Genomic DNA, 72089 nt, shown 5'->3' with positions numbered 1-72089 from the left:
AAAAATGTCAAAATGCTAAGATATTCAATATTTCAAAAGACTTTCTAAGGTCCTTTTTAAGTTTTATTGGGTAGAATTGATATAATTTTACTACACATATACAATATATTGCCTACATATACATATATATAATATATTGCACATATTTAAAATATGCAATTTGATAAATTTTGGCAATAAAACACTCATGAAACTGTCATCATAATCAAGATAATGAACAAATCCATAAGCTCAAAAGTTTTCACATGCCCTTTATAAGTCACTTCTTCCCTTTGCCCCCCTGTGCCCCCGCCGTCTCGCCCTCCCCATGCTCAGGCAAAGACTGATCTGCTTTCTTTCACTATATATTATTTTTAATATAAACGCATTCATAGAAGAAATAGCCCTTTTTTATTTTTATTTTTTGCTGTAGCTCCTTCCACTTGTTGCAGCTGAGATGCATCTGTGTTGTTACATTTATAAATAATTTATTCCTTTTTATTACTGAGGAGCCTTACGTTATATGGATATTCAACAATTTGTTTATCATTCACTTGTTGGTTTATATGTTTTCCCAAGTGATTGTATCCATTGTTTCATATCTTCCCCATAATTTGGTCAGTCTTCTTAGTATCAGCCATTTTATCAATAGGTAACAGTATCTCACTGTGGTTTTAATTTGGATTTCCCTGACAACTAATGAGGTTGAGTTTTTCCTGTACTTTGCCATCCATATATATTCTCTGGTGAAGTGTCTATTCAAATATTTTTTTTCCTTTTTTATTTGCTTTTTTTGGGTCTTATTATTATTAAGTTGAAAATGCTTCCTATGTATGCCTGATCAAAAGAGCAATATTACAGAAAAAAAAAAAAAAAACTTCCTGGGCTCACAACAATGGGTGCTGCTAGTTCAAGTGACTTGACTATTAGCTTATCTCTTATATTAAATTGCATGGTCCTTGAGTGCAGGAATTGCTTAGTTTGAAAAACTCAAAAAAAGATTAGGACATGGAAACAGCACAATAGACACTTGTTAAATAAAGGAAAAACATTAACAACTAACATTAAGAACAAAATATGCACAAAACATTATGCTGAATATATTATATAAAATAATATAGTTATTTCTCACAACAATCCTGTGAAGTAGCTCTTCTAATTAATTTTGTACCTGTGGAAAGCGAGTCTCAGAGAGAGATAAAAGTAAGTTCCTAAGCTTTTCCTTCTATTAAGACATAAACTTGATCCCAGGGATCTGACTCCAAAACATGGTTATCCACTAGACAAAACTTATTCTGCACCAAGTGACTCACTTTTCTCAGGGATCATGAGCATCTCAGTTGAATGGCCTTCCTTTCTACCATACTGCCCGCTCATCATTTTATTAGTATTTAGTAGCCTCAAAGTAAGTTCTTTGTTTTTTCTGCTTAAAAATGAACCTAGTGAGAAAAACAAGCACTCATGAGACTATCTACCTACCAGCTACTCATACAAGGCTTGACAAAATTGCCTTTCATTGGTGAAGCAGATTTCACAAGGTGGATTGTTATGCCTTTCATCAGTATGAATTAAAACTTTTCTTTAGAAGCTGTTGTCTGTACTTGTTTTTAATTGGACAATTCTTACGGAGACTTAAAAGGCCAAATCCTGTAAACATTTCTGTTCTTAATTCTGTGGAAAGTTGGCTATGTCAACCATCACACTGTCTTGCAATGGATGTGAGCATCACAGCAGGGCGTTACTGAGCCCAGGAGTTGTGACTGGGTGAAAGGCCTGGGTCTGAAGTTATCTCAGCACAAGACTCCATAGAAATGAAAAAGCAATAGGCCTGCTGGGGGAGATGCCTTTGCAGAGTCCGACTGGTAACTGAAGGGAGTGAATGTAAATTGCCAAGTTACCAAAGTCATTGAGATTGCCTGACGGAAAGAGTATTGTACAAGGCAATAGCACTGCTCTGTTCCTTTGGAAGTAACTTTTAAAAAAATGTGCATCTCAAAAGACAAAAAGAAACATGAGAGGGAGAGGTGAAGAATCAGCAGGATTCACAAAAAAATTCAGAGCCAACTGACTTTAAATGTGACAGATGGAATGTGAATTAGATAAATGTCCTATTGTTCGATAGCAAATTCTAATAAAAACCATTATTTACTTTTCATGGTGAATTTTTGAGGCAGTATGCATTCTTATTACCTAGTAAATTGTGTAAAAATAAGACAAATTCAAATTCATGAAAGTAGTCTGTTGGCAATGTTGCTCCATTTCCTCGTTTATTTTACTTGCTCACACATTCCTCTGTGCTGACAATTTTGAAGAATTAAGATATGTATGGTTTCGCTGGTAGACTTATGGAGCTTTTAGTTAAAGCTTGGTTTTAAAGGTCCATCAACTAATGAATGGATAAAGAAGATGTGGTTTATATATACAATGGAATACTACTTGGCAATGAGAAAGAATGAAACCCTGCCATTTGCAGTAATGTGGATGGAACTGGAGGGTATTATGCTAAGTGAAATAAGTCAAACAGAGAAAGACAGATACCATATGTTTTCACTCATATGTGTAACTTGAGAAACTTAACAGAAGACCATGGGGAAAGTGAAGGGGGAAGAAAGTTACAAACAGAGAGGGATGGAGGTGAACCACAAGAGACTCTTAAATACAGAGAACTGAGGGTTGATGGGGGGGAGGGGAAAGTGACAGGGGAGAGGGGAAAATGGGTGATGGGCATTGAGGAGGGCACTTGTTGGGATGAGCACTGGGTGTTGTATGTAAGCGATGAATCACGGAAATCTACCCCCAAAACCAAAAACACACTGTACACACTGTATGTTAGACAACTTGACAATAAATTATATTAAAAATAAATAAATAAATAAAGACTGGAATTTAATAGAAGTCATGAAATGAAATATTGACCTCAGGCAGCTGTAAATAGCTATTTGCCATTGGGGCATAGACTTTTCCTTACAGTCAATTATAATCTTTTACTTGCCATTGAAAGATCTTACACCTGACTGTACCCCTAGAACCTAGTACAATGCCATGCATTAGTGGGTGTTCTGGTCATGTGCATCATTGCTGTGGGGTGATTGTGGGGGTCATCATACACTAATCTACAGTCTTCGTTGACATTTAGGTGCTGATTCTACAAATGATGATTACATGGGGCTAATGAAATTGGCCATAAGACTTGTTATACTTGCTGAAGATGGCAAGGTGGACTTTACTTAAGGTGGGGGAGTATTGCAATAGGTATAGGAACACTGCAATGGGGTCTTGCAGTGGGGGAGAGATGGAGTTCAACTTCCAATATAGCACGGGCAAGTGAGAACTGATAGCCAAGGAGAAGGGTAGAGGGTCGGTGGATGGAAAATTAGTAAGAGGAAACATCAGGGCTAAGGGGAGCTTCTGGCTAAACCCACCTAACAAGATGCTTGCTGAAAGCAGGCCTGGGTGATCAGACACCACCTGGGGAGGATAGGGAAGGATGAGGAATCTATTTGGATATCAAGGGTGATCCAATAGGGAGGATGAGGATTCTTGTTAAACTGACTTAGCAGAACTCTTGCTAAAACTTAATGATGCAGAGATGAACACCAGGGTCCAGAAGTCAAGGTCTGGTTGTAAAATAGCTCAAGGGAGCCTGAGTAGAGTTTGTTCAATAAAAGAATCTTTACATTATTTACTCATTTTACCCATGTTGAAAATTGAAGGGAAAAAATATGGATTTTTAAAAATTGTCAATTAAAAAACTTATATAATAAGACATATATTTCTTCAGTTTGGGGAGTATTCCACATAATGAGACTATGCTATAATATTTAGATTACAGCCACATGATGAATTTTAAACTCCAGAAAATAATAGAAACTACATAGGCATTTCATTCATATGGGCACACAAAGTGTGAAGTAATTAATTAAAAAATTTTTTTGGAAACAGGATGCTTTTCTGGAAGGAGCCAGAAGTTGGTTATAAAAATAAAGAAAATAAAGAGATAACACTCTAAACACAGAGTGAATAAAATTTTTAAATTTTAAGCAGGAAACACTCAGGCCTTATACTGAAAATATTTCTTACCACACAAATTATTTAAAGTTCCCTAGACCTAACAACTTCATCATCTCTTCTTTAATATATTTAATCATGGAGCAGGTATTGACGCTTTCCTCAAAAATACCTCATGTTAGTCATTTCCTCTTCATACTCAGTGCCACTCAAAAGTTTAGGGTTTTGTCACCACAAAAGCCTAATTAATAAAATGTCCTCCAGTGTGGTCTTCCTGCTTCAAAATATCATTTAAAACAAAACAAAAAACAAGAAAAGTTATTTGGAATACTACCATAAGTTTAATTTTTAAAAAAATTACTTATGCATAGAGTTTCTGTCATTAAAAGTAAAAAGTGTATAATGGTTCGTGTTATCTTTCAAGACTGGAAATGAAGATCCATGAGAACTGGAGCTACATAACCTATATATTTTAAAATCCACTTCTCCTCAACAGGAATTTTTAATAAACCACTGGATTATGGTTCATTAAGCTAGAATGATCTTTCTTCCTCTCTTTACAAAACAGATACTATATACATTTAAGGAAAACCTTTTTCATAAAGGCTTCACAGCCCAACTTTCACACAACAATCTTTTTTTTCCAGTTTCCACATTTATATGATCGCATTTAAGGCATCATAATATGATGATAAGCAACTTGCTCATGAAACAGTTCTCAGTGTAAGAAAGAAAGGGACTTCTATACGTGAAAGGCTTCTCAAAATTTATTGTGCCAGGTGGGGTTGGGTTTGAGTAATACCTGTAAACAGACCAACAGAAAGCAGAGGAGGAATTTTTTTTCTGGCTTGTCCTCAATAAAATGTAGATATTTTTCACAACCTTAGTTATAATGATTTATGTATTAGTGACCACAATCAGTAATGCTTGAATGAGACTATTTGAATAAAATGGTCAAATCTAAAAAAAAACAAAAAAAAAAACAAGATAAAATCTTCATCATAAGTTTTGAGATGCAATAAAATGACTTTTTTTCTGTTTTATAAGGAAAGTAAAAAGCAGGATATTTTGGGATGCCTGGTTAGCTCAGTCAGTTAAGCGTCTGACTCTTGGTTTTGGCTCAGGTCATGATCTCGTGGTTTGTCGGTTTGAACCCCATTATCGGGGTTGATAAGAAGGCTTCTGAGAAAGCTGTCTGAGAAGGCTTTCTGAGAGAGGTGAGGGAGCTACAGAAGAAAAGTCTGAACTAGCAGAGGTTGGTTCAAGAGGTTTAAAGAAAGAAGCCATCTTCATACCATAAAAATTCAAGGTAAAGCAGAAAGTACTGATATAGAAGGTGCAGCAAGTTATCCAGAAAACTAGCTAAGATACTTAATGAAGATGTTTACACTAAACAATAGATTTACAATGTAGATGACAGTCTTATATTGGAAGAAGGTGCCTTCTAGGACTTTCATAGTTATGAAGGGACAAGTCAATGCTTGGCTCAAAGCTTCAAAGGACCGGCTGACTCTCTTGTTAGGGGCTAATATAGCTGGTGACTTTAAGTTGAAGCCAATGCTCATTTACCATTCTGAAAATCCTAGGGTCCTTATGAATTATGCTAAACCTATTCTGCTTGTGGTCTCTAAATGGAACAAAACATCTGTTTACAATATGGTTTACTGATATTTTAAGCCCACAGTTGAGATGTCCTGCTCAGAAAAAAAAATTCTTTCAAAATTACTGCTCGCTGATAATGCACCTGGTCACCGAAGCAAGAGCTCTGATGGAGATAGACAACAAGATTAATATTATTTTCATGTCTGCTAATACTACCTCAATATCCATTCTGCAGCCCATGGATCAAGAAGTAATTTCAACTTTTAAGTCTTTTTGTTTAGGAAATACATTTTGTTAGGCTATAGCTGCCCTAGATAGTGGTTCCTCTGATGGATCTGGGAAAAGCAAATTGAAAACCTTCCAGAAAGGATTCACCATTCTAGAGGCAATTAAGAACTTCATGATTCATGGGGAGAGGTCAAAATATCAACATGAACAGAAGTTTGGAAGAAGTTGATTCTAACCCTCATAGATGAGTTGGGGGATTCAAGACTTCAGTGGAGGAAGTAACTGCAGATGTGGTAGAAACAGCAAGAGAAGTAGGATTAGAAGTGGAGCCTGAAGGGGGGACTGGATGGCTGTAATTTCATGATAAAACCTCCATAGATGAAAAATTGCTTCTTATGGATGAGCAAAGTGGTTTCTTGAGATGGGATCTACTCCTGATGAAGATGCTGTGAAGATTGTTGATGTGACAACAGAGGATTTATAATATGACATCAACCTATTTGATAAAGCAGCAGCAGGGTTTGAGAGGATTGACTCCAATTTTGAGAGAAGTTTTACTGTGGGTAAAATGCTATCAAACAGCTTCCCATGCTACGGAGAGATTGTCCATGAAAGGGAGAGTCAATTGATGCAGCAAATTTCACTGTTGTCTTATTTTAAGAAATTGCCACAGCCACCCCGGCCTTCAGCAGCCACCCCCCTGGTCAGTCAGCAGCTGTCAACATCGAGGCAAGATCCTCCACCAGCAAAAAGATTATGACTTGCTGAAAGCTCAGATACTAGTTGACATTTTTTAGCAATAAAGTATTTTTTAATAAAGATACATACATTGTTTTTAAAGAAATGATACTACAGCACACCTAATAGACTACAGTATCATGTAAACATAACTTTTATATGCATTGGAAACCCAAGCATTATTTTGAGTCATTTTATTGCATATTTGCTTTATGGTGGTGATCTGGAACCAAACCGGCAATATCTCCAAGGTGTGCCTGTACTCTGATTAACCTAAGGAGGTTCTGCAATATGGTAATGAAATAAAATAAGAGAGATGTGGCCTTTAGTCTTCATGTGTTGGTTATGAATCCTGTGGGTATTAGTGACAATGGCTTTAGTCCAGCCACAGAACCATTTGCAATCAATTATCCCTAAGTATTATTTCTCCACTTGTTCCCTAACACAAATATCACTAAATCTGACTACCATATGCAAAATTTCCAGACCTTTTTGTGTCTTTTTCTTATATGTGATGGATATCCTGGTATCACCAAGTACTGGGAAAAATGTGAAAGAAAGGGGCCAAAAATCACTCAGAAATAAAAGAAATTAAGAGAAAGCAGAGGCAATGCAGGAAGCAGAAGGAAACTTCAAATAAACCATTCTTTAAAAAGAAAATGTACAGAAAATAGAGACAAAAAGGCATGAATAAGAGAGTTTAGTTTTTAAGAATTAAAAACTTTACAGGTATTTTTTTACAAATTCAATGAGAATGTTGGAAAATAAAATTGAAGAAATGTCCCAGAAAATAAGATAAAAGAGTGAACAAAAGGACAGCATAGAAATTATATAAACATATATATTAATAAATATATTAAATTTAAATTTTATATTATTTAACATAAACATAATTCCTTTTTTATCCTTTTATGTACTTGTCCAAACTATAGAAGTTTAATATCCAAACCACAGGAGGTCCACATAAAGAAAATAGAAAAAATGATGAGAAGGAACACTATAATTTCAAGTAATCAAAAAAAAAAAAAAAAAAAAAAAAAAAAAAAAAGAAAAGTAAATTTAAAAGAAAAAAAAAAAAAAAAAAAAAAAAAAACAGAACTGAAGGATATGTGTCTCTAAAGTGAAGAGACTCTGCCCAAGTGCCTAGAACAGTAAGTAAGATATGTAAAACTAAGACACATGACTGTATGATTTTGTAATACCAGTGCTAATAAGTTCCTTAGGGCTTTTTGAAACTCAGAATCTCATTTGAATTGACGATAAATTTGCAAGCTATAAGAGAATGAAGTAATGTTTTATAAATTATGAATGGAATCATTTGTTTTTCATTGTTTTTGATGTTTATTTATATTTGAGAGAGAGAGAGAATGTGTGAGCAGGGGAGGGGAAGAGGGAGAGGGAGACACAGAATCTGAAGCAGGCTCCAGGCCCTGAGCTGTCAGCACAGAGCCAGACGCAGGGCTCGAACCCACACGCTGTGAGATCTTGACCTCAGCTGAAGATGGATGCTTAACCAACTGAGCCACCAAGGCACCCCTGAAGGGAATAATTTTAAACCTAGAATTCTATATCCAGTGAATTTATTGATCAGATGTACATGCACAGCAAATACTTTAAGATGTGTTTCCCATGTATCTTGAGGTAGTCAGGATAATAAATCCCTTAAAGGTGTACACATCTTGGGGCCCCTGGGTGGCTCAGTCGGTTAAGTGTCCGACTTCAGCTCAGGTCATGATGTCACAGTCTGTGAGTTTGAGCACCCCGTCAGGCTCTGTGCTGACAGCTCAGAGCCTGGAGCCTGTTTTGGATTCTGTGTCTCCCTCTCTCTCTGCCCCTCTCCTGCTCATGCTCAGTCTCTTTCTGTCTCAAAAATAAATAAAAACATTAAAAAGAATTTTTTTTAAAGATGTGCACATCTTAATCCCTGGAACCTGTGAATATGTTACCTTACATGGCAAAAGGAAATTAAGGTTACAGATAAAATATGTTTACTAATAAGCTAATCTTAAAATAGGGAGATTATCAAAATGGATCTAATATAATCACCATCGTCCTTAAAAGCGAAAAGATGGGCAGAAGAGGGGGTTACATCAATGCAGTGTGAGAAGGATTCAACCCACCATTGCTGGCTTTGAAGATGGAGGGGGTCACAAGCCAAGAAACGTAGGCAGCCTATAGAAACTAGAACAAAGGTTCACCCTCAGACCTCTAGGAAAGAATGTAGCCCTCTGCACACCTTGATTTTAGCCCAATGTGATCTGACTCGGTCAGACCTCTAATCGACATAACTTTAAGGTAATATGTAATAAGACACTTTTAACAGGGCTATTATTTTGTGTGCCAAGATTTAAATAAAACTAAGCAAATAAGATAATGAAGCCATTATTAACTTCAAAAAAAAAAAGCAAAAAGTTGTGAAAGAAAAGACATGTACCGTTAGTATATTACTTGAATAGAATCTGCATAGCCATAATAACAATGAAAATGTTGTGAACAGGCTTTTTCTAACAACTATGATACATCTATTGCATGAGAATCAAGGGGAGAAGAAAGAATAAACAATGTAAAAGCTGAAGACTTCAGTCCCTTAAGAGGAAGTCAATTGATGATATCTAAAATTTGTGAATCAAGACAGCAGTATACACGTATTATTTGGAGGAACAGGTAAAAAAGTTACTTCACGGCAGGGGGAAACAATTAGTACACAAGGATTTTTTGTTACAACTTTTTAACACTTTTTGACCTTTTAAACTATGTGCTTCTGTTTATAGATTAAAAAATGAATTAAAAAGAGAAAATTTGGGGTGCCTGGGTGGCTGAGTCAGTTAAGCTTCTGACTTGATTTTGGCTCAGGTCATGATCTCACATTTGGTGGGTTTGGTGCTGACAGCATGGAGACTGCTTGGGATTCTCTCTCTCCTCCCTCTCTCTCTCTCAAAATAAATAATTAAATTAAAAAAAATTTTTAATGTTTATTCACCTTTGAGAGACAAAGAGAGACACAGCATGAGCGGCGAAGGGGTAAAGAGAGGGAGACACAGAATCGGAACCAGGCTCTAGGCTCAGAGCTGTCAGCACAGAGCCCGACATGGGGCTCATACTCTTAAGTGGTGAGATCATAACCTCAGCTGAAGTCGGACACTTAACCAACTTAGTCACCCAGGTGCACCTGTACATTAAATCTTAATTTGCATGTCTTAGTGTTTCCTTGGTATAGATTCAAAACTATTTTTCCAGAAATTGAGCATCCACCAGTGTGTATTGCTTTTTTAAAAATGTTTTTAATGTTTATTTATTTTGAGAAAAAGACACAGATCATAAGTGGGGGATGGACAGAGAGAGGGGGAGACGCAGAATCTGAAGCAGGCTCCAGGCTCTGAGCTGTCAGCACAGAGCCCGACGCGGGGCTCGAACTCACGAACTGTGAGATCATGACCTGAGCCAAAGTCAGATGCTCAACTGACTGAGCCACCCAGGCGCCCCAATAATTAAATTAAAAAAATTTATGGAAAGGAGTATGCTAAAATATTATCTATGAAAGGCAACATTATAAGGAAAATTATGGGCTTGTCTGCTATCAGCCAACCCCATCTTCATTCCCTGCTTTTGTTGTCCCCATAACACTTAGCCACAACTGACACTTAAAATATTCTGCTCACCTATGTGTTAGTTGTCTTCTCAGATTATTAGAATGTAACACCCATGGGGTCTGTGGGCGGCTCAGTTGGTTAAGTGTCCAACTTCGGCTCCGGTCATGATCTCACAGTTCGTGGGTTCAAGCCCCACATCAGGCTCTGTGCTGACAGCTCAGAGCCTGGAGCCTGCTTCAGATTCTGTGTCTCCCTCTCTCTCTCCTCCTCCTCCCCTGCTTGTACTCTGTTTCTCTCTTTCTCTCTCTCTCTCTCTCAAAAATAAATAAACATTTAAAAAAAAAAAAGAATGTAACAGCAATGAGGAAGGAGATAGTATCTATTTTCATCACCTCTGTGTCTCTAGAACCTAAAACAATGCTTGCTAAAAGAAATTCAGTACACAGAAATGAAGAAATGAGATTTTTAGAACTCTGCAAAAATAAATGAACATTACTTTAAATTGGGAAAAAAGAAGAAAGTCATTTCCATTTTAAAGAGAAACAAGTGCCGTGTAGGAAAAAAAATAGGCAAGTGAAGCGGCTCAGCAAGCAAGGAGAGGTGGTTTTGTCTTGCTGCTCTGAGAGATCAAAGCAGGTGAAGCTAAGTACAGGGAGCATGAAAACTACATTCAAGCCTGTGAAAGCACAAGAGTTGAGCTATCAGAGGGTCAAGGAACCGAGATCAGAGTCTCGTTTTCAATTCTGACCTATCTCATTCAGTATAGGGTGAATGGAGCTGGTGAAATGGTGGAGGCACATGACTGGCTTTTTTCCCTTCAGTTATGCAAAAAAAAAAGTAGATTAGTGGATGCTACGCAAAATTTTTTTTCTGGTCTCTAGTTTACTGACACACAAGTTAATTGATTGACTAACAATCTCTGTTCATAGCCTAACATCAGTTAAAATACTATTTACAGTTAACTTAAACCATCTAGTCACCTGTCGTTCATACCTTCCCTCCTTCAGCCTCAACTGTGTGCTATCTCTGTTTGACTGTCTGTTTTCCCGGATTTACTCCATAGATTTATACACAGCAAGTGTTCCGGCTCACCTTAAAGCATTTTTTTTTTTTTGCTTGTTAGAATCCTTGTAAAGAACATCCATTGCTCCCCAAACACCAGAATTGTTTCAGTTTAAAGAACAACGTGATTCAGCTTCAGAGGCTGTCATTTATCCTGCTGTGCTCCAGTTCTCTCACGCTATGTAATTTCAAGAACTTTCGTGAAAAACTCAATCTGTGCCTCCCATCACCAGCCTTATTTAGCTGCCTTGGTTGGAACTTCTACTTGTTTTTATGTGTAGTCTGACTGAGTTTTCAAATTCATCCTACTGCCATCCATGATATTTCTTTTCCCCACCATAAAAGAAAAATTGGTAGAAATAAGCATGTTGTATTTCTCTCACCCGACTAGAAAGGAAGCATTGTCTCTAGTTCATCATTCCACAGCTTATTTATCTTTATGTAAATACTGTTCATGCTTAGGCTAAAGTTCTTTGCCATGATTACTAAACATAGTTCATTTTAGCTTACTTTTGTATTTTTACTGGATTTTTTTCAAAACCGAGTTTCTTTAATGAGCTTAGCATCTTATAGTTCTAAAGCTTTAATGCATATTTTTAAATACTTGAAACATTTGAAAGTTGATAACCCATTTGCTGGGTTATTTCATCATCCTCCCTCGCATAATATCCTGATAACCTTGCCTCTCATTACATGTGGTTGCACTGAGTCCTTTATAGAAGAATATTAGAAAACTTCACTGCAGTCATAGAAAAGGAGACTGACTCCAAGAAAACAATTGCAATGTCTAAGCACTGAGCCATAATCTTGTTAAAGCCATCATTGAAGGAAGCTATTACCAAACTAGTATTTCTGGCTTAATTAAAATATTAATTTTACTCATTATATCATGGAAATTATGTACATAATAAAGATGAGGTCACTGTGAAATATGTTTGTGATATTTCTTAACAGACTTTATTTTTTTAAGTTTATTTATTTATTTTGAGAGAGAGGGAGAGAGAGGGAGAGGGAGAGGGAGAGGGAGAGAGAGAGAGAGAGAGAGAGAGAGAGAGAGCGCACACATGCACACACACACACAAGTGGGGGAGGGGCAGAGAGAATCCCAAGCAGGCCCCACGTTGTCAGTGCAGAGCCCAACACAAAGGTTCCAGCTCATGAATCATGAGATCATGACCTGAGCCAAAATTGAGTTGGATGCTTAACCCACTGAGCCATCCAGGCACCCCTGTGATACTTCTAATAGTTTATATACACTTAATAAAAAAATAAATAGCAGTTTGAGATGGCCAAACAGGTTCCTACTGGGAGTTCCTTTGTTGATGCACAATGGCTATGTTGTTTATGTATATACAATTCAGAATGACCAATATGAGTAATGGTTTATCCAGATGCCATTAAATCTCTTTCATGGGAGCACATGATTATCTTGTGTGACATGAAAATCTCAGCAATGTACTCTAACTTCTCATCATCTCAACTTCCTTATAATCCTTGACAGACTTAATGAGTCTGAAAGAAGAGCTCAGAGAACTTGTCAAGGTAGATGGGGGAAAAAGGTGAGAAAAGAAGGTGAGGGAACAAAAATAGGTGATCAGTGTTGGTCCCTGGAGAGAGACAAAAGATCCTGAAATTCTTGACATTAACCTTAGGGCTTGCTGGCTAACTTAAGGGCAGATGAAAGCTATATTAGCCAATCAAGTAAAGTCAACACTGTATAGTTCCAGAACAAGGCTGAAAGATCTTGGGATAAGAAAAGCTTGTGAGGAGTAGGGTGGATATTAGAAAATAGGGTCAGAGAGAAGAAGATACATCAGTGAGGTAATGAAACTATAACTCTGGATCTAGGTAGGTGTTTGTGCATGACACAACTATGGAACCCGTGTTTGTAATCTACATAACCATGAAACATTTCAGATGAAAAGAAGCCCATAGCTTTACAGATTTCTACAATTAGTTTCAACGTGTACAGAGGAGGATACATGGAGTTATTTTTGAAGGGATAGCATATTTTTTTAAATAATATATATTTTAAAGGTGGATTTCCAGAATGTTCTTACCTCTACGAAGATGAAGCAGGGGAAAATTGTGTAGCTCCTAAACTCTTGACTTTGATGATTCGGAAACATGTTTTCCTGTTGGGACATGAGGAAAGAATACAGTAATTTAGAAATGGTATATCACATGGTGTGCCTGTGGAAACTCTGTAAATTCTCATTATAGAACTTCGTTTTTACTGGGAATTGACATTTTGCATCCTGAGTTATTTCTTTAAAATGTTAGAAACATTAATATCTTTTACTTGTATTGCACCTGGCATCCACAAGCATCTTTCTTTTTGAAATGTTACTGCTGGCTTGAGAGATCATCAAACACTTTCACCTCCACTCTGGTGCAGGCACAATCCAATATCCAACATCTGACCCTATCTGTCACAGAGATAGACACTATGGCCATGGAAATAGTGCCTTGAAGTTCACAAAGTACCATAGCCACACCTTTCCTGCAACTCTGTGCATGCTCCTCCCCAATTCCATCACAATATTAAACATTTCTTTAGATGATCTTTGTCAATAATCTGACAAGATACTCTAACCCCAGGAATATGGTGAAGGAGGAAGAGGTCCTGAACTCTGGTTTGCAGCTGGAGCTCAAATTCCAAGAACATTCCACATTATCCCCACCACTTAGTTTGGAAAATTTACAAAATAAAATGTTTGTAATATGAAAACTACCTTACTAGATGTACATCAATCTAAACAGTGGAAATGTTCATGAAGAATTATTATACATTTTGATTGTGATCCTTATTAAAAAATAATAGATAGCTGAACCTCTTTCAGATAGTTAAGAAGGCAAAAACTTACGGAGTCAAGACCTTATGGAATCAAAATTAAATGTGTATTTGGAATTACTGGCAGAGAATGATATGCAAAAATAAATGTGCATACAGCAAAGGAAACAATCAACAAAACTAAAAGGCAACCTATGGAATTGGAGAAGATATCTGCAAGTGACATATCAGATAAACTGCTAGTATCCAAAATCTATAAAGAACTTATCAAACACAACACACAAAAAATAATCAAGTTAAATGGGAGAGGACATTAATAGACATTTTTCCAAACAAGACATCCAGATGGCTAATAGACACGTGAAAGGTGCTCAACATCACTCATCATCAGGGAAATTCAAAATAAAACCACAGTGAGATACCACCTCACATCTGTCAAAAGGGCTAAAATTAACAAATCATGAAACAGCAAATGTTGCAAGGATGTGGAGTAAGGGGAATCCTCTTACACTTCTGGTGGGAATGTGAACTGGTACAGCTACTTTGGAAAACAGTATGGAGGTTCCTCAAAAAGGTAAAAAACAGAACTACCATCTAACCCAGCAATTGCACTACTAGGTATTTATCCAAAGGATACCAAAATGCTGATTCAAAGGGGCACATGCACCCCAATGTTTATAGCAGTACTATCCACAATAGTCAAATTATGGAAAGAGCCCAAATCCCTATCAACTGATGAATGGATAAAGGAGTATATATACACATAATATATGTATATATATATTACATACATACAATGGAATATTACTCAGCCATCAAAAAAGAATGAAAGCTTGCCATTTGCAAGGATGTGGATGGAGCTAGAATGCATTATGCTAAGCAAAATAAATCAGTCTGAGAAGGACAAATATCATATGATTTCATGCATATGTGGAATTTAAGAAACAAAACAGATGAACATGGGGGAAGGGAAAGAAAAAGAAAATAAGGTAAAAACAGAGAGAGAGGCAAACGAGAAGAGACTCTTAACTATACAGAACAAACTGAAGGTTACTGGAAGGGAGGTGGGAGAGGGATAAATTGGGTGATGGGCCTTAAGGAAGGCACTTGTTGGGATGAGCACTGAGTGTTGTATGTAAGTGATGAACCACTACATTCTACTCCTGAAACCAGTGCTACAATATATGTTAACTAACTTGACTTTAAAAACTTGGAAGAAAAAAATGTGCATAAACAACTCATCGAAGGTAGAAGAAATATCTAAATTACTACATTCCTCCATGGATAAAGCTGAAGTGGTGGTCAAGTGCAATTTTTTCTGAAGTGTGATTTTTTCCTGGGTTGCAGTATCATGAGGAAGCCCCAAAGTTGATATGTCCCATATTCTAAGTTGAATTGTTATAAGAGGTTGAGGTCTGCTTCCCTGCTGAGGGGAGCCAAACCAACTCATTACTTCCACTCGCTCTGCACAGTTCTGTAGTTTTCAGTAGAATGCCTCATTTCAAGAGGTATTTGGAAAAAGTATATGGGAATTGAGTTGTCATAATGGGTTGGACCCTTTCTTGACCTTCAGGGACAAGGACCAGGGATGCTACAGCATGTGTGGCAGTGCATAAGATGGCTCTACACCTAACAAAGAATCATTCCTGCACCCAGCCCCACTTTCTAATGTTCCACTTTAAACATGTCCATTGTAGTTTAGTTGAAATGATAAAAAAAAAAAAATACAAGTTACGTGAAAATTCCCTAACTTCAGACAAGGGTATTATAGATAGGGAAACTTCAATGGAATAAAGACATTGTTTCCCAATTATAAAAATTTTACTTATGTAGAGATTTCTGTTCACTCAAGATCATTTCTGACTACATTCAATTTATTTACTTATTTTTTAAAAAAAATTTCATGTTTGTTTTAGAGAGAAAGAGAGAATGAGAGACAGAGTGCGAGCAGGGGCGGGGCAGAGAGAGAGGGAGACACAGAATCTAAAGCTGGCTCTGTGTCAGCACAGAGCCTGTCGTGGGGCTTGAAACCACACAATGAGATCATGACCCGAGCCAAAATTGGACGCTCAGCCGATTGAGCCACCCAGGCACCTCCTGACTACACTCAATTTAAAAGGTTTTCATTGTATGGATTAAATTGGTGGAGATTCATGACATGCAGTGATCTCATTAATCTTATCTTAGCATAATGATAAAAAAAAAACTGTGTGATGAAAAATATACATATTCAAATTATTTATTTATTTTGGGGGTCCTCATGCTTTTCAATTCTGCTCTGAAATGTTCAGTCTCACAAAGAAACAGTAAGGCTGAGGATAAGGGGTAGCAGGAAAGTAGCCTGCCCTCCCACTATTTGACAAGGAAGGGATGACTTACGAGTCAAGGAGACAAGGTTGCATGGCTTATGGCTTTCTTGCCAGCACCACACTCGAGAAAGCCACCTTGTCAGGCTAGGAAATCCAAGCAGCAAGACAGAACAGGGAGGACTCACTTTGGTGGGGGCTGAAGGCATCTGGGGGGGGGGGGGGAGGTTCTGAGCTGTCTGCAAAGAACCTTCACAGGAACCCTGGGAGAAAATCGAAGCTGATGGTGAATTAGTTCTACCACGAAAGATCAATCCTAATTGACAATGACAAAAAAACGAATTAAATGGCATCCACCAAACTTAAGAGGAGAATGAAAGAAAGAGAGAGAGAAGCTGATGGCTGATGGTTGGGACTATTGCTTCCATCACAGGTCTTATAGCCCTTACTCGCCAGCACACTACAAGCACAACCAGCCAGGAGGATTACCCAGGGCAGCCATTTCCATGTGAATCTCCCTCTCCTCTCCAAAATATAACATAATGTAACCCTTTATGAAATTTAGACTGTAAAGTGAAGGAGTGATGTAAAAGAAAACGTGATCTTTACTAAACTAGAAGGAAAACAATCATTAGCATCACAGTGGCATATTACAAGCATCATTTAAACCATTTTTCAGTCTTGGTATAAGTTACCAGAGCCTTCCATTCAAAATGAAGACATTATTCCTTCAGCTCTTGGTGCTCTCCCTTGGAGACCAGAAGAGAAGGTAAAGAGGAGCGGTTGACAACTTTTACATCACACACTGACAGTCATCATAAAACTAATAAATTTATGCTAATTTTATTTGAATTTTGTTGAAGTCATCAATTATTTTAGATTTAAATAAAATCAGAAGCTGAGTAGAACTACCATATGGCAGTTATAGGTGAGCTAACCACAAAGCACTGGCCTATGTTATATCACGTATACTAGGCTTTAGAATCAAAGTATCTTGATCTTTTTAAAAATTTTTTATTTATTTTTTAAAAATTTTTAACATTTATTCATTTTTGAAAGACAGAGAGAGAGCGCAAATGGGGGAGGGCTAGAGAGAGAGGGAGACACAGAATCTGAAGCAGGCTCCAGGCCCAAGCTGTCAGCACAGAGCCTGACGTGGAGCTTGAACTCACGGGCTGCAAGATCATGACCTCAGCTAAAGTCGGCCGCTTAACCAACTGAGCCACCCAGGCACCCCAAAGTATCTTGATCTTTTAAATAAACTAAGGCAAATTTCTGCTGGGATGTTCAGTTTTGTAAATTATTTTGCAGAAGTATTTAATGCTTATTTAACCTATTTAATGGATTCCATCATATACCTACAAGGCTAAAGCCTAAAAATTCCTGTGCTGAACTTCAATTACTATTTGAGAGCCATAGACTCGTCATTTGAGTGCTTCTTGGCACTGTATAAACATAGTGTGGTAGTTTTAAAACATGCCCACAAATTCTTTGATGCTCCTCTTTTTAAGAGGTTGAGACTAATTTCCCTCCCTGACTTCTCATTTCTAGTGAGTGGAATATAGTAGAAGGGATGGTTTGTGACCTCTGAGAGTAGATCATAAAAAGCACTATGACCTCGTGTTACTCTTAGATGCTGGGTCTGGACCAAGTTGGTTACCATGCTATGAGGAAAGGCCCATGTGGCAAGGAATTTGGCCTCCTGCCGCAAGCCAATTAGGAACTGAGGCCTTCTGCAATAACGAAGTAAGTGAAGCATTTGGAAATGGATCTTCCTTCTACAACCAACCTTCATATAAGCTCCCACTTATATGTGGCTCCCACTAAGTCTGACAGCAACAAAATGAGACATTCTAAGCCAGAACTACCCAGTTAAACCACTCCCAGATTTCTGGACTCCCAATCTGTGAGATAATAATTGTGTATTATCTTAAGCCACTAAATTTTGGATTAATTTTTTACACAATAGATAAGTACTACAAGTATTAACAGATTTAATTGCATATTAAATAACAGTCATGATGAAAGGTTTTGGGTGTGTGCTTTTGTGGTTTGTTTTGTTCTCTGTTTTTTCTTGTTTTTGTTTGCTTGCTGGTTTGCTTTTGTAAAGAAACATTATCTGTCTTGGGGAAGGGAATGCCTAACTTTAAATGTTCGTGGAACAGAAAAATAAGAAGTCGATTATTTGAAGTGATTATTTTGTTTTCTTACTCATAACCCATTCACTTATTTAGTCTCCAACATACATATTGCCATGTTTGCCCTAACCCTTCCAGTTTGTTCCCAGATTGCTATCATGAAGGGCACAACTGGCTGATAAACAGCTATGTTTGGGATGGGGGCAGATGAGACGCAGAAGTGGGGGTAAATCTCAAGTGAGAGAGTTCAAAGGAGATGCAAATAGGAAAGTGGGTGTTGTTCACTGTGTGTTATTTCTTGATTAAACCACGTAAAATTGCTGCTTTTGCAGGTCACAGTTGGTTGAAAACTGGCAATTTCATTTGATATAATATGTACAATATATATTTGGTTTTATATATAATACGTATATATTAAACACCAATCCTTATTGCCTCTATGGCAAAAAAAATTTTTTTTCAGTTAAATAGAGTAGCCAAAACAAAACAAGAAGGAAAAATGAAAGACAAGAAGAGAAAAAGGAAGAGAGGGGGAAGGAAGGAAAAAAGGAAGGAAGGAAGGGAGAAAGAAGGGAGGAAGGAGGGAAGGAAAGAAGGAAAGAAGGAAGGAAGGGAGAGAAGGGAGGAGGGAGAAAGACTTTTGGTTAGTTACTTTCATGCAAGTGGTATGATTTGAGGATTCTGCTTGTGTTCTGCCTTTGTCAATCACTACATAACCTTGTGCAAGTCACCGAATCCTCACAATCTCAGTTTTCTCATCCATTTCATGGGTGTAATAGCAACACCTACCACAAAGTTTGTTTTGAGGGTCAAATGAAATACTGTATGAAGAGAACTTTATGAAGTGCTATTCATTCCAAACACACTGTGGATATGGGACTTGGTACTCCAATCCTCAGATCCTGACCAGATACATGGGTTGTGCCTTTTTGTATACTGAAACAATGTTTGGGATCTTTGCAATAAGCAAAATAGATTATATTTTCTAGGTGTTATGAGCTCAGAAGTATCTCCCAAAATCCATATGTTGAAATCTTACCCACCCCATAACTCAGAATGTGACTATACTTGGAGATAGGGCTTTTAAAGAGGTAAATAAATTAAAATGAGATCATGAGGGTAGACCTTAATCCAGTATGATTTATGTCCTTGTTAGAAGAGATTAGGAAACAGATACACACAGAACACAGAACATGTGAATACACAGGGAGAAGATGGCCATCAAGCCAAGAAGAGAGGTCTTGGAAGAAACCAATCTTACTAACAGTTTGATCTCAGACTTTTAGCCTCTGGAACTGTGAGAAAATAAATTTATTTTGTTTAAACCACACAGCCTCAGCAAGCTAATACACTAGATAACACCCACCAGGGTGTTAGAGTGGGATCGCATGTGCTATTTGAGATTCAATCATCATTTAGCTATATAGATTTAGGACTGGCTGGTATCTGAGTAGCAGTTTTGTTGTATGAAAAGATTATTAGATTTTCTGAAGGGGTTTTTTAAGAACTATAACCAGTTGTATAATCTTAAAAAAAATTTCTATATAGCTATAGAAAAGTTGAAAGAATTATTCAAATGTAAGTTATTTTGGAAGTTTTTTTCCCCTCACTCGGGAAATTTTAAAATTTTTTCACAAGGAAAGTAATATACACAGAAAAAAACTACTTTATTTGAATATGGCTTAACTGTGGCAAATTTAAATTCTAGAGTGATTTTCCTTGTGGGTGCAAATGGAATGCTAATAATGTTAATATTTAGTCTTGCAGAAACATAATTAGAGAGGTAAATCTGTTACATTTTTCTCTCAAACCAAATAATGCACCCCATTAGAAATATTTAAGGACAATCAGAAATTTGGCTTCACTTTGCTACATCTACTCATTATTAGTGCAAAACATTGAGAGGGGACTAGACATTATTGCTACTTTTGTAATATTATTGAGTTCTTAAGGTATATGAATATCACTGGAAAAATCCATATAATATTTTCAAGGAAAAATTAATATAATTGTGTTGCACCAATGTATTTTGTTGTTGCCAGAGATCCCTACAATGTTATTCTACATTTTATTACCATCTTATATATTGTTTTAATACCTTATTCCATATTAATTGATTTACATTATTGTCCCTCTGTGCCTCAAGCAGTGCATAAATATAAACTCACCCTCCTTAAAATAATAACTGCATTGACTATTGATTACAGCTTCTATTGAAAACTTCACAAAAATATTAAAATCTTCCATAACACAATAGCCTTGTGTGCCCTAGGGTACTGTCATAATGTATTGTGTTTAATTTCAGGGAATGTTTGAGTAAATTGTCTTTTCATCAACCCATAGTAACTTAGCTGGTAGTTATATATGCTGCATTTTCTCTTTTTTTTAGTTTATTTATTTATTTTGAGAGAGAGAGAGAGAGAGACAGAGGGAGAGAGCGAGCAAGGGAGGGACAGAGAGAGGGAGAGAGAGAATCCCAAGCAGACTCTACACTGTCAGCGCAGACCCCAATGCAGGCCTCAAACTCATGAATGGTGACATCATGACCTGAGCTGAAATCAAGAGTTGGATACTTAACCAGCTGAGCCACCCAGGTGCCCCTATTCTGTATCTTTTTAGAGAGAGAGAGAGAGAGAAAACATTAACATACAAAAAGTTTCTTCTTTGTCAAGCTCTAATCTTGATTTTGTTTTAAGGTATGTTTATTTTTGAGAGAGAGAGACAGAGTGCAAGCAGGGGAGGGGCAGAGAAAGAGGGAGACACAGAATCTGACACAGGGTCCAGGCTCTGAGTTGTCAGCACAGAGTCTAATGCAGGGCTCAAACTCACAAACTACGAGATCAAGACCTGAACTGAAGTCGGTTGCTTAACCGACTGAGCCACTCAGGTGCCCCTCTTTCTCCTCTTCTTGTGTGCTCCATCACTGTCTCATTTCTAACCATACCATGGTGGTATGTCACCTTGATTTGAGATGCTTAAAAGTTTTATGACTTTTCTTACATTTTTATGATGGGTTTCATACAGAAACTCTCTGAGAAGATCTGCTTTCCACCAACATTTTAATTCATACCTAACTGGTAATGGGTCTTATGAACCAGTAACTGTCTTTCTCCCTTATGCTCTGAGTGCATGCTGTGATGTTCACCTCTGGCTGAGATGCAATCCATATATTATCTATGTAGCTACACTCTCTCTGGCAAGTAAATGAAGGATTTTATTTTCCACCTTTTAACAGGAAAACCAATTCTTCATTAGGAATTGAGCTGAAAACATTTCCTTGTTGCTGATGTTTAGTTAAGTAAGGTGTTGTAGAGAAATTTTATGACCACTCTTATGTAAGTTTCATTTTCCTAATATTCTAAAATCTTTTCAATGAAGTATGTTCCATTGTCTTTTATTATCTAGTATTGTTGAAAAACAAGTGTAACCCCACTTCTCACTTCTCTGTAGGTAGTTGATTTTATTCTTTTAAGTTTTTAGAATCTTCTCATTATTCCTGATTTGAAAAAAATTAGAATTATATGCCTAAGTGTGGGTCTTTTTAATTTATACTGCTTGACACTTAAAAAAATTTAATGTTTATTTATTTATTTTTTTAGAGAGCGAGAGCAAGAGGGAGAAAGCATGGGGGAGGGGCAGAGAGAGAGAGAGGGGGAGAAAGAGAATCTCAAGCAGGCTCCAGCCTCCACACTGTCAGCGCAAAGCCCAATGTAGAGCTTGATCCCACAAACTGTGAGATCATGATCTGAGCCAAAATCAAGAGCTGGATGCATAACTGACTGAGTCACCCAGACACCCTTGCTTGATACTTTTAATCTTAAAATTTGTGGTTTTTCTTAACTGTGGTAAATACTCATATTATTTATTTGATTAATGTCTCCCATGTCTTTCACTGAAAATACTTTTAATGTGTATTTAACCTCTTTATTTGATTTTCCATGTCTCATCACTCTCTTTTGTATTTTTTATATTTTGAGGCCTACATTCTTGGAGATATTCTTCTATCTCATTCAGTATCCTTGTACTTTAGAAACATCATACCGTAACAAGGAGGTGTATAAGTTATTATACCCCTTTTTGTCCTCATATACATTGAAAATTAGATATTGTAACTTTCACAAGTAACATCAATTTGTCATCACTAAATTTTAAGTAATTGCTTACCACAATTATATAATCTCACAGTTAGAATGGGCCAAGATCCAATATCAGGGCAGTAAAATAATCTAGAATTTAATGAATGATTGCTAAGCACATGTAAGTAGGCTAATTTAAAATGTTAGAAACTTACGATGAAATATGGACAATTTAAATTCACAATTGAGGTCATAAAAAGCAGAACTGAAGCTATAGAAAGGCAGTTCAGTGACTGAGAGAAAAATTTCCTTGTTCTTCTAGAATACAGAAATAAAAAAAGGTTAGAAATATGTATGTGGAATAGAAAATGGAGATGTACAATACACATCACTGTAGATTTTTTTTTTTCAAAGGAGAAGTAGATTCAAGTCGAGGCCCCAGATTTCTTATTAGATGTAGTTCTTCCCAGGAGCTGGTATGGAAATAAGGCCAATGCCACTACTTCTTGGAAAAAGGTCCAGCCAGCCATTACCATGTATGTTTCCTTTCATTGTGAACTTACAGGTTGTTTTTCCAAAGTCACAGCTGGTTAAATGAGGTGGGCTCTGGGATTGCTTGTGACTGCCCAGTAGAGGAAAGCCTAGGGAGAGCAGTCTTGGACAGTACACTCTAGATGTTGAAGTCAGTATGTTTTTCTTTTCTCTCTGATGTGTGTGGATTTCTGGATTTCTTTTTCCTTGCTGTTGGGATGGTGAGATGCAAGAACTTGGGGAAGACAGAGGAGGCCATTGACTTGTTGGGTCCCTACACTATCATAGGGAAAAAATTTAATTCTTTGAAGAACTAGAACTATATAGGAATAGAGGCCTAAATTTAAGACAATAGTAGAGTGTTTCTTTGCCAATATTGTTTCCCCTGAACACTCCATCTCTCCTTCATGAAATTGGTAAGGGTGTAGTCACTGTTTATTTAGGATCCTGGTTCCTTTAAGGACTCTTTCTCTCTTAATTAATAACTATCATTTACTTTTTACATACTATTTAATACAGAATGGATAAAGCAGACCATACTGCCATACAAACAGGGGTTGATATTAGATTGGTTAAGTGCTCACTCAAGAGACCCAGTTTCTCTGGAAATAGGGCAGACCTTTCAGACACTTTTCATTAAAATGGTAGATCAGATTCTATAAATATGGAATTTGGGGCTTTTGAATTTGTGATTACTTCATTTTGTTTTTCCTTCATCTTTAAGAAGAAACCACATTCCTTAGGTAGCAAAGTTTTATTCTTCTTTATCTGCTTATTTGGAAATTCATAAATTCTATTACTTCTTCCCTCTGGATCTCTGGTATGCACAGCCACCAGCAGGGGTTATTTAATGTCCACCAACAACCCTAAATAGGGAAATAAGGCAGAATGTCTTCTTAGGTGTCCCTCATCCAAGCCTCACAGATCACAAGTGGTTGGCTCTTTTGCTCTTATAAATTCCATAAATGAGGATTATCAAATATTTAAACCAGAGCCAATCTGAGAGCATAAGGAAGGTATGCATCAGAGAAATGATGAATAAGCTACATTGTCTGGAAAGAAAGTATGACTATGATGTCTTGTTTGGCCCCAAAGAAGGCTTAGAAATTGGTGAATTAATATGGGAAGGAATCTGAAACAAGATAAAAAAGAAAAATCCTAAGACAGCCCAGTGTAGTGCCATCTACTTCTGCTTGACACTAACTCCCTTCCCCTAAAAATTTGGAACAGAAAGCTTATTATTACATCTATTTTATAAGTTAAGGGAATGAATCTTAGAGTAACTTGCCTAACGTCACACATGTAGTATCGGAGTTGGTATCGTTAATAACAAGGCCCATGTACTTTTTTCTCTAGCCTGACATCTCCCAATTAAAATGCAATGTGATATGTGTCGGGATTCAGGTAAGTTTAGGGGAGTATGGTTTTAAGTAGACCGAGGAGGGTAAGTTATGAAACAGCTACCAAGGTCAGTGGCCTATAAATTAATTAAACACTCAAAACATATTTGTGCTTCCTAGAGTAGTGATTGCCTCAGACACACTAGCTAGAAGTGATGTGTGTAATTGAAAGAGCCTTTGTGGTATGATATTCAGCAAAGAAAATCAGGCAATCAAGAGACTCTTAATTCCCCATTTTAGCGAGTTACACAGAGATACACGCTTCTGATGCAATGTTTCCATCCATGGAATTACAGGAAATTAAGGAGGAGGAAAAGGATATAAAGTGGCTGCAGCGCAGGATGACACAGCATAACTCTCACGCATGAAAAAAAAAGTGCCTTTTGGATAAATAAAGTATCTGGCCTTTATGCACTTTAAGGTATATGTGCATATAAGTATATGCACTTTAAGGTTTGTTCGGTTTTGTTTTTAATCAAATGCTCCCAGATCCAGCAGGAAATTGTAGAAGGGACAATGCGAGCCCAGCTGCTGCCTCTGGAGAGCAAAGACTGATGTCGCCTGCAGCTGGGAAACCTCATAGCTGATAGGTCAAGATTGCAAACGGATAAATTATGTCCTGATCCCACTCCCACAGGATTTCAATTCATTGAGCTTTTAGTTTGTTACTGACCCAAATAAAATGTGCGAGACTCTCTTATTTTTTTTTCCTTTGCTTTTTTATTTCCCTGTCCTTCTTTGGTTTCTGTGAATCATGTATTCACGGGGAAGCTGGATGATATGAAATTCACACACACCGACATGTAATTCTTTCGTTCCACAACAACCTAATACATAAAGGTTTACTTCATCTTCCTATTGGGGTCACCCATCTGGCTATCCCGGAGAGAGAAAAGCAGTTTGAACAAAAAGACTCTTTTTGGTCTGAGCAAATCCACACCATCAAGAGAAAGCAGGCAGGATTAGATGTAACTGACAATGCAGCCTCCCCGTTTCATCTTTCCCCCACTTCTCAGTAAGCCAATTCATCCATCCAGGTGTGGACCGCTGACGTGAATCCTCACTGATCTATAGCTCTTTTCTAGTACATAACAAGAAGGTGTTTATAAATTCGTTTCCTTCCTTGAGACACAAACACTGTCAGCTATTGTCTGCTGTCCTTGATTGTGGAGAGTCTTCCTCCCCTTTAATTTGCCACCCATTGTGCTTGTTTAGCTCCTTAGTTTAGTTTTCTCTTTATCAGATTCTGTTATGTTTCCACAACTCCCACTTCATCTCCCATTTCCTTTTAAACAAATACCTAAGTGAAAATAACCATCTTTGTTTCTGTAGAATATAATGGATACATTCATAGGACTAAATAATAGATGAGCACAAGATCTCTAGTTTAGAAGTCTCTTTAAGAATGATCTATACCATAAGCACAGTCCATAAGAATGCTTTTTATAAATATTGGTTGAAAGAAATAAATGAAGCAGATAAAAACTCAGTTTTTATTATTCCTTTCTGTCAATCAGTCCTCTCTGTCTTCCAAATTTAACCCCTTCCAAATACTATTCAGGCAAAACCTACACAGCTGTTCTTTTTTTTACTTGGCATCCCTTGATATCCAACTTAGTGGAGAAAGGACATTAATATTTATCAAGCCCTTACCAATGTCAGACACCATATTAAGTAGATTTTTGCATGCTATATGTAAATCTTCATAAAGATTCTCTTTCCAAAGATGACTCAGAATGGTTAAGGTAAGATTTCTTCACTCAAAATGTAGAAAAGTCACGAATTTATTGCTTCAACCAGAACAACAAAAAGGATGAACTATAAAATTTATATCATTTTTTAACAACCAAAAGGGAGGTAAAGTACACAAAAAAATTAATGGAACTAAATTTCAGAACTTCATAAGCTCCTCCTAAGAGAGAAGAAATTGCCTATTATGTTCATCTCAGGAAACACAATGGGAGAAGATGTTAAGTCCAACATAGTGTGATTTACAGGGTAAGGAGAAAATAGCCAAACTTCTAAAGGCCACATATAGTTTGGCATAGCAGATTAGAACCTTGAGGAGCTCCAGATACAGAGAGAGTCTGTACTCATCTGTCAATTCTTTCTCATGAGATCTTCACCAGTATACAGGGCAAAGGCTGAAAAAAGTAACAGCAGGGTCTAAAGAAATCCCACCAAGTTCATGGAGCCTTCACTGAAAGCATAGCAGAGCTCACTAAAGGCTGAAGAACAGAAGGAGGACAGAGAGATCTCTGGACTACTAAAAGGTGGGGTAGAGTGCAGAGAAAGCCTTTTGGTGACTTAAAAACATGACTGTCAAGCCCTAAGACATCTCAAGATTTTTATTGGTGCTTAAATCCCAAGTACTACTTGAGGGAGAATTCTAATTGGGTCATCAAATTATTTGGAACCAGTGGTGGCTTGTAATTTACCCAAAGTGTAACCTGTCCCAGAACTCAGTTCAATCATGGATTACAGGAAGGAGCATACCCTTCAATTGGGGTAAATATCATTTATTCAGTCTCTACTATTGTTAGCTTATTGTACCAATATCTCAAATATAAATTACAAGACATGCAAAGAAGCACAAAAAGGTGAACCATTCTCAAAACAAAGAATGGTCAATAGAAGCAGACCCAAAGATATTCCAGAGATTAGAAACAACAGACAACAACTTTAAAATAACTACTATAAATATGTTCATGTGTTAAGTGGAAAAGGTGAACAATAAGCATGAATACATAGAGAATTTTAGCAAAAAAAATTAACAATGCAAAATAATAAATGAAAATTCTACAACTGAAAAATACAATATTGAAAATGAAAATCATTTCATGGGCTTAAGAGCAGAAAGGACAATTCAAAAGAAAAAAAACACAGTGAACTACAAAAATCATAGTTTCTACCTCTGTCAGAAAGTTAAGGTACAGGGCCACCTGGGTCGCTCAGTCGGTTAAGTGTCCGACTTCGGCTCAGGTCATGATCTCGCGGTCTGTGGGTTCGAGCCCCGCGTCGGGCTCTGTGCTGACAGCTCAGAGCCTGGAGCCTGTTTCAGATTCTGTGTCTCCCTCTTTCTCTGACCCTCCCCTGTTCATGCTCTCTCTCTCTCTGTCTCAAAAATAAATAAATGTTAAAAAAAAATAAAAAAAAAAGAAAGTTAAGGTACAAAAAATTAAATGAACTACATTTCAGCACTCCATAAACTCTTCCTAGTAGAGAAGGAATGTTCTGCTCTTCCCACCACTCTATAGGCAAAAAGTAAAGCAGAATGGTTAGGGTGTTTCCCAGAGGTTAGAGTTATTAAATAGAAACTCTGAGATTTTTATTTAGGTCATCCCGACACCAAAGCATAGGCCTTTTCTATTATAAAGCTCTGTATCTCAAATTATACTTGCTTTTCTTATTATAGTGCTTTTATTCAGTTGCTCCCTACCAGATGTCTCCTAATCCAGATCACAAAACGCCTATGTGTCCTCTAAATCAGTTCCATTTTCTGTAATCCCAAATTGAGGTATCTGCATACAAAAAATTGCTACCATTATCAAAACTAAATGAGGTCTACACTAAATCCCAATTTAGATGGAATTGTTGATAGATACATATATAGATATAGACACAGACGTTATTTAGAGCCTTAAAGTGATACTTGAGCTGGATTTCCAACTAGTCTTTTTAATCATAGGCCCTTTCATTTTCCCTCCTAGACTCCAACACTTACTATTCTCTTGGACCTCTTTGATGTGATGGAAGAGGAGTCTCAAAATCAAATGTCTTCTGTGGCCAGGAAGATGAACTAAATGTACTAAGCAAAATCATCTGAGTAATCAGGCAATAGAGAGAATGAAAAATGCAAAAATGCAAAGAGCTATAAAGTGATACCATGCCAAAATGTATTCACATTCAAATGTATTTTTAACCGTCTCTGGATCAAGTTTTCAGCCAGATCTGTTCCTTACATTAACAGTTTGGTTTACAGAATAGAGCACGGTGGTTAAAATCTACTGTGACAGTCAAAACAGACTCCAAGCTCCAGCTCTGCCACTTGCTGACTTTAGTAACACAGGCCTTGTCATACGTGGATTAATGTGAGCCTTAGACCCCTTTCTAATCAGAGGGTAATAATAGCAGCACTTCTGCATAGGTCATAATAAAGACCAAATAACTGGGTAACCTGTGTAAATTGATTTGAACAATGCCTGATGCACAGTGATTTCTCAATAAATATTAGCTATTATTAGTATTAATGAATCTTAACTAAGTTTTCCAAAGAGGACTTACAATTTAGTGTTCAAATTTATTCTTAATAGGATCTAGAAAGGTTTATTTCAAATTAAATGTTTACTGGGATATTAGTATTACAATCTATGCTTGCAGTTAATCATACAAGGATAATATATGTGATCATGTATTAAGTACAATGTATTATACGTTAGCAATAGTAACTTCCTGATGACTGATGGCTAGTCCGTTATTCCATAATGGCATCTATTTATTTTCCATCATATTCACAGAGTGCCTGTGATTTCTTTATTTTCAGAATTACTTTCCCTTCAAAGTGTGCTGCTCTGGATATATTTCCCTGGAAAGTCATTTTAAAAATATTTGATGATTCTGCAGACCCCTCTTTATTAAAAAAAAACTATAGGGGCGCCTGGGTGGCGCAGTCGGTTAAGCGTCCGACTTCAGCCAGGTCACGATCTCGCGGTCCGTGAGTTCGAGCCCCGCGTCAGGCTCTGGGCTGATGGCTCGGAGCCTGGAGCCTGTTTCCGATTCTGTGTCTCCCTCTCTCTCTGCCCCTCCCCCGTTCATGCTCTGTCTCTCTCTGTCCCAAAAATAAAATAAAAAACGTTGGAAAAAAAAAATTAAAAAAAAAAAAAAAAAACTATAAATATTCAACTCTGAATGTAAATAAACATTTAAATGCAATGATGGCAAAGTTTCTTCTGGAAGTGACCGTTGAAATGAAAATGATGCAGGATTATGGTTCATTTTATATGTTATTTTATCTATTTGCCATGTTAATAAATTTCTGTTGACAGGATAAACCTGTTGGCTGCTGTTTCTCTTGCTAACAGCCTATTTATATGCACCATATAAATGTTTTATGGGTAGATTTCCCATCATAATTTGACTTAGAGGAAAATAAAGATATTACATTGCTGAAGGACATCTTCTATGGTCACAGTCTCTTGATGACTTTTAAAAGAAGGAATTTAATTTCTCAAAACATCATAAAATGGTATTTCTTTCCCTGAAATATCTGTTGATCATTTGTACAGCAATTTCTCTATGCAAACCTTTCATATGAATATTTTATATAGCCTCATCATAATATTAATATGATATTATTAATTTATAATATTAATTTATTCAATAAATATTTATTAATGAACCACTCTATGCCAGACCCTGAGGATACAATGGTAAACAACACTGTCATGGTCTCTGACTGTGAAGTGTGCTATCTAATGGGGAAGGCATTCATTAAAAAAAAAAAAGAATTACGCCAAATATGATTTAATTATTTTCAATTATAATAAATATTACAAAGCAAAAGCAATTTTCATTCATTGCATTTATTCATTTACCAAACACATATTGAAAACCATGTTATATCATCAGGAAACATGCTGGGTGGAAAAAAAAAAAAAGATGAATATCACAGTCCCTCTATCAAGAAGTCTAACTTAGTCTAGAAGAGATAAATATATACACAGTAAAAGATGATAAAGGACATAATAGAGACTTACAGGTAGTAACACAGAGACATAGAGGAGAGACTGAGACTCTGACTGGGCAGGTATAGTGTAGGCTTTCCACAGGAGGCAATGTTTTAGGTGGGTTTGGACAAATAAACAGAATATAGCAAAAGACAAGGTGTGAAAAGAGAATCCAGGTAGAGGATTCTTTCTTGCTTGCTTGCTTGCTTGCTTGCTTTCTTTCTTTCTTTCTTTCTCTCTCTCTCTCTTTCTTTCTTTTGTAAAAAGGGCATTGATGTAAAAAGAATCATGTATTTGTAAAAAGCTTATTGTTCCCATCACTTAACATATGTAAAAACTGTTGTATGAAATGCAGACGTGAAAATAAGTGTTCCTCGCTCTTTTGGATTTTTAAAACCTAGAAGTTACAAGAAAAAAATACAAATAAGTAAATGGTATAAAATGTCTGATCATTGTACTAGAATTCCACGCCAAATCTATAATGTGATTTCAAACACTGAGTGATATTTTTTAATCTGGGGAAATTAACATATTAAAAATCATTAAAACAATGTGAGGAAAAGAGCAAGAGGGGAGACAGACCTAGTTAAATATTTAAAAATAAGTACTTAACACTTCTGTAATTTAACTGGTTTGGAATTAGTGAATGAATAAACAACCACAGGTCCATGAATATATGTAAATTTAGCAATGGAAGAAATTGTACATCCACTCAGTGGAAGAAAGTGATTTTTTTAACAAAGGATGCTAGGAAAAAAATAAACATCTTTAGATTCTTCCACCATAATTATTCTTCCCTTCCTTCTGGACTTCCCAAGAACTCTGCTCAAGGCAACTGCTCTCCACCATCAGTGGGTTGGGCAGGAAGAACTGGGTTTAGCTCTGCCCATTTCTCTCTCCCTCCCTGCCCAGGACTGGCTTGTCTGCAGAGAGCATGCCTCTGGTCTACACTCAATACACAGTGAACTTGTACTAAACACTATGTCCCTCCAGCAGGCATATGCTGTCTGGCGAGGATTTCTGGGATAAGGTTTTCTGATTTGAGGCAATGTGGGAAGGTGGTGTGGTGTTCAGTGGTAGAAAACCCACTGTGGTCTCATAAATAAGCAGTGTTTTGGTACATGGGCCAAATCTCTGAAAGATCAACAAGGCTTGGCATTTAGCTTTAAAAAGAAAAAAAGGCAGACTTCTAGTCTAGTTAGAGTGGGTGTCTTCAAGCTTTGCTGTTGCTTGACTAAGTGTAGACTATTTGGGTCTCTGACCCTAGTAGGTGGTGCTGGTATGTAGCTCACTATATTCTTTACAGGTGTACCCATGGCTGTTAATGGCGACAGCCTGAGCCAATAGCTTTAAGACATAAACATTAAGCACCTGAGCCGTGCAGGCTTCTGACCTTGGTGCCTTTAGAGGTTACCCCAGAGGTAAGTGGCCTTAACCAAACAGAAGGAAGGCTTCACAGGCCTTGGATGTTGCAGCTTGATTCTGAGATACGTGGGGACAGCTTGGCCTGGCGTTGCAGGGTAGGCTGATTTGGGATTCAACTGTTTTCATGGATTGATAGGCAGCATAATATTTGCTACTTTTAACTGCAAACTGGCAGATATCCCTGTGAACCAGTGAATTTCTGGCTTTAAATTGCTAGTGCTGGGCCTAGAGAGGCAATGTTAGAAAACTGCTCAGATCCTATTCTGCATCTGTGGCCCTGTGCAGGGAAAAATCTTGGGTCTATGCGACTGGTTTAGAGGCTCCAGAGTCACGTCTTGCTCTGTGGTCTCTAATTGGTCTGGATTCTTTAATTATGTCAGCTCTCACCATGGCTTTAGGTTTCTCAATTCCAATTTTTATATAACCTAGTGGAGCCTGGGGTAGAGGTATTGGGCCTTCTCAGCCCTTGGGGATACAAGCTTCAGAAGCATTCGTAGCAGCTACAGTTCAAGGATCCATGGAGGGGATTTCTCCATTTGACCAAATGTAGGAATGAAGAGAAAACCTTCCTAATAGATAATTTTGTAGGTTTAAGCAAGTCCATGGCAAAAGGCAGAGTAATGGCCACAATGCCATAGGACCACCAATGCTCACAAGAGATTGTATAGATAGAACTCAGCATCCACACATCTTGATGGTGCCAGAAACTCAGTGTTCAAAGGCAAAATGGAAATTAAAGGATTTTGCACAAAAGAAGACTTTTTTCTAAAAGATGATAACTGCCCAAATGAAACTCTTTCTAGGAGATTTTTCCCAAATAAATTTTAGGTCACTGGTCATTGACTCTGGCAAACACATACAGAATAAGGCTAACATCAGAATTTTCCTTCATCCACCCCCCTTTGCCCAGACACCATCGAGCCTGTGCTGATGTTATGATCACCCTGAAAAAAAGCAGAGAGTGTCACAGTGCTGCCTGGAGAGTTCCTTCAGGGACTCCTGGAGTCAGTCATTTTTAAATCTTCAGTGTAGGAGCACAGTTATAAAATCTGATGCATATACTTTGAAATATTTGGGCTTCTTGGGGCACCTGGATAGTTCAGTTGGTTGGATGTCTGACTTCGGCCCAGATCATGATCTCACAGTTTGTGGGTTTGAGCCCCACATCGGGCTGTGTGCTGCCATCTCAGAGCCTGGGCCTGCTTCAGATTCTGTGTCTCCCTCTCTCTCTGCCCCTCCCCCACTTGCTCTCTCTCTCTCTCTCTCTCTCTCTCTCTCAAATATAAACAAACATTAAAAAAAATTTAAAAAAAAAGAAATATTGGGCTTCTTTAGACTAAGGTCAGGGACTATATAGTTGCCTCTGAGGCCCTGAAATAATCACTCATTCCATTAACTCAGCAGCTGAGGGGACCCCAGCTCCACCCAATGTGGAAAACTTCCCCAGCTGATCCTGAGCAAAATAGGGCACTTTAGAGGATGGATTAAAGACTTGTATTTCTTTGAATATTTTATTCATTCGACAAGAGACTTTTATATCAGACTTGGATTTATTTTTGACTTTAACTTTGGACTTAAAAAGATTCCAAGTTGAGAGGTATTTTCTCCCTGGGAATTTGGCAAAATGACAGGGTTTATAGTAGAAATTTTGCAGCATCTCTGGGATGTTTTCTTTATTATTGGAATATCTTAATTTCATTACCACATTGGATCAGATGGGTAGTTATAATCTGAAATACGACATAAAGAAATGCTTTTTGGCTTTGAGCACAGCATTACCTTGGGTTCAGAGTAATAATGTCAACTAGTGACTCATTTTAGAGTCATTCTGTACAAAACCTCTACTGCCCACCAGAAAGATTAAGGGAAGGGCAGTGGTTACATGCAGGGGAATGGTTATATGATGATGAAAGTATAAGAAAGGAGAAATATATTTTTCCTGTACCCTTCTAAGTGCATAGCTAGGGGCCCTATACTAAAAGACAGATTAACAAGAGAAGAGCATACATATTTATTTAATGTAAGTTTTGTGCAACAGGAGAGACTTCCTAAGGAAATGAAGCCCTGAAGAAAACTGTTTTTATGCTGGTTTGATGAAGAGCGGAGAGTTGTGAAAAAATGTGGTAGGATGAAAAGGGGTCTGAGCTAAGGGTAGTAAACTGGGGAAACAGCAAGGCCTGCCCCTTCCTCTTGGGACCCCTCCATCCTCAGAGATAAGGATGCTCCCTTCCTCCAGGTATAAGGAGGACATCTCTCACACAAGGAGCTTATGACTTGCTTCAGGAGAAGGTCAGAAAAATCTTTCTGGCACCTGCCATTTTCCAGATTCCTTCAGCTTGAAGTATTCATTATGCCAAAGTGCCATATTTGGGGGTAGTATGTCCTGAACCCTGCTAAAAGCAAGACTGCCTATAAACTGCTGACTTTCATCTCCCAGGTGCATAGCCACAGCCTGCTTGGCCATAGGCTTAATAGTCAAGTCCAGTGTATTAAGGACACAAAATGCATGTGTGTGTTGTACACCTTTCAACTCTTAATTATCTAGTTTCCAAAAAGAAGGATGGTCCCTGAACACTAACAGCTGCTTGCTTCACCCCCTTCATTCCTCTCCCCAGAGGGTAACCTGATGTTTTACCTGGTGTTTTTTCTCAATTCAGTGGCTTTCAATTACTTCAACTTCTAAACCAGGGATATTTGGTCTTTTTTTTTTTTTCCTTTACCTCTTGCTCCGCAACAGGATAAGTGGTCTGGGTACTATGTTCTACTCTGGAGACTCAAAATTTCCCTCCGGTGTTCTCTCCAAAGACTAGATTGGGGAGAAGGAGTCAGCAGGCCCATTTAGGTCTTGTAGTCCCCAAAAGATTTCTCAGTAAGTGCTAGTAGTAACCAGCTATAATAATTATCTGTTGCCCTAATAACGTAGCCTAACAAATACCCTACAACTCAGTAGCATACAACCACAGCACTCATATTCACAGGTGGCAAAGCAGCTGGGGACGGTGCTGTGCTCCATGGGTCACATTCTAGGCCCAGACAGGAAGTACAGCACATATCTGGGCATATAATTCTTGTTTGAAGATCAGAAGCTCCCAGAGAGGCCATCATAAGAACTGTTTTCTCTTAAGGACTAATTTTGGAACGGGCACACTCTCACTCCCACCAATTGGATGGAACATGGAACAAGTGCCATGGCAACATTTGAGGGTTAAGGAAATGCTCTCCCCATAGAAGTCTTGGGTGTAGGCAGGGAGTGAATAAGTGTTGAACAATAATATATACTATCTGGAAATATTAAGATAAATTACTGCTTCTGATGCAGTTAATGTGAAGAATAATTCATCAGGAGGCTTGCCTTTTATCTTTCCTATTCTGTCCACAAGAGAAAGATAAATAGATATCTTTTTTAGTTTAAGAAGGTTTAATTTAACTGAAATATGCTAGAAAGAACTAAAACAAATTGTGTACAAATTATACAATCAAATCCAGAAGACACTGTGTGAAATGTTTATCCTTCTAAGTTCTGACAATTCTATCCTTTTTAAGGGCAATTTGTTAGTTTTTTTTAAGTTATAATAAACAGACAAAATATATTAAGTATTTTGATGGTTTCAAGAGTTTTTTGCATCTGTAATCCATTTGATTCTTATATCAATCCTATGAGATGTATGTATATATTTATACATATCATATATACACATATATGATACTAAATTTATATATGCATAGGTCCTTTAAAAATACAGGACCAAGAATCACCGAAAACCTAAATGATTGATCAAAGCCATACAATTAGGCTTAAACATATCTTTTTGCTCTAATCCTATGTTCTTTTTCTAACTAGAAATCTTTAGGATAAGTAAATAGATTCAATAATATGCACAGGTTATACACATGAAGATAATTTACCATAATATTGGCTTTTGTTACTCACAAGACCTTCCAAAGAATGGAAAGTTTATTCTGACTTTCCAGTTGTGCTTTTGTCGAGTTTTGGGTGCTGCATTTATTGGCAAATGGATTAATTTTCTGTGGTAGTTTTTCAATGGGAAACATGGAAATAGAAGTTTGCATACCTATACTGATTCTTCTACTGATCTGTATCTTGATTCCTATTTTTACACCCCACCCTCTCCCCTCCCCACTCCTAATTGTATACCTCTATCATCTATGATTGTGTTTCCTGGAAAAATTATGCAGTACCTGGAGTAGTAACTGTCTATTGAAAAAAATTACTCGGCAAGCAGTGGGACTAGAAATGGAATATTTGCAGCTCCAATTTTCACTAAAAGGGAGGTTGTAGAGAAATGAGAGTAGTTTGGTGACAAAGTCAGAAAACTCAGGCAGTAACTGAGTCATTTTAGTGAAATTTGGGAAATGGCAATTTTTTGGAAGTGTGGTTTCCTGTAACATAGAAGTCTCAGTGGTAAATACTGTGAAGATGAGGTGGCAGGGTGAATGCCAATGAGTGCCGAGCAGCTACGGAAAATAACTTCTAAAATCATCACCAGCTTCTTTTAAGATGAAGGGCAAATGAGGTGACTCTATTTTGTAACAACAGAACTACTTGCAGTTCTTTAAGCTGTGTCCAAAATAATATTCTTCACTGCAGCTTTCCCTGAACCTGGAACTTTGGAAGATCATAGGTTTGGCTATGTGTGGCATTTAAGCTAGCCCTGGATGAAAGCTTTTGGACTGTATCAGATCTATGTTAAAGACAGAAAAAGAAACAACTGAAGAATCCTTTCCTTGTCCACCTTTGCAAAACACTGAACAGAAAAATAAGTATTTAGAGATAAGAAAGAGCAACCTTTTATAAAAGTTGTCATATTTCAAAATTTGAATAACTACATGAAACAACCTCAACACAATAGCTTATGGCTTCCATGTATTTATGATTGTGTCCTCAGCAACCTGTTAAAACCAAGTAGTGCAAGTACTAATGTGCTATTTAAAAATTATTGGTTTGGGGAGCTTGAGTGGCTCAGTCGGTTTAGCATCTGACTTTAGATCAGGTCATGATTTCACGGTTCATGGGTTCAAGCTCCACATTGGGCACTATTCTGACAGCTCAGAGCCTGGAGCCTGCTTCAGATTCTGTGTCTCCCTCTCTCTCTGCCCCTTGCCTGCTCATGCTCTATCTCTAGAAAATGAATAAATGTTAAAATAAATAAATAAAAATTATTGGTTTATACTATATTTTTCTTAAACTGGTAATGTTTTCATAAAGTTTATAATAAAATGTTCTTCAACCCAGCTTTTTGTTTTCTCTTCTAGTTTTCTGAGGTTACAGCTCTCCCTAAGCAAGGTGCTTTTCACTATAGATGCATGCATAAAAGAAATCTGGCCTGGGAGAAATTATGTTTCTTTACTTGCCTCTGTGCAACAAAGAAAACTCTGTACTTGTGAAATAAACAAGCAAAATTTAAAATACTTCCTTGTGGGGCGCCTGGGTGGCTCAGTCGGTTGAGCATCCGACTTTCACTCAGGTCATAATCTCATGGTTCATGAGTTCCAGCCTCGTGTCAGGCTCTGTGCTGACAGGTCGGAGCCTGGAGCCTGCTTCAGATTCTGTGTCTCCCTCTCTCTCTGCTCCTCCCTGGCTCATGCTCTGTCTCTCTCTCAAAAATAAATAAACATTAAAAAAAATGTTTAAAATACTTCCTTGTGATTCCTGGCATTTCAGCCATTTTCTTTCTTTTTTTTTTTTTTAAGATTTATTTATTATTATTTTGTGTGTGTGTAAAAGTAAGCGGGGAAGGGGCAGAGAGGTGTGGGGACAGAAGATCTAAAGTGGGCTCTGTGCTGACAACAGCGAGCCTGATGCGGGTCTTGAACTCTGCACTGACAGCAGTGAGCCCTATGTGGGGCTTGAACTCACAAGCAATGAGATCAAGACCCAAACTAAAGCTTAACTGACTGAGGAGCCCCTAGTCCCATCCATTTTCAAGCACCAATAACCATGCATCATTGTCAAGTAGGACAGACCAGAGCCTGGAGAAGTTCATTTTTTAAAAAGTTTTGGTGGGAATTGCATTTTGTGGGCCAGTTGTCTCTTTCCTCCTTTTCCTGGATCGAGCAATAAATAGGGGGAAATGTTCAAAAGTAACCTGTGTTTCTTGGGTTGCAATGGAGAAAAAAGAAAGTATAATGATAATGTTTCACATTACCATTGGTAAATAAAATTTGTAGAGTTGTATTATATTTCACCTGAATTATTGCAGTAACCTTCCAGCTGGTCCCCCTGCTTCATCTACCCATGCTCTCCATTTTCCATAGAAGAGCCCAAATAGTTTCTTTGAAATATGTTGTTTTATGTCACTTCTTTGCTCAAAACCCTCCACTGGTTTCCCATATCTCTCATGGAAAGATCCAAAGTCCTCATCACAACCTGTAAGACCTTCATTTATCTGTCCCCCATCCCCACCTCAACTTCCTCTCTGATACCATTTTCAAACTTTGGTCATTCTGCTTCAGCTCTTCTGGCTTCCTTACTGTTCCTAGGTTACACCAAATGTGCCCCCACTTAAGAGACTTTTTATCTGTCATTCCCTTTGCTGGAAACATTCTTCCTCTAGAAAATTGCATGGCTTGGCCCATGATCTTATTGAAGTCTTTGCTCCAATGTCATCCTTTTTGAAGCTCTCCAGATCACACCCTTACCCATGGTTCTGCCCAAGCAAACCATCTTCACTCTCCCTTTATTTGATAACCCGTATCACCAGTTAGCATGGTATACATTTACTTGTTTATTTTTTCATTGTTTTTATTCCCCAACTGAGCATACACTCTATAATGCAGCCTTTTAAACCAAGTGTTATTATAACATCTCTTTTGCAAATAAGAAAAGTGAGGTTTGGGGTGGCTGGCTGGCTCAGTCAGTCAAGCGTCTGACTTGGGCTCAGGTCATGAACTCACAGTTCACGGGTTTGAGCCCCACGTTGGTCTCTGTGCTGACAGCTCAGAGCCTGGAGCCTGCTTCAGATTCTGTGTCTCCTTCTCTCCCTCTCCCTCTCCTGCTCAAGCTCTGTTTCTGTCTCTCTCAAAAATAAATAAACATTAAAAAAATAAAAAAAAAGAAAGGTGAGGTTTATAAGGGTAAAAATTTATCAAATATCACAGCCATTACATAGCACAACCATGATTAAACCCTGGTTTTCTGACCCCAGGCCCTACTCACTTTTCTTCCCCTTATTCTTAGGTAGTGCTCTTGAAAAGGAAAAGCATTAATAGAATGTCAAAAGATGGAGATTGTGATTAGAGGATATTGTAGGAAAGTTCTATCTCTACATCTCTACATATGCTTAATTTTCATTCACACTCTTCCCTTTGCCTGGAGTTGTATTTCCCTTTTTGCCATCTGTTAATTCCTGTGTTTTTCAAGGCCTATCTCAATCTCTTCTTCTATCAGGAAAACTTCTGCAACTCTCTTCTTCCTTATGATCTTGACTATTTTTAGCAGCAGAGCCCTTTCTTTAAGCTAAACCTGAAGCTTAAACCAATAAGAAAAACAAACAAAACCAGAGCTGTATTGTTGAAGCAGGTTTACAGGGTCCCTTGCCTCAATCTCTGTTTCTTGCCATTACTTCGGTACTATCAGGCTTTCAGGAGGTAAAACGGAAACTGTTCAGGCCCTTTTCTAGGTCTTGAGTTAAAGGAACAAGAAAGATGATCTAAGATTGCAGATCATACTGCCTGGGTCATGTGGGTAGGATATCAGATCATGCAGAAGAAATTAAGACTTTTCACAGAAGATCAAAGAATATGATTGGTATTTTGTTTAGGAATCACATTTGTTAGTCCAGAAATCTAATGTCTGAAGCTTTGCATTAGTATTCTTTTATTATTTTCTAATTTCTAAAATAGATAACTATAATAACAGAAAAAACACAGCTAGAATGCATTAAAACATTTCATTAATTATAGTTTTGTATTTCTGAGAAAATTGATAATTGTGTGAAGTAGTTTTGAAGCTGTTTGATTTTGGTTTTCCTTGTCTGATAAGTCACTTAATTGCAAAATGTGGTTGTCTGACCCTTCTAATGTCTCATCCTTTTTCAACAATATATTTTCCAATGGCACATGAAACAAACACTAATATCTTTATAATAGATAACCTCTTGAGCAATTTTTCCTACTGACATTATTTCCCCTTTTCTGGAAAAGACTCCTGTCCTGGGTGGAATATTCCCCCAAAGCCTTTCCATTCTCCTTGTTCTGCTAAGCCTCACCATACCTGATCGGTCCATTGGCAGACACCTGACCCAAGAGAGGCAAATCAATTTCTCCTCCAGGAGTTGAAAGTTTAGAAAGGAGAGGTGCAGAGTCTAAAAGTCCTTAGATTTAAGTGACAGGACTCCTCAGCTTTTTAAAAAATACTGGAGATACCTAGGATCTTGTCCATATCTTATTAATCAATTTCTTCCCCCTCCTCTCTATTTTTTCAAAAGTGACAAAGTAGTTGTTTGCAACTACAAAGAGAAAGATATTCTCTTTCTGTTCATATCTATCTATCATCTATCATGTATCATCTATCTCCATCCATCTATTTATCTGAGAAATATGTACTTCAATCCTCATACTTTGAAATGCACACTTCTTGAAACAACATTTAAGTGTTATTGAGGATGTGGATTATCCCAGTTAAACCACTGAAATTATCCCATTAGACAATTATATCCCCCCCCACCCCAGTATACTGATCATGCTCATAGCAGACTGTAGAACAGTTTCAGTCCATTGAACCTTTTCTGTTGTGTACACTCAATAATAACTCCAACATCTCTGATTAACAAATGCCTTCTAGTTGAGACAGTGCACAACTTGGAAACATTTCCTAGAATCTGGGCCTCAATGTGGAATAATGTGGAATAAGAGGGATTCTGAATTTAAACTTACTACTGAATGAATTTAAAGTGATTACTCAAAGTAAATTTACTGAGTGCTTGTTTCAGCAGCACAGATACGAAGTAAATTTACTGAAATTTATATTCTGGATATAAGGACCATGTGTTATATTATTTTTTTTATCCTAACAATCCCTAACATATAGAAGATGTCAGTTAATGTTTGTTGAATGAATTTGAACATTTAAAACAATTGGTAGATTTAAATTTGTGTATTCAATTCGACTTTGCAGATTAGATCTCAATATTAATTTTATGCTGGAGAGGTTTTCAAATTTTATAGAGCAAAATTTTCATATTATTAAATGTTAAGTATATTCTGAGGAAATATAATAATTTTTACAATTAAAAGTGGGTGTTGGGGCACCTGCATGGCTCAGTCCATTAAGTGTCCGACTCTTGATATCAGATCAGGTCATGATCTCACAGTTGTGAGATCAAACCCTACGTCAGGCTCTGCACTGAGCACGGAGGCTGTTTGGGACCCTCTCTCCCACTCTCTACCCCTTCCCTACTCTCTCTCATTTGCACAGGCACACACATACAGGCATGTGTTCTCTCTCTCTCTCAAAATAAATAAATATTTTTTACAAAAAGTGAGTGTTAGTAAGAACTATTAAAGTAACATGTTGTCAATAGAGAGGAGATTAGTGGGTGCCAGGGGCTGGGAGGTGGAAGTGGAGAGTAACTGCTTAATGTCTGTCAGGCGTTTTCTGGGGGGGGGGGGGGGTTGATGAAAATGTTTTGGAAGTCGATAGAGGTGATGTTTGTACAGCATAAATGCCACTGTGAATTTCACTTAAAAGAAAGATATCCTATCGGGAAATAATGTAAAAAAGTGAGATGGGAAGAAAGAATCTTGGCATCCTTAAATTTCCATTATCTGGAAATGAATGTGTGAAAGTGATAAATGTGTGCCACTCATTCAATAAAATTCCCCTTTTGCACTTCAAGTATACAGATGGCTTATAGAGTGAGAAGACAAAGGTTAGATTTGAGGCAACAACAACAACAACAACAACACACTTAGTTGTCATCAATTATAATTATTAGGTAAGAAGAAAGTTTTCATGGTAAGAAGGTATTGGTAAATATGTATTTGTGAGGAAAATTAACAAGATTAACTTGCTAAAGGTATCAAATAAGTATATAAAATCAACCAAGAGTTTCTGTTTATAGAGAATGTCTGTGGCTTAAATACAAAAACTAAGTCTTAAAACATAAGTCCTTAAAAATAAGCAATACCTGTAATACAGTGTGGTCTTTAAATCTTCATTTGACTTTACAAGGCCACCATGCAGAGACTAGAGCAACATATTGTTTTAGAAACCAACATGATATTACGCAGTGTCCTATCTTAGTGAAGGGCACTATCATCTTTTGATTGCACAAACACCCACTGGTCATCTTTGACACTGGCATCTTCTTCAAGCCTTCATGTAATTTTCCACAGAGTCTGGATGGTTTTAACCTACGTAGTCATCCATCTACCTCTGTAATCTTGAATTTACATACTCCCAACATCCACACTACCAGTATTCCATTCCAGTTTAAACTTTAGCCCTCTCTAGTTTGATGTGTATACAAAATATCCATATAAAGAGGACACTATAAGAACCTCCAAAAAACAAACAAGAACCTCCTACAACTATCAAGCCTGCCCTACTTTCACCCAAACCCATTGCATACCTAAGAGCCAGAAGGATTTTTAAAATGTGAGAATCGGATCGTGGCATTCCCAGTTTAGAATCTTTCATTGCTTTTCCATTGCTTTTAATATGACTTATAAGGACATATTAGGCCAACGTCTACCTGACCTTTCCTTCCCTACTGAAGCATCTCTGCCCTCCACTCACAGTGGCTTTCCATCAATTTCTCAAGGACATCATGCTTCCCCCAGTTCAGGGGCTTCATGCATATCTCTCTGTATGCGATGATTTTCCCTCCACTCCTATCTCCATCATCTCGTCCCGTTCTTCATTCAGATTCAATGTAAATAATACTAGAGCACAGAAGTTTTACCTGATAACACAGATTAAGTCAGCCACCTCAAATGTTTTCATAACACCTTGGAATATTCATTTATAATAATCATTACAGCTTTAAATCATGGATTAAAATTTTTTTAATACTTATTTATTTTTGAGAGAGAGAAACAGAGTGGGGGTGTGGGAGGGGCAGGGAGAGAAGAAGACACAGAATCTGAAGCAGGCTTCAGGCTCTGAGCTGTCAGCACAAAGCCTGATGTGAGACTTGAACTCACAAACTGCAAGATCATGACCTGAAGTCGGACACTTAACCGACTGAGCCACCCAGTTGCTCCTAAATCATGGATTTTTGAGGAAACATTTTAATTCTATCCTTTACTAGATGACAAGCTCCTTGAAGAGCAGAACTATGTCTATTTTTCTCATTATTATGTTTCAATGACAATGAATGAGTTTACAGTTGACAGTAATTAAACTAGAAAAGAATCTAGCAAATGATCATGAATTTTTATTTGACAATTAACATTCACATTGATCATCTACTTTTCCCAATTCTATTGGCAAAGTCATCAAATGTAGCCCTATGATCAATTTATGACTTTAGTAATACTGCTAGTTAACTTTCACCTTAATAAGGAAAGGAAGAGGTCTACTATATCTTTATGGAAGAATATCTATGTAAAGATATATAAGGTGTCCCTCTGGTACCTTACATAATGAAGAACATATGGAAGATAATAAATAATTCATGCGTAATTGATAGCTTTCAGTTTGTTTAGATACTAAGACAACATTTTAGCCATATTTTCCTACAACATTGGACTCATTTAATGTCTACACAGAGATATTTTATATACACATCAAACTAAAGAAAGCCAAAGCAAAAGACTTAATTTCTCCCCCTGAACAAATGCTTCATCTAGTCTTCCTCATCGCTGTAAAGGGCACTATACAGTGACTAAAGTGATTCTTTAAACATACTACCACCTTGCTTGAAATTTTATGATGTGCTCTCATCAGATATACAATAACACCTAAACTGTTCACTGCAAACCAAAGTTCTTACTTGGGCTGGCCCTTGCCCACCTTTGTAACCTCATCAAAAACTTACCTCCCCTTTTCCTCCTTGCTCCAGTCACATTGACCTTTTTTGTAATTCAAAACTGTCAAACTTTAGACTTTTTGCATCAATTTCCTTTTGCCTGGAAAGCATTTCTCCTGCCATTCACATGACTGAATCTATCTGTGTCATTTTGTTCTCAGCCTAAGGGTCACTTACATGGAGAGGTTTTACATGGATTATTCACTTTAAGGATGTAAATATTCAGTCTCTGTTTATGAATAGAATTGAGACCCAGTAAGAACAGATTTATGAGGTTGGAGGGATATATTTTAGTTAGGAGGCTCAAGAAAGTCTTCTCTGAAGATGTCATATTGAAGAAAGACCTGAACTAAGTAAGAGAACAAGCCACTTAGATACCTGAAGGACAAAATACAAGGTAAAGGAAGCAGCCATGCAAAAGTCCTAGCATGCAAAAGGAATAGCAAAGAGGCCATGGTGGCTGGAACTGAGTGAGCAAGGAGAATGGTAGGCGATGAAGCCAGTCAGCAAAGGACCAGATCATGTAGCAATGTTATAGGCCATGGTAAGGATTTTGGATTTTACACTAGGAAAGATTATAAGCCCTTAAAGGGTTGTGAGAAGAGGCATTATACAATCAAGCCTATATTTACAAGAAAGGAAAAACTCGGGCACCTGGGTGGCTCAGTTGGTTTAGCATCTGACTTCAGCTCAGGTCATGATCTCACAGTTTGTGAGTTCGACCCTGGCATTGGGCTCTGTGCTGACAGTGTGGAGCCTGCTTGGGATTCTATCTCTCTCCCTCTCTCTGCCCTTTGCCCCACCCCAGTCATGTTCATTCATTTTGTCTTTCTCTTTCTCTCTCTCAAAAATAAATAAACTTAAAAAACTTTTTTAAAAAGCTGAATGGGAAAATGAACAAAAAATGAAAAAGAATTTAATCTTGAAACACAGGACTCTATGTCTCTTATTTTGTCAGCATCCATCTCACACAACAGGGAAGATCTCTGAGAATGAGATAGTGTTGAACTGATTCTTGAAGTGTGACTGACTGCTGTGTTGAGAGAAACCCCTCTTAACGCGCCTTTCCTGCTTTATTTTCCCACAGCATGCATTACCTGATATTCTACAAATTTAATTTTTTCCCACTTATTTGTGTCTTCTTCCACTAGAAGAACAGCTTCTTGAGGACAATTTTTTCTGTCTTGTTCAGGGCTTTGTCTCAAGTACCCAGAATGGAGCCTGGAACAGTGCAGGTGTTCAATACAGAGTTGCTGAAAGAATGAATGGAGAATTGGGGGTAGAATGTAATCATGGAAGTTACATTGTCCATGTGTCTTCAAAGCATTGACAGCCTTGTGGGTGATGCCATGTCCTTCCTTGGATTCGCCCAGTGCCCCCACCCTGTGGCTTGGAGACCTGCAACACTAGCTGCCTTCCGCCCTCCAGAAAGTCCTTAAGCCTCCAGGAATTACTCAATCTGAACTTTCCCTTTGGAACAAAAAGAGAATCTTCCCCCCTTATACAGCCTAAGAAAACACACTGAGAAAACTCCCCAGTGTTGAAAGAGAGGTATTGTTATAAGAAATAAAGATCATTGTGTACTTTGAGGCTCAAAAGAAGAACATATACACATCTTACTTTTACCTTTGGCAAATCCTTGATATAATGGCAGCTTGGATAATTTTGTAGGTACCTTACTTTCACAATATGTTTTTTGTTTATGAAATTGTTTTAGGCTACCAACATATGGCCAAGACTTATCTTATTGAGTAGATCATCTACTTTTAAATGAAATATATGATACCAACAAGCAATTTCCTGCTGTGACAACAGTAGAAAGATTAGAAAATGCTTATCCCTCAAAAGCACACCTATAATTATTGTCCAAGGTTACTTCGAGTGAAGAGATAAAATGAGATGAAAAAAAATGTTTTCTGAGGGAGGAAAAAAATATATATATTTAAATATAATAGACACATTAAAGCATTTTCTCAGAATTTAAGACATAATTCATACTTACACTATGTTCAAGGTCATTCATAAATGGTGAAATCATAGTTGCCAATAGAGATTGTAGATGTCATAGGGAGGAGCACACTGACATACTGAAAGAAATTGTTTCAATGTTTTCCTGTCTGTGTAATGCTTTGTACTGTAAAATATTTTTTTTTAAGTGTCATTGGCAATGGGAGAAAAAAATCCAGAGTTAGCAATAAAATATAGCTTGAAATGATTAAAAGTAAAATAGAGGCATGCCTCTTTTTATTGCACTTCCTTTATTGTACTTTTCAGATATTGCATTGTTTACAAATTGAAGGTTTTTGGCAACCCTGTGTCAAGCAAGTCTGTCAAACACCATTTTTCCAACAGCATTTGCTAACTTGGTGTCTCTGCATCGCATTTTGGTAATTCTTGCAATATTTCACAATTTTTCATTATTATAATGGTTGTTATGGTGATCTGTGATCAGTGATTTTTGATGTAACTATTGTAATTACTCTGGGGTGCCATGAACTGTGTCCATGTAAGATGGTGAATTTACTCGATAAATGCTTTATGTGTTCTGATTGTTCCACTAACTGCTATTCCCCTATCTCTCTCTTTGAGCCTCCCTATTTCCTGACACACAACAATATTGAAATTAGACCAATTAATAACCCTACAGTGGCCTTTAAATGCTCAAGCAAGAGGAAGAGAGGCACATCTCTCACTGGTAACCTTGCTTCCAAATTCCTTAGAGACTTACCTATCCCTGACCTCTACTAACTAAAAAGTATATAATCAGTCCCTCATCATAATTCCAGTACAGCTCTTTCTGCCCATGGGTCCTGACCCAATGCTATAATAAAAGCATCTTTTTGCACTGAAAAAATAAATAAATCAAATGCTAGAAATGATTAAGCTTAGTGAGGAAGGTTTATCTAAAGCCGAGATAGGCCAAAAGCTAGGCCCCTTTTGCCAAACAGCCAAGTTGTGAATGAAAGAAAAAAAGATCTTGAAAGATATTAAAAATGTTACTCTAGTGAACACATGAATGATAAGAAAGCAAAACAGCCTCACTGCTGATATGGAGAAAGTTGTAGTGGTCTGGACAGATCAAACCAGCCACAACATCCCCGGAAGCCAAAGCCTAATCCAGAGCAAGGATCTAACTCTCTTCAATTCTCTGAAGGCTGAGAGAGGTGAGGAAGCTGCAGAAGAAAAGTTTGAAGCCAGCAGAGGTTAGTTCATGAGGTTTAAGTAAGATGCTGTCTCCAGAAAATAAAAGTGCAAGGTGAAGCAGCAAGTACTGATGTGGAAGCTGCAGCAAGTTATCCAGATGTAGCTAAGATAACTAATAAAGGTGGCTGCAATAAACAGATTTTCAATGTAGGAAAAAATAGCCTTCTGGAAGAAGATGACATCTAGGACTTTCATAGTTAAGAAGGGAGAAGGCACTGTCTTCAAAGCTTCAAAGGACAAGCTGACTCTCTTGTTAGGGGCTAGTGCAGCTGGTAACTTGAAGTTGAAGCCAATGCTCATTGGCTACTCCCAAAATCCTAGGGCCTCAAGAATTAGGTCAAATCTCCCAGCAATTTCACTACTAGGCATTTATCCAAGGAATACAGGTATGCTGTTTTGAAGGGACACATGCACCCCAATGTGTATAGCAACACTATCAACAATAGCCAAAGTATGGAAAGAGCCCAAATGTCCATCGATGGATGAATGGATAAAGAAGATGTGGTATATATATACAATGGAGTATTACTCGGCAATCAAAAACAATGAAATCTTGCCATTTGCAACTACGTGGATGGAACTAGAGGGTATTATGCTAAGCGAAATTAGTCAATCAGAGGAAGACAAATATCATATGACTTCACTCATATGAGGACTTTAAGACACAGAACAGATGAACATAAGGGAAGGGAAGCAAAAGGAATATAAAGACAGGGAGGGGAACAAAACATAAGAGACTTTTAAATATGGAGAACAAACAGAGGGTTATTGGAGGGGTTGTGGGAATGGGGGTGGGCTAAATGGGTAAGGGGCATTAAGGAATCTACTCCCCAAGTCATTGTTGCATTGTATGCTAATTAACTTGGGTGTAAATTAAAAAATAAAAATAAATAAAGGCAACCTACAGAATGAGGGAAAAAAAAGAATTATGTCAAATCTACTCTAACTGTCCTCTATAAATGGAACAAAATGCCTGAATGACAACATGTCTGTTTATACCATGGTTTACTGAATATTTTAAGCTTCCTGTTGATAACTCCTGCTCAGAAAAAAAGATTTCTTTTAGCATATGTCTGCTCATTGACAGTGCACCTGCTTACCCAAGAGCTGTGATGGGGATGGACAATAAGATTAATGTTGTTTTCATGCCTACTAACACAGCATCTATTCTGCAGCCTATGGATCAAGGAGTAATTTTGACTTTCAAATCTTCTTGTTTAGGAAACATTTTATAAGGCAATAGCTGCCATAAATAATGATTCCTCTGATGGATCTGGGCAAAGTCAACTAAAACCCTTCTAGAAATGATTCATCATTCTAAATGTCATTAAAGAACATTCATGATTTGTGGGAAGGAGTAAAAATATCAACATGAACAGGAGTTTTGAAGAAATTGATTTCATTGGAGAGGCTCAAGTCTCCAGTGGAGGAAGTAACTGCAGATGTGGTGGAAACAGCAAGAGAACGAGAAGCAGAAGTGGAGCCTGAAGATGGGACTGAATGGCTGCAACCTCATAATAAATCTTTCACAGATGAGGAGTTGCTTCTTATGGATGAGGAAAGAAAGTGGCTTCTTGAGATGGAATCTCCTCCTGGTCAAGATGCTGTGAAGATTATTGAAACTACGACAAAAGATTTAGAAAAGACATAAACTTAGCTCATCAAACAGCAACAGGGTTTGAGGGGATTGACTCCAATATTGAAAGAAGTTCTACTGTGGGTAAAATGCTAGCAAACAGCCTCACGTGCTCCAGAGAAATCATTCAAGAAAGGAAGAGTCAATCAATGCGGCAGACTTCATTGTAGTCTTATTTTAAGAAATTGCCACAGCCATCCCAACCTTTGGCAGCCACACCCTGATCAGTCAGCCGCTGTCAACATCAAGGCAAAACCCTCCATCAGCAAAAAGATTACAACTTGCTGAAAGTTCAGAATTTTAAATTAAGATACATACATTTTTTAACCAAAAAGTATTTCACACTTAATAGATTTGCATGCACTGGGAAACCAAAAAATTCATTTGACTTGATTTACTTCAATATTCTCTTTATTGTGATGATCTGGAACTAAACCCATAATATTTCCAAGATATGTCTGCATAGTTTCTTCTAGAGAGAAGAAAAATATACTGCTTCTCGTGATATTAACATTTGTATTTGGGATGATTACAGCTGATCCTTGATAAAACTTGATATGCTAGAAGAAGAGGGGGAAGCTCTCTGTCAATTCTCATTTTCTGTTATGCATATAAATGTCTAAATTTGGTGAAAAAATAAAGAAGAAAAGAGGTGGGCAGAAAGACACACTGAATTGAGTACCCTTTGTGACTTTATGTGTTGTAGAAAGAAAATATCAAATAGCAGATTAATCTGGAATTATCCCAGAAGATAATCTTAAATTATTTTATAATTAACATCTAATTATTAAATGTTCTCAAGAACATCATGAAAATTTTCTAAAAATTCAAATTCTGATGCATGGGTTCTGAGATGTTGCTTGGGATTCTGAATTCCATAAAAGTCCCCAGGAAATGAAACAGCTGATTGGAGGACCATATTTTGTGATTTTCAAAATCTAGCCCCTCATCCAGGAAATTCAATAAATTTTAATGTGACCCTATGTAAAATGTGATTATAACAAAGAAAAACCTATTTTCAAAAATAGCATATAATTTTTCCAAACCAAGGTAAATGCTTCTGTATCATTTACTATTATATGGTATCCACACCAAAGTTTATTTCTTATTGTGAAATCAGACAACAATATTTTTAGCGTAGAAGCCTTTTTATATCACATATTGCAATTTCACTCTAGGTCTGAAAATTTAATAGATGAGATGTAATTAAAATATTGTCCTTGTAATATACCATAAATAAAATTATAGAATGACTAAAATGTCTCAGAAAACTGTTTTGAAAATTCCTATGAACATAAACTTCATGAACATAAATTTCTTCCTCTGAATTTCTACCTTTTAAAATTCTGAATTGTTAATTTTGATATTTATTTAAATATAAATTAATACAGAAAAATGGAATTCAGGAGAGGAGTTAAAAGACTATTTTAATAGTTCTAGAGAGAACTGATGAAGGCTTCACTTAGATACTGGTAGTAACAAAGGAAGAAGAGGAAGGATTAGAAAAAAACCCTAGAAAGCCAAATCAATAAGCTTTAGGTACATGGTATTATAGCCTATTTTATTCTATTATACTAGGTAGTTATCTCAATGCTGTTTATTGAATAATCTATCTGCCACAGATTTGAAATGCCATTTTTATTATATTCTTTATGATAAATTTATCCCATAGAGACTAAGCCTTACCTCTTACACCTGGTCCTTCTATTGATTTGCCCATTATGGGCCAGCACCACACTGCTTTATTATTACATAGTACCTTACTGTTATGTTTCAAAATTTCCCCATGATTGCTCTTGCAGAGAACTTTAGAATTATTTTAATAGAGTTCAAAACATCCTGGTGGGATTGCCTGGAATGTTTAAATTAATGTTAGAGTCAATATCTTTTAAGTGACTCAATGAAGAATAGAGGATATCTCTGTTTTTATTGAAACCTCCTTTTATACCTATTAATAAAGTCTGCAGTTTGTATATATTTATGAATGTTATACATTTATTTAAAGTCTTTTTTCCCTTGGAAATTTATCTTTTTATTATTATTATCGATAACCATCTTTTTTCCTTTATTTCTATGTGGCTATTATTAGATTTTTAGAGTATTGTGCAACTTATTTAGAGTATTTAGATTATTTGCAATTTACTGAGCTCTCTTACTGCTTCTATTGGTTTTTCAGTTAATTTCTTGGCATTTCCAAGCCAAGATGATACAACGATATCATTTATATACATTCATGTATCTTCATTTTCTTTTCCATTGCTCACATATTTTATTTTCTTCTCTAATTTCTTTGGCATTTGTATGACAATATTAAATCGTAGAGATGACAGCAAGCATCTTTGTATTTCTAAATCCTGACTTTAATAGAATACTTTCACACTTTACCATAAAGCATTTTGCAAACTATGAGATATATATCATCATTTGTATTTGACATTTATATAATGCTCTTTTTAAACATAATAAGATTTAGTATGTAAGAAAGTACCCTTCTATCGCTATTTTCTTCATGGCTTTTAAAAAGGAGTAGGCACTTCATTTTAGCACATAATTTTTTTTAATGTTTTTTATTTTTTTTTAAATTTTTTTAGCAAATACTTTTTAGCGTCTATTGATAAGATCATATGACTTCTCTTGTAACTTCTTAATGTAATTAATCATATTAATAGATTTCTGAAAATAAACTGTCCCTTCACCCAAAAGCTAATTCTATTTGCAAATGCAAATTTTTAAACTATTTTATTATATTTTATATTTATATTCCATTTATGATATTAATAGTTTGGAATATGTCATAATTTTTGCATCAATACTCATAGGAAATTTTTTAAAAATTCTATGTTATCTTTGTCAGTATCCAGTGTATACGTGTCATTGTCACTGTACAAAATAACTGGAAAGATTTCCTTCTTTTTCTGAGATCAGACACAGTTTAAATAACAGAATGATTCTATTTCTATTGAGGTTTTTGAAAGAATTCACACTTGAAATTATATAGATTGAAATACTGTTCAAAGATATCTCTCCACAATTATATCTCTCCACAATTTTCTGAATTTATTGTACAGTTATTCGACTCTAGAGATGTTTCTCTTCTTGGGTCAAATGACATAATTTATATTTCACCAACAATGACATTTTACCTTGGGTTTCAGATATTACTAATTAGTTGAGAAAAGTATGAGTGGTTCCTAATTTCTGTTTAATTTTCCTGACATATTTTATGACTTAACTTTCTTAGTGTTCATTTGGAGGATGTGGCGGGGGGGGGAGGTTTCTTTATTTGAATTATCAAATTCTTTCTTGCCCTTGCAATTCTTTCTGCTACTCCTACTTGCTGTTTTCCAAGAGCTGTGTCTGGGGAATTTGTGACTGATTCTTTTTTTCCCCATTATTCCAAAATTCATTAATGCCTTTATTAAATTATTCTTGTTGCTTTCATCACATATATTTTAGTAATCTTTCCTAGTGACATGGCTTGGATGTTTAATTAATCTATTTTAACACTTTCATATTTTGTAGTGAATCTATTTAAGACAATACATGCTACTCTGTGCACATCTTTGATTTCATCACCCTGTTTTTGTGGTATTTGACTCATACAGAATTACTCATACTTTAACTCACTAGATAAGTGTGACTATTCCAATAGCATGTTTGGCTTTATTTCCCTGTCTAATCCATTCTTCTTGCTTCTTTCTTTGTTCTTGTGTTTCCTCACTGCTTCTTTCATACTGTTATTTGTTCTATTGTTTATGTGCTTTTCCTTAAGTAATTTGGAAGGAATTCTTATTTTTAGTTGTATCAATGAATACCTAAAACACTTCTTTTTTTTTTTTGGTTTATTTTACTTATTTTGAGAAGGAGGGAGGGAGGGAGGGAGGGAGGGAGTGAGAGAGAGAGAGAGAGAGAGAGAGAGAGAGAGCATGCACACAGGAGCAGCAAAGAGGGAGAGAGAGAGAGTCCGAAGCAGGGTCTGTATTGTCAGTGGTGAGGCCCCATGTGGGGCTAGAACTCACAAAAGTGAGATAATGACGTGGGCCTGAATCAAGAGTTGTTCACTTAACCGACTGAGCCACGCAGGTGCCCCTAAAATACTTCTTAATGCTAATCAATTAGCATAAAATAGGAAGTCTATAATACACATTACTGGTGTTCACCAATAGACGGTTCTTCCTTTTTTCCCTGCATAAACTGGTCTTCCCTGAGACCTTGTAGTTAAGTGGGCCTCTAGCAGTCAGGTGGTCCTGGTCAATGAAATGTGAGTAGAAATGACTTGTGCCATTCTAGGCTAAAGTACTGAAAAGTCTATGCCATGCTCCATTCTCTCTCTCCGTCTTATCTTTCTGCCCCTTGTGTGGCACCTCTGAGTTTCCGTGTAGTGGTGCCTCTGTCACACTGGGGCCGTTAGTGACCTGTGGAGCAGAGCTCATGCCACCAATCCAACAGTATATGTGGGCGACTGAGAAGTAAACTTCTGTTGTGTTTAGGCATGGATATTTCAGAGTTAAAATTGTTACCCCAGCAAATTCTAGTGTCTCCTGACTGATCCATGTAGAGAAAAGACTATAAGCAAATGCAATGTAACCCAAAATTAACACTAAAATAGTTGGCACTGGCAGAAAATAAGCATTAAACTTCTAGGAAAGACAGTTTAGTGGTAAAAGCACAGGCTTTGAAATCAATCTTGGGGTTGATTCATGAACTGCATGACTTTAGCTAGTTACTTAATTTTTGCTCATATTTAGTTTTCTCATTTGTAAAATAAGGTCAATAACTACCTTGGAGAATTTCTCTAAGGATTAAATAAAAATGTTTATTTAAACATCCGGGGTTTAGTTGTAATGAAAGTAGATATAATAATTATTGAGTTTCCGTTATTGCTTAGTATTATAAAACAAAGCATTACTAAAATTTTTGCTAATAAAATCTTACCAATATCAATGGAACTTAAAAAATAAGGTCAATAAGGGGCTCCTGGGTGGCTCAGTTGATTGTCTGACTTCACCTCACGTCATGATCTCTTGGCTCTTGAGTTCCAGGACCGCACTGGGCTCTGTGCTGACAGCTCAGAGCCTGGAGCCTGCTTCAGATTCTGTGTCTCCCTCCCTATCTGCCCCTCCCCTGTGTGGGCTCTGTCTGTCTGTCTCTCTCAAAATAAAGAAATATTAACAAATAATAATAAAGTCAATAAAATTATTGGTCCAACTCTCATTATGTAATGATTAACTCCATATGCACAAAAAGAACCAAAACTTTGGGGTTTTTCAAAGAAACAATATCCTCACATATGCAATTTGTTAGATTCTCTTTGTTGACATAAATGAAATTTGAAATTTGAGTTTTTTATATTACAAATAAGTTTATGCTAAGGTATTTTCTCTTCAAACAAGTACATATATAAAGAACAAAAAAGGCAGGGTTTATTTTAAAATACAAACCGGACAATTTGTTCTTTTTCCACAATACAATATCAAACAACCTAGTGAATATATTAAAAAGACAAAATTCTTTAAACACTCCGGGCTTAAGTGGTGAAATACTTTTATTGTTTTGTTATTCTTAATCGCTGAGAGTTTTATTTTTGTTGGTCAATTTCAGAAGCTATTGAGTTCATTTTTATTTGTTTAGAAATTAGGATTGTGTCTGTCTCTGCCCCTCCCCTGCTAATACTCTGTCTCTGTGTCTCTCAAAAATAAATCAACATTAAAGAAAAGTGGGAGGGGGGCACCTGGGTAGCTCAGTTGGTTAAGTGTCTGGCTTCGGCTCAGGTCATGATCTCATGGTTCATGGGGTCAAGCCCTGCGTCAGGTCCTGTGCTGACAGCTCAGAGCCTGGAGTCTGCTTCGGATTCTCTGTCTTGCTTTCTCTCTACCCCTCCCCTGCTCACACTCTGTCTCTGTCTCTCTCAAAAATAAGCAAACATTAAAAAGCAAAAAAGAAATTAAGAGTGTGTGTGTGTGTGTGTGTGTGTATACATCAAGATTTTATTTTTCTTACATCATTGACAAGAGAAATCTCTAAAATATGATTATCTATCACCATGCCTTATTTCTTTCCTCAAACAAGACATTTTGTAGTTTGACAAATAGCACAACTTAAACTGTAAAGGACACATATTAACTCACATATTCCCAGAGTAGACTTTGAGAAATGTAACTTCTGTTTATCTGGTGAAAATTATAAAATGAACTCAGTGCTTTAAAAGTTCCTTGAAACCAAAACTAAAGCCAATGAATATGGGCTTCACAAATATTTCTGATAAATATTTTCATAGAAAATATTTGGCTAATGAAATTATTTAAATATAATTTTCTATATTTTTTACCCCTAATATCAGAAACAGCTAATGTTGCCTTAGCAACTTCAATAGATAATTTGCTTCAAGGGTACAAATTTGATTCTATAAATGTGATTCAAAATATATTGATTTAATCTTTAAAATCAAAACACACTCTAAATAGCTTCTACTACTAACAGTTAAAGAAAAAAGAAGGGAAAATATAAAAGTAATAAATATAAACCTATTTATCATGGAAAACCAGAGGCTGTATTACATCAACTTGAATTTTCTTTCCATTTCTAAAATATGTCGCAGAAATAGGTCAGGTTGAAAAAAAGCACACACATGATAAAAAGAGAAAAATGCAATTATGACTATGGCAACAGGACAGAAGTATTTTGCCAAGAAAATTTTTTTTTTCAGATAATACAAGTTTCAGAACATGCACTCCAGATGGCAAATCCATGGTTTATGTGAGTGATCTTATCTTTACTACCCACAAGAATCTTGCAGGCTGCACTTCTGAAATTTACATCTGCTGTGAATGAAAGTGATTTGGATTTGAAGTTGAAGCCCTCTTGCTTCCAGCTCTCTTGCCTGTCTCCTGTGGTGTCCCAAGGCATTTGCATCCTGGTTACTTTTCCAGGTAATAACTGGCAATAATATATTCCTCACCTAAAAGACAATAGTTCCCTGTCCAGGAGTTGAAAGTGATAGTTAAATTTGAGCTTCTGTAATTCCTGATGGTAGCATTGGTAATGGATGTTCGTAAGGGATAGAGGCAGAGAACACACAAAAACAACCTGAAAAGAGACATTTCTTGGAGACAGGAGGTGAGTAGTTGTTTATTTTTGTATAGTACACAAAAGACCAGGCTCCTGTGGCTCATCTAGATAGCTATGACCACACTCGTGGCAGTTTCCAGAGGCTGCACAGCTAAGGAAAAAGTTTGGGGGTTTATTTAATTAATTTACTTATTTATTTAAAAAATTTTTTTTAAGTTTTTATTTATTTATTTTGAGAGAGCAAGCACACGTGCACACAAGTGGGGGAAGGGCAGTGAGAGGGATAGACAGAATCCCAAGCAGGCTCTCTGCCGGCAGCACAGAGCCTGATGTGGGGCTCAAACCCATGAACTGGGAAATCTTGAGCCAAGATCAAGAGTCAGAGGCTTAACCAACTGTGCCACCCAGGGGCCCCGAAAAGTTTAGAGTTTTTAAGCAAAACAGATAAGAGGACTGACAATCATCTCCAACACTTGTCAGTTCTGTGGCTGTGAGAGCTACCTGGCCCGTTTGAGTCTCAGAGGTTTTTTTCTATCAAATGGAAACAAAAATAATGAACTTGCATTCTTGTTGTAAGATCAAAGCAATACTCTTGAAGATACGAGCACCTAACAGATGCTCAATAGTGAGAGCAATATTAATATTTATTTTTGTAATTGCAAAGCTTCCTATGGACTGTGCCAATCTAGGGCAGGACACTTGACATTTTGATGTAGTATATAAAAATGGAGTTTCTCTTCCCTTCCCCTTCCTTTCTTCTTCTTTTTTCTTTCTTCCTGCCTCTTTTCCTACCATTTCACCCTTCAGTTTAATAAATCCTCCTTGGGGTGCCTGGGTGGCTCAGTCGGTTTAATGTCTGACTCCTGATTTTGGCTCAGGTCGTGATCTCATGATTCATGAGGTCAAGCCCCACAGTGGGCTCTGCGCTGGCAGTGAGGAGACTGCTTGAAATTCTTTCTCTCTCTTTCTCTCTCTCTCTCTGCTCCTACCCCATTCATGCTCTCTCTCTCTCAAAATCAATAAACTTAAAAAAATTAATCCTCCTTACCATATATTTTGGATGCATTTAGTCCCATTGCTAGCAGTAAATTACATTGAGTGGTAAGCTCTCCAAACCACCTTAACCAGGTCATCTTCCTGCTTATCTCTCTAGCTTTATCTCTTTTGACAGAAAACAGGAAGAAAAACTATAGCTGTGAGGTTTTTCAGAAAACATACCATTTGTTTTACTCAGATTTATCCCGGGAACAAATTGAGCTTTCAAGCAATAAAACTCCTTGCACAAAGTTTCTTTAAAAGAAATTCTACTCAAAGATGCACTGGGAACTAGAATATTAGAAGAAAGTGACAGGCTTCTGAACACAAAAATAACTATGTTCTTCAAAAGAGAGAAATACGGGGCGCCTGGGTGGCGCAGTCGGTTAAGCATCCGATTTCGGCTCAGGTCACGATCTCACGGTCCGTGAGTTCGAGCCCCGCATCCCGCTCTGGGCTGATGGCTCAGAGCCTGGAGCCTGCTTCTGATTCTGTGTCTCCCTCTCTCTCTGCCCCTCCCCTGTTCATGCTCTGTCTCTCTCTGTCTCAAAATTAATAAACATTAAAAAAAAATTAAAAAAAAAAAAAAGAGAGAAATACAGTAACATTCCCAAGCAAATTTCCATGTCATTTCATTTAGAGCAGTATTGAACCGTGCCTCTGTGGTGTTTTTCTGTGAGCATAATTAGGCACTTAGCCATGGAATCATATTTTGTAAATGAGAGCACTGCAAAAGGACTTCGGAGGTTCCTGGGGTTTTGGGGCAACACTGGTGGCCTAGAGGGTGGCATTGAGCAGGCCACTTAGCCTCCTTGAATTTCCATTTTTACATTATCGAGTAGTTGGGTTTAGAATTTTCCTTTCTTTCAGGAGTAGAAAGTTTTTGTTTTTTCATTTACATTAGGGCTAAATCAAGTTAAAGGATGCAAGAATATGATGCTTGAAAGCTTCTTAGGATAAGATCCAGATTCTTCAACATTGTCACCCACATCTTGCCTCTCCCACCAGCCTCATTTCCAGCACTGCCCTGGCCATGCCTACCCCTGGCCCTAAGATTTTTGCACCAGTAATTTCTCCATAAACCCTTGCCTCTCTTTGATGAACTCTCCCCCACTATAATCCCAGCTGTTCATTTATTCATTACACGAATAATTACTGAGTATTTACAATGTTCCTGCTATGGTGCTAGTGGCTAGAAATGTATTGGTATAAGACGACAAAATCCTTGTCTCCATGTATTTTACATTCTAGTGGGAGGAGCTAAAAAAAAAAAGCCAACAAATAAACAGGAAACTGCAGAAGATAGTAAGTTGTGTGAAGAAAAAATAAACATTAGTCAGTTGTCCACTGAAGGATTATACTCCATTTCATACTCATGATATGAATTAGGCCATTCTGTTATAGTATTTGATCACACTTTTGTGTTCTTTCTATTCTTAAATTTTTTTTTTTAACGTTTATTTATTTTTGAGACAGAGAGAGACACAGCATGAATGGGGGAGGGGCAGAGAGAGGGAGACACAGAATCGGAAGCAGGCTCCAGGCTCTGAGCCATCAGCCCAGAGCCCGACACGGGGCTCGAACTCGCGGACCGTGAGATCGTGACCTGAGCTGAAGTCAGACGCTTAACCAACTCAGCCACCCAGGCGCCCCTGTGTTCTTTCTATTCTTGTTCACTTTTGTATCCCCAGCCCCTATCACGGTCTTTGGTATATAGTAGATAGACATTCAGTGATACAATTGTCCAACTGATTAGTAAATTTTGGTTAAATGATCTGGGGCAAATCAGAATTATCAAGTATATGTTGCCAGATATTTATAGGAGGTCATGTTTTTATGGTGATGAGTACTTAATTCACTCATAAAGGAAGTAATATATAAGTGGTCTTGAAGAATGAAGAAGAATCCAAAGATGATCAAGAGCATTGGAGAGGATACAGGTAGAGAAAAAGCATGTTTTAAGGTACAGAGAACTCATTGGGAAATTAAAATCAACCTGACAATGCCAGGGAATGGGTTGCATGGGTGTAGTTTTCAATAAACCATTCAAATTTTGAGAAAATCACTCATTTGTTGTTAGAAAAAAAAGAGAAAGAGAGGGAAGAGAATTATTATTATTTTAATCTTGGTTAAGCACTTCACTTGGTGCAATTTATGTAGTAACCCATTTATTTCTCAAAACAACATCAGTGTCATTATCTTCATTTTTTTTTTTTAGATGGAAAATTGGGTCTCTAAGAGGACAATTTACTCAAGATCAGTAGGAGCTAGGTATTCCAATTGGTCTTGGAACTCAGGCGGTTTGGTCTATAAAATCTATATATACCCTTGACTAGAGAACACTGTCATCCAGTTAATGTTTTATATTTTAATTGACAGTTCCCAAATTATAATCTGGGTCCTAAATAAATAAATCTATTTGGCTTAGATGACTCTTTTTCTAGTCTTAGTTCTACATCTACTTGTCTTAGGACCTTGAGCAACTTAATTACTCTGATTGATGGTGTTTCCTTATTGTGAAGATTAAGAGAGATAATGGCCATAAAATATTAGTGCATTACCTGAGTAATAGTGTCCATGATCAATAAATGTCTTTGTTGGGAGAAAATTCAGTCAGAAGTTAACACTGAGCTCTTCTTAATAAGTTAAATGGTTGAGGTTTAGTGATAAACAGTAAGCTTGTATTTAGAGGATACTTTGGCTATATGTATTTTTATTTAAAAAGGATTAAGTGCTTCATATCATCTCTGTTTTCAGAGTGTATAAAAACCCAAGAAAGATGCATGGGGCCAAGACCACTCATTATGATTCAGAAGCATAAGTTAGAAAGTATAGCTGTCTCCTTGCTTTGAGAGCAGATAACAGCATCATTTTTGTAAAAGAAAGCAGAGATAAAGTCACTGTGAAACACATTTCTGCAATAACAAACCAGAGAACATCAGAGACACATAAATGCTTGCTGCCAAAGGAATATTTTCTCCAATAAAGGTATGCATTAGAGTTATCTAATAGAGTCACCAAGTAGAGTCACCTAATAAATGATTCATCCAGATACTAATATTTAATCAGTTCATACCTTTAATTGCTCTGAGAACCTTTTAAACACTGTAGCATATTTAAACATATTCAGGGTTATTCGTTGTTCAAGGTTAATTTCTTAGTCAAATTTATTTTAAAATGAATAAATGACACAAAAGGAAAGCACATTATCACTTCATACTAAATGCCAATGTGGTAATTATTTTCTTTAAGTAAGTAGATTTTTTTTTACCTGCAATGTTCTTAGAATTTTTCTGACAATTTGAAAGATTAATAGAAACTACTTGTGAAGTCATGGAAAGTTTGCTCTGCTTTGGCTTATTAAATAAATAGACTTCAATTTTTCTATGGAATTGCTTTTTAATTTTTTACAGCATGGCGATGTTTTACCTTCTTAATTTCATAATGTGAGTCATCAATAATGAAATACATTTTCTGCATTCAGTGAAATGAAATGTGATGCCAAATTAAAAAAATATTAATGGATTTTCTTTACATTTAGTATTTCTTTCCACGTATATGATAATCTTTACATAAATAAAAATGGCACCCTGAATTATTACACTTTTCCACAAGAGGGCTCTTGAAAGGCAAAAATACTGCCCATGATTAGTGATCTGCTTACATCTATTGGTAAAAACTAGAGAAACAAGTTTTTTAAATATTTCCTTGAGAATTCACTAATTTTTAAAAATTTCTTCAAATTAAATTAATATTTTCACTAATCAGAATTCGCTAACAGTAATGAAAAAGCTACAATTTATCGAATGCTTCCTTTGTGCCACACCACATGTTAAATGCTGCATATATAATTATTATTAATTGTTCTTTACACAGTCAGTTAGGATAAGCATGGGCTTCTGGAATTGGATTGCCTGGATTTGAGTTTCAGCTCTGCCATTTTTATTATTCCTGTGACACTGGACAAGATATTTGTTACTTATTTCTGTCCTCAGTTCCTCTTCTGTAAAATAAGGCTGTTGTAAGCATTAAGAGAGTGAAGAGACAAGTAAAGCATTTAGAAGGATGCCTGGCACACAGTGAGTGCCTTGTAAATTTTTGCTACTACTGTAATTATGGCAGAAGACAAAACAGGTACACAGATTATAAACTGCATGCCCCAAATCACACAGCTAGTAACTCAGCCAGTGTGCGAGGGCATTAACCAATATGCCTCTACTGTCAAAGAAAACGTCATCCTCCATTCTAGCCCTCCTCTGACAGCACTAGGGGACTCGCCCCCGTGCTTACACATGCTGCCAGCCTTATCTGTGCTCCTGAATCATCATGTTCTTCTTATTGTTCCCTCCCTCTGTAATTACTGACACCGCTTGGCATTATCATTAATTTATGGATTGAACTGCCATGAAGCTACTTGAGTTCCAGGACAATACCTCATTTGCTTTTGCTTTCCTAGCACACAGTATGTACTTACCTTGGTTAGCAAAGATTAACAAGGGTGATTAAAAAATAAGGATATGCTGGGGCACCTGGGTGGCTCAGTCGGTTAAGCGTCCGACTTCGGCTCAGGTCATGATCTGACGGTTCCTGAGCTCAAGCCCCGTGTCAGGCTCTGTGTTGACGGCTCAGAGCCTGGAGCCTGCTTCAGATTCTGTGTCTCCCTCTCTCTGCCCCTGCCCCTTCCCTGCTCACACTCTGTCTCTCTCTCTCTCTCCTTCAAAAGGAAATAACCATTAAAAAAAATAGAAAAAATAAATAAAAAATAAGGATATGCTAATCTCTGCAACTGTCCTATAAAATAGTTTTTGTTAATTCCATTTTACAGATGAGTAAATTGAAATTCTTAGAGGCTACCTCACCAAGATCTCATAGCTCGGAAATGGCCAAGAAATCCAAACTGGACCTGACTCCAATATCTGTGTTCTTTTTGCTATAATGCTCCCTCCACACCTCATGGTTGTATGTTTACTGGCTGAAGGGAGCCTGTGAAAAACCCATCAGGAAACATAGCTGAATGTTATGAACATGATAGATAGATAAAGATGGAGAGATAGATAAATAGATATAGAAAGATGACACATAAATAGTTTATTTTTTCATCCTGCAATAACTTAGGTATTCAGATGAACATTGCTCCTTTTGAGTAAATTTGGTCAAATTGTTCACTTTTTTCAGTAAGGTTAAAAATTCTCAAGTCAAGTGGACTTTATAACTCTTCTTTTAGAATTCTTTTTGTGAAACATTTCAAAAAATGTAATCATGAGATGGACCTTGAGGGCATTATGCTAAGTGAGATAAGTCAGACAAAGACAAATACTGTATATCACTTTTATGTACAATCTGAAAAACTGAATCTGTAAAAAAAAAAAAAAAAAAAAGTAGAACTATGGTTATCAGGTGCTGGGGCAAGGGCGTAGGAGGGCAGAATTGAGATGTTTTCTAAGGGTACAGACTTGCAACCAGTAGATAAATACGTCCTGGAGATCTAATGCACAGTATAGTGGTTATAGACAACAATGATGTATTATATACTTAAAAGTTGATGAGAGGGGCACCTGGGTGGTTCAGTGGATTAAGTACCCAACTTTGGCTCAGGTCATGATCTTGCAGTTTGTGAGTTCGAGCCCCATGTCGGACTCTGTGCTGACAGCTCAGAGCCTGGAGCCTGCTTCAGATTCTGTGTCTCCCTCTCTCTCTGTCCCTTCCCTGCTCTCTCTCAGAAATAAACATTAAAAAAAATTTTAAGTTGATGAGAAACTAGATATTTCACTGTTTTCCACAATAAGAAATAAATGAAAATTATGTGACCCTATAGAGGTGTTAGCTAATGCTACAGAAGTAATTGTCTTGTGATGTATAAATGTATCAAATCACCTTAAACTTACACAATGCTGTATTTCAATTATATCTCAAGGAAAATAAATAAATATTAAAATGTAGTAATGAGCAAATATTTAATATAGTTATAATTAATAACTAATCCAGATATTTTTTCCCTGGAAAAAATAGAGATGCCACAGTGAACCAAAGCAAGTATGGTTACAACCTTTAAAAGGCTTCCATACTACTGGGGGAAGCAGACATGAGTTAAATTGTTGCCTAGATAATATAAGATCACAACTATGAAAAGCACTAAGAATATGAGTATACATATTCTTACATATGGTACATATGTATGATACATACATACATATAATACATAAGATATGTAAGATACAGTGAGAGTGTATCATTAAGAGAATCACTTGATCAGGGACTCAGGGAAAGCTTCCTCCCAGAAGAGATTTGTGAACTGAGATCTAAATGATGAGTAGCTTTCAAGCAGATGGGAAAAGGAGGTAAGAACATTATTCCAGGTAGAAGAAACCACATGTGCCAAGGTCATGTAGTGGGAGACACCACGGTGCTAAGGAGGAGCTAAAGGAAGGTCAATGGAATAAAGAGAGTAAGGAGGAATATGGTTCAAGAGGAGGCTGAAAGGTAGAAGGCAGACAATTCAGCAAATACTTACTGAGAACCTACTACATCCCTCCTAATACCTACAGAGAAATCACAAAGTAGTGAAACATTTTTCTCTCAAAGAACTACTTAATCTGTAAGAAGACAGACATACACACACCCCTAGATATAATGTAATGTAATCAGTAAGAACAAAATACTAATGGGAGAGCAATAGAAGGAGCTATTAATTTTGATTGAGGAGGAACGGGAAGGAAGCAATTGGCAAAGGCTGCAGTGAATAATTGACATTTGAGCTGAGGCTTAAACATATTCTAGGCAACAGCATGGAGAGAGGCACAAGGTGTAAATAGTGGCCGTAAATCTGTTAAATGATGATTTATTTGGAGAATCAATTTATGGAGACAGTTATTCTCTTTTCTTTCTCCTGCCTAGTATCAGAAGCATTAAAATGTTTACTGTATCATTCAGCATTTCTCAGCTGCCGCCACTAGGTGGCAAACGTTTCCAAACTATGGCAAGAAACGGTACTGAACATCAGAGCCTGTTGGACTTTTTCTGGGCTCTTCAGCTATCACAAACAGAATATTCTAAAACATTCTCATTATTGTCATTTTGAGCACTCTTACTGTGTTTGTGAAAGAAGAGATACCAACTTGAACAAAATTATAGTAAAAAATGTAAACACAGGTTTTATTGGCAGAAGTTAAAATTCTGCTCTTTTGACAATAGAACCTTCCACTTCAGGCTCAGAACAAGGCCAGAGAAGTGGAGCAGCTCCATCACAGATTCCCATCTCCATGACAACCTTTTCAGTTCCATGCACAATTAAAGCTACAGTATCATTTTGTCAGCAAGAAAAAATATCAGAGTTTTGGCTGGTATTCATTTTTGAGAAGGGGTTAAAGAAATTAAACTGATTCTAATTAGTGCAGCTGAATTATAGCGGGGAGGGAATAGATTTGAAAATGTTTCACATAGGCAGGCCCACCTCTCTCCCCCATTAGCAAACAAAAATACATTATCTTATGCAATTTAATACACTGACATTATCACTATCCTCTTTAGCTTTCTTTGACAACAGCTCTTTTGTGCCAGGCATTCTCAAAAATCTTGGCTTAATTCCCATGTAGGCTATATTTGTGGATGAAAAAAATCTGTTCATTCCATTAGCAATTATATTTTGACCAGATGGTCTGGAAAGTGTTGGGACTCCCTCAGAATCCTGGAATAACCTCATCTCCAGGCTCTGTGTGCCTCTTCCTCTTCTGAAAGCATTTTTGGGTTTTTTAGTTGTCAGTAGGAAAATCTGTAGGGGTTATGTTCCCTCTGACCTGAAGGGGATTGTTCAGAATTCCTGAAGGGTTCAAAGAAAATATTTAAAGAGTTAGAAAGTGAAACATATAAAGAAAGTTTAGCAGAACAGGAGCTTGGTAAATGAAGAAAAAATATTGATGAAGTGTTTTACGACTTAATGCCTTTTCAGAGGTATATATGGCATTTGAAATAGAGTGAAGACCAGCTCCTTTGCTCCTTAAAATAATTGTTAATATAGAATAAAGATACCAATGGGATTTGAGCTTTCACGTTATTTCATGAAAGTAATGACATGAAAGACTTAGTTGACTTTAAGGAATTTCTGAGATTCCTGAGGAGGAAATCGAGGTGGTAATATATTACCAAAGGTTATAATAGAATATTATTCCAGGAAAATTATTAACATCTATACTTTTTCTTCCCTTTAGAACTGAACAAGTATAACCCTGCCTGAAATCAGAAGGATGTGATAGATGCCCCCTCATGGGTTCCAGCATCCCACGCATCTATAGGCATGAAATACAGGCACTATTGTATTGCTGCTTCATTCATTCTAATCATCATTAAAATCCTCTAAAAATGGATGGGAGAAATAGGAGCCACTCTTCGATCTGGCTCACTTGCAAATAGACACTATCATTGTTGAGAGAAGGTACTATTATTGTCCCCTTTTTGCATGGGCCAACTGAGACAAAAGTAGTTAAATGTCTTTCCTAGCACTAAATCCACAATAGATGGCATCTGTTTTTTTTTTTCTGCCTTTGGTTAACCATATTTACTTCTTTCTTATCTAGGAGTGAATGGGGCTGCCCCAGCCCTAGCCCAACAGCAGACATGGAATTGAGGCTTGAACAAAAAGACACTTCCATCTCCCAACCTAGATGATGCATTCAGGAATGGACATGTCACATACACTTTGCCAGTGGAAATTGTTTCTGCTGCCTCAAACTCTCTCACTTCTTGTTGTCTTTCCTTCTGTCACTTGCTCGTCTGTGGTCTCTGTCTCTCTTTGTTGGCCAGATTTATTCTTTTTAATTTTTTTATGTTTATTTATTTTTTTGAGAGAGAGAGACACACACACACAAGCACGAGCAGGGGAGGAGCAGAGAGAGAGAGAGAGAGAGAGAGAGAGAGAGAGAGAGAGAATCTGAAGCAGGCTCCAGGCTCTAAGCTGTCAGCACAGAGCCCAATGTGGGGCCCACACCCACAAGCCAAGCCATGAGATCATGATCTGAGCCAAAGTCAGATGCTTAACCAACTGAGCCACCCAGGCGCCCGTGGCCAGATTTATTCTATTACCACAGAGTGGATACTTCTAGATAGGAAATATGGTTGTTAGACTTTACATTTGTATATTTTCTACCGTCAAAGGACTAAGTCTTTTTCTCAATCCAGTTTACGAATTCTTAGGGAAGATTCTGTTTGTACAGATTTGGGTCCTTTCCAAAGATTGGGTCAATCACCTGTTGTTACTGAGGTAAGAGAAGGTACGAACATGCCAACACTCCCTGAAATCACATTGGTAGAGGAGGGAGAGCACTTCCCAAAGAAGGAGACTTGTCATTGTAAAGGCTCTAGGAACATGGTGCATGTAGGAGTAAGTGTAAAACAGCTGATGTGTGGTAAGGTGAAGTCTCTACAATAAACCATCATTAAAAATAATCACTGCCATAATAATTTAATATCTACACAGTGCTTTGCAGTTTAAAAATATCTTTATCTTAGTTTGTCTCACTTTTATCTTCACAAGATTTTTAATTGTGTAAGAAATTCATGACGAAGTACCTTCCTGAAAACCACACACCTACTATGAATTAGATTCGGAGCTTCTGATTCCAAATCCAAATCTAAAAATTGTCCATTTCGTACCTACTTACAAATTCTACCCTCCCCCCAAAAGTATGAATCTTAATTGGCCTCCTCTTCAAAAAGATACATATTTGCCTTTCCCTAAGGTGAGTTACATATGCATCCAAATGTGTGCTTCTTAATGGCTATTTTTAAATCTCATCAGAATAGGTGACTTCTTACAATGCTCATTACTTAACATGGAGATCACTCTTCCATCAACTTCTAAAATGAAACAAAGGGGGGATCCTGGGAAGATGGTGACGTAGGAGGACGCTGGGCTCACCGTGTGTCCTGCTGATCACTTAGATTCTGCCTACACCTGCTTAAATAACCCAGAAAACCACCAGAAGACTAGCAGAATGGAGTCTCCGGAGCCAAGCGCAGTCGAGAGGCCCAGGAAGAGGGTAGGAAGGGCGGCGAGGCAGTGCGCGCTACACGGACTGGCGGGAGGAAGCCGGGCGGAGGGGCGGCCCCCCTGGCCAAGCAGAGTCCCTGAGTCTGGCTTACAAAAGTGGAGGGGCCGGATGGAGTGTGTTCCAACAGCAAGAGGGACTTGACATCTGGAAGGTTATAAGCTAACAGCTCTGCTCGGAGAACGGGAGGGCTGGAGGACAACAGGAGGGAGAGTTGTTGAGCCCCAGATGACAGAGCTCAGCTTGGCGGGGAACAAAGGCTATGCCAGCGCCATCTCCCTCGACCATCCCCCAGCCAAAATCCCAAAGGGAACCGGTTTCTGCCAGGGAACTTGCTTGCACCGTGCAAACACCAAACGCTGTCCTTCTGAGGATCCATCCCTCTGGCAGCAGGTCTGACTCCCTCCCGGTGCCACAGGGCCCCTCCTGAAGCGGATCTCTGAAGGAAAAGCGAGCTGAGCCTACCCCTCATGCCCCTGTGCACCTTGCCGATCCACCCCAGCTAATATGCCAGATCCCCAGCACCACAAGCCTAGCAATGTGCAATTAGCCCAGACGGGCCACACCACCCCACAGTGAATCCCACCCCTAGGAGAGGGGAAGAGAAGGCACACACCAGTCTGACTGTGGCCCCAGTGGTGGGCTGGGGGCAGACATCAGGTCTGACTGTGGCCCCGTCTACCAACGCAAGTTATTCAAGACAGCACAGGGGAAATGCCCTGCAGTTCCGCACCACTCCAGGGAGTATCCAAAATGATGAAACGGAAGAATTCCCCTCAAAAAAACGTCCAGGAAATAACAACAGCTAATGAACTGATCAAAAATGATTTAAACAATATAACAGAAAGTGAATTTAGAATAATAGTCATAAAATTAATTGCTGGGCTTGAAAACAGTATAAAGCACAACAGAGAATCCATTGCTACAGAGATCAAGGAACTAAGGAACAGCCAGGAGGAGCTAAAAAATGCTATCAATGAATTGCAAAATAAAATGGAGACAACTACGGCTCGGATTGAAGAGACAGAGGAGAGAATAGGTGAATTAGAAGATAAAATTATGGAAAAAGAAGAAGCTGAGAAAAAGATAAAAAAATCCAGGAGTATGAGGGTAAAATTAGAGAAGTGATGCACTAAAGAGAAATAATATACGCATAATTGGTATTCAAGAGGAGGAAGAGAGAGGGAAAGGTGCTGAAGGTGTACTTGAAGAAATAATAGCTGAGAACTTCCCAGATCTGGGGAAGGAAAAAGGCATTGAAATCCAAGAGGCACAGAGAACTCCCTTCAGACGTAACATGAATCGATCTTCTGCACGACATATCATAGTGAAACTGGCAAAACACAAGGATAAAGAGAAAATTCTGAAAGCAGCTAGAGATAAACGTGCTCTAACATATAAAGGGAGACCTATAAGACTCGTGACCGATCTGTCTACTGAAACTTGGCAGGCCAGAAAGGAATGGCAGGAGATCTTCCATGTGATGAACAGAAAAAATATGCAGCCGAGAATCCTTTATCCAGCAAGTCTGTCATTTAGAATAGAAGGAGAGATAAAGGTCTTCCCCAACAAACAAAAACTGAAGGAATTCGTCACCACTAAACCAGCCCTACAAGAGATCCTAAGGGGGATCCTGTGAGACAAAGTACCGGAGACATCGCTACAAGCATGAAACCTACAGACATCACAATGACTCTAAACCCATATCTTTCTATAATAACACTGAATGTAAATGGACTAAATGCGCCAACCAAAAGACATAGGGTATCAGAATGGATAAAAAAAACAAGACCCATCTATTTGCTGTCTACAAGAGACTCATTTTAGATCTGAGGACACCTTTAGATTGAGAGTGAGGGGATGGAGAATAATTTATCATGCCAATGGAAGTCAAAAGAAAGCTGGAGTAGCCATACTTATATCAGACAAACTAGACTTTAAATTAAAGGCTGTAACAAGAGATGAAGAAGGGCATTATAATAATCACAGGGTCTATCCATCAGGAAGAGCTAACAATTATAAATGTCTATGCGCCGAATACCGGAGCCCCCAAATATATAAAACAATTACTCATAAACATAAGCAACCTTATTGATAAGAATGTGGTAATTGCAGGGGACTTTAACACTCCACTTACAGAAATGGATAGATCATCTAGACACGGTCAGTAAAGAAACAAGGGCCCTGAATGATACATTGGATCAGATGGACTTGACAGATCTATTTAGAACTCTGCATCCCAAAGCAACCAAATACACTTTCTTCTCGAGTGCACATGGAACATTCTCCAAGATAGATCACATACTGGGTCGCAAAACAGCCCTTCATAAGTATACAAGAATTGAAATCATACCATGCATACTTTCAGACCACAATGCTATGAAGCTTGAAATCAACCACAGGAAAAAGTCTGGAAAACCTCCAAAAGCATGGAGGTTAAAGAACACCCCACTAAAGAATGAATGGGTAAACCAGGCAATTAAAGAAGAAATCAAAAAATATATGGAAACAAATGAAAATTACAATACAACAATCCAAACGCTTTGGGATGCAGTGAAGGCAGCCCTGAGAGGAAAATACATTGCAATCCAGGCCTATCTCAAGAAACAAGAAAAATCCCAAATACAAAATCTAACAGCACACCTAAAGGAAATAGAAGCAGAATAGCAAAGACAGCCTAAATCCAGCAGAAGAAGAGAAATAATAAAGATCAGAGCAGAAATATACAATATAGAATCTAAAAAAACTGTAGAGCAGATCAACGAAACCAAGAGTTGGTTTTTTGAAAAAATAAACAAAATTGATACACCTCTAGCCAGGCTTCTCAAAAAGAAAAGGGAGATGACCCAAATAGATAAGATCATGAATGAAAATGGAATTATTACGACCAATCCCTCAGAGATACAAGCAATTATCAGGGAATACTATGAAAAATTATATGCCAACAAACTGGACAACATGGAAGAACTAAACACCCACATGCTTCCAAAACTCAATCAGGAGGAAATAGAAAGCTTGAACAGACGCATAACTGGTGAAGAAATTGAATCAGTTATCAAAAATCTCCCAACAAATAAGAGTCCAGGACCAGATGGCTTCCCAGGGGAGTTCTACCAGACGTTTAAAGCAGAGATAATACCTATCCTTCTCAAGCTATTCCAAAAAATAGAAAGGGAAGGAAAACTTCCAGACTCATTCTATGAAGCCAGTATTACTTTGATTCCTAAACCAGACAGAGACCCAGTAAAAAAAGAGAACTACAGACCAATATCCCTGATGAATATGGATGCAAAAATTCTCAATAAGATACTAGCAAATCGAATTCAACAGCATATAAAAAGAATTATTCACCATGATCAAGTGGGATTCATTCCTGGGATGCAGGGCTGGTTCAACATTCGCAAATCAATCAATGTGATACATCACATTAATAAAAGAAAGGATAAGAACCATATGATCCTGTCAATCGATGAAGAAAAGGCCTTTGACAAAATTCAGCAACCTTTCTTAATAAAAACCCTCGAGAAAGTCGGGATAGAAGGAACATACTTAAAGATCATAAAAGCCATTTATGAAAAGCCCACAGCTAACATCATCCTCAACGGGGAAAAACTGAGAGCTTTTTCCCTGAGATCAGGAACACGACAGGGATGTCCACTCTCACCGCTGTTGTTTAACATAGTGTTGGAAGTGCTAGCATCAGCAATCAGACAACAAAAGGAAATCAAAGGCATCAAAATTGGCAAAGATGAAGTTAAGCTTTCATTTTTTGCAGATGACATGATATTATACATGGAAAATCTGATAGACTCCACCAGAAGTCTTCTAGAACTGATACATGAATTTAGCAAAGTTGCAGGATACAAAATCAATGTACAGAAATCAGTTGCATTCTTATTGCAATAATAAGAATAACTAATAATGAAGCAACAGAAAGACAAATAAAGAAACTGATCCCATTCACAATTGCACCAAGAAGCATAAAATACCTAGGAATAAATCTAACCAAAGATGTAAAAGATCTGTATGCTGAAACCTATAGAAAGCTTATGAAGGAAATTGAAGAAGATATAAAGAAATGGAAAAACATTCCCTGCTCATGGATTGGAAGAATAAATATTGTCAAAATGTCAATACTACCCAAAGCTATCTACACATTCAATGCAATCCCAATCAAAATTGCACCAGCATTCTTCTCGAAACTAGAACAAGCAATCCTAAAATTCATATGGAACCACAAAAGGCCCCGAATAGCCAAAGTAATTTTGAAGAAGACCAAAGCAGGAGGCATCACAATCCCAGACTTTAGCCTCTACTACAAAGCTGTCATCATCAAGACAGCATGGTATTGGCACAAAAACAGACACATAGATCAATGGAATAGAATAGAAACCCCAGAACTAGACCCACAAACATATGGCCAACTAATCTTTGACAAAGCAGGAAAGAATATCCAATGGAAAAAAGACAGTCTCTTTAACAAATGGTGCTGGGAGAACTGGACAGCAACATGCAGAAGGTTGAAACTAGACCACTTTCTCACACCATTCGCAAAAATAAACTCAAAATGGATAAAGGACCTGAATGTGAGACAGGAAACCATCAACACCCTAGAGGAGAAAGCAGGAAAGACGTCTCTGACCTCAGCCGTAGCAATTTCTTACATGACACATCCCCAAAGGCAAGGGAATTAAAAGCAAAAATGAACTACTGGGACTTTATGATGATAAAAAGCTTCTGCACAGCAAAGAAAACAACCAACAAAACTAAAAGGCAACCAAGGAAATGGGAAAAGATATTTGCAAATGACATATCGGACAAAGCGCTAGTATCCAAAATCTATGAAGAGCTCACCAAACTCCACACCTGAAAAACAAATAACCCAGTGAAGAAATGGGCAGAAAACATGAATAGACACTTCTCTAAAGAAGACATCCGGATGGCCAACAGGCACATGAAAAGATGCTCAACGTTGCTCCTCATCAGGGAAATACAAATCAAAACCACACTCAGATATCACCTCACACCAGTCAGAGTGGCCAAAATGAACAAATCAGGAGACTATAGATGCTGGAGAGGATGTGGAGAAATGGGAACCCTCTTGCACTGTTGGTGGGAATGCAAATTGGTGCAGCCACTCTGGAAAACAGTGTGGAGGTTCCTCAAAAAAATTAAAAATAGACCTACCCTATGACCCAGCAATAGCACTGCTAGGAATTTACCCAAGGGATACATGAGTACGGATGCATAGGGGCACTTGTACCCCACTGTTTATAGCAGCACTCTCAATAATAGCCAAATTATGGAAAGAGCCTAAATGTCCATCAACTGATGAATGGATAAAGAAATTGTGGTTTATATACACAATGGAGTACTACGTGGCAATGAGAAAGAATGAAACATGGCCCTTTGTAGCAACGTGGATGGAACTGGAGAGTGTGATGCTAAGTGAAATAAGCCATACAGAGAAAGACAGATACCATATGTTTTCACTCTCATGTGGATCCTGA

At 37.4% G+C, this 72089-nt stretch overlaps 1 long non-coding RNA gene across 5 annotated transcripts; it reads left to right on the top strand.

Annotated features, from left to right (window-relative positions):
- The first annotated feature begins 17936 nt into the window (after nucleotides 1–17936).
- Nucleotides 17937–28351, top strand: LOC125912365 (uncharacterized). Of its 5 annotated transcripts, XR_007454680.1 has the most exons (5): nucleotides 17937–18053; nucleotides 21681–21780; nucleotides 24409–24456; nucleotides 26571–26725; nucleotides 28163–28351. It is a non-coding gene; the product is annotated as an uncharacterized LOC125912365 (long non-coding RNA). The 5 variants fall into 5 exon arrangements; XR_007454683.1 differs by lacking the exon at nucleotides 21681–21780; XR_007454682.1 differs by lacking the exon at nucleotides 26571–26725.
- Nucleotides 28352–72089: the final 43738 nt, after the last annotated feature.

This window comes from Panthera uncia (genome assembly GCF_023721935.1).
Source record: "Panthera uncia isolate 11264 chromosome C1 unlocalized genomic scaffold, Puncia_PCG_1.0 HiC_scaffold_4, whole genome shotgun sequence".
Taxonomy (NCBI): domain Eukaryota; kingdom Metazoa; phylum Chordata; class Mammalia; order Carnivora; family Felidae; genus Panthera; species Panthera uncia.
The sequence above is the reverse complement of the archived record's forward strand: the minus strand, read 5'-3'. Positions and strand labels throughout refer to the sequence as shown.